At 34.7% G+C, this 65,553-nt stretch overlaps 2 protein-coding genes and 2 pseudogenes across 5 annotated transcripts; 2 read left to right on the top strand and 2 right to left on the bottom strand.

Moving 5' to 3' along the window:
• Nucleotides 1-2,773: 2,773 nt before the first annotated feature.
• Nucleotides 2,774-5,608, top strand: LOC137722968 (suppressor of disruption of TFIIS). 2 transcript variants are annotated; one of them, XM_068462104.2, is made up of 8 exons: nt 2,774-2,932; nt 3,721-3,795; nt 3,886-3,951; nt 4,060-4,157; nt 4,245-4,370; nt 4,481-4,804; nt 4,908-4,973; nt 5,302-5,608. In XM_068462104.2, exons 2-8 carry the CDS (start codon nt 3,735-3,737, stop codon nt 5,452-5,454), a joined length of 894 nt encoding a protein of 297 aa, XP_068318205.1. In that variant the 5' UTR covers nt 2,774-2,932; nt 3,721-3,734; the 3' UTR covers nt 5,455-5,608. The 2 variants fall into 2 exon arrangements, with proteins under 2 accessions (XP_068318205.1, XP_068318206.1); XM_068462105.2 differs by lacking the exon at nt 2,774-2,932 and adding an exon at nt 3,476-3,545.
• Nucleotides 5,609-30,920: 25,312 nt separating this feature from the next.
• LOC137722816 (uncharacterized protein At5g02240) lies at nt 30,921-33,975 on the top strand. Its single transcript, XM_068461911.2, has 7 exons — nt 30,921-31,427; nt 32,192-32,463; nt 32,572-32,608; nt 32,695-32,792; nt 32,942-33,003; nt 33,467-33,590; nt 33,702-33,975. The coding sequence occupies exons 1-7, from the start codon at nt 31,172-31,174 to the stop codon at nt 33,819-33,821; spliced, it is 969 nt and encodes a 322-aa protein (XP_068318012.2). The 5' UTR covers nt 30,921-31,171; the 3' UTR covers nt 33,822-33,975.
• Nucleotides 33,976-39,952: 5,977 nt separating this feature from the next.
• LOC148697546 (uncharacterized) lies at nt 39,953-41,818 on the bottom strand (annotated as a pseudogene).
• Nucleotides 41,819-57,543: 15,725 nt separating this feature from the next.
• Nucleotides 57,544-62,493, bottom strand: LOC137723364 (scarecrow-like protein 9 pseudogene; annotated as a pseudogene). Of its 2 annotated transcripts, XR_015961698.1 has the most exons (3): nt 62,344-62,493; nt 59,508-62,022; nt 57,544-58,383 (listed from the first exon to the last, which is right to left on the bottom strand). The product of XR_015961698.1 is annotated as a scarecrow-like protein 9 pseudogene, transcript variant X2 (transcript). The 2 variants fall into 2 exon arrangements; XR_015961697.1 differs by lacking the exon at nt 57,544-58,383 and having other exon boundaries at nt 59,398-62,022; nt 62,344-62,480.
• Between the last annotated feature and the right edge of the window lie 3,060 nt (nt 62,494-65,553).

The raw sequence follows: 65,553 nt of genomic DNA, 5'->3' as shown, positions 1-65,553 counted from the left end.
TAGCACTATCGGAGATGAAAAATTATAGTCCGGCACAATTCCTATAAATATTATATTTTTGGTGTACCATATTTAGGAATAGGGGCTAAATATACGAATATCACTGGAGACGGCCCAAGTACTTTGTAATTAATATCATAAGCCGTACTTGTAATTAACAAATTTGCATCATATAAATCTCATAATTATAACTGCTCGTTTTCTTACACATCTTTTGAAGAGCATCTTTGAAAAAAAATCAATTAAATTTGAGATTGTGTAGTCATTCATATGTATAAAAAAAAAATGGTTGGTTCATTATAAAGATCTTAAATGTTGCAAAACCATTGATTTGTTCATACATATAGATGATTAAACAATTTTTAGTTTGATTGATTTGGAAGGGATTTTGATTGATTAAAAAGAAGAATCTACTTCAACCAATATGCCCTTAGGCACGGCCATACATAACATAGAAATCACACTTGAAAAGGGTGGGCAATTAGCTAGAGCAGCAGGTGCTATAGTGAAACTGATTGCAAAAGAGGGGAAACCGACCACATTAAAATTACCTTCTGGGGAGGACAAAACAATTTTCTTTTCAGAAGTGATCTTTAAATGATATTTATGAAAATGAACATTTCATATTATAACATGTGCATAATAAAAATTTGTGAATCACAGCTTGGGATAGAGAAAGAGGACCACCTTAGGTCCTTGTAGGTAAGTGCAACATGATGACTGTGTCGTGTTTGCTGTGTTCATGTCATTTTCATGACATACCCGATATTTTAACGGATTGTGTCGTGCAAGGTTCTAAAAGATGCTAGTTGGGTGGTGGACTGAGGCCTAGCACCTAGGTGGCTAGGAGGGAGCCTAGGCAGACTAGGTGGATTTAAGAAAATTTATTATATATCAGATACATAAGTGCCTAGTTTTACTTTTAAAAAAAATACATAATTGAATTGGGATACCTAAATTGCAAAATAGAATGACATATAGATTATAAAGTATTAGAATATAATGCAAAAATAAAGTTATCTATTTTCTATCTAACTAATAGTTGCCTAGGCGAGAGTTTAGGCGGGTTAGGCGGGGTGCCTAGGCGGTTTAGGCATGTGTCGAAGTAGGTATAGGTGCCATTTCTTAATTTTCAAATAGGAATTAATCGGCATGACGGCCAGCTGCCTAGCACTTAGGTGGGGATTTTTAGAATAGTGGTGTTGTGTCAAACCTGTTAAAATGAATACGCAATATGACCCCCCCCCCAACTCAACACTTTAAAACCTGATCCGTTACCTATTAAAGAAAATATATTTTACTTCAATAAATGATCAAATGAAAAAAGTCATCCTAATTTAGTATCTACGTACCATATTATCACATAAATATTACTTCAAACAATAAAAACACATTTTTCTTCAAGTATTACATACCCTAAAATAAGAGTCTAATGAAAAATATTAGTACATTACTACAAAATATCAAATCTACAAGGATATGCAAACTGCAAAATGAAAGGAGTTTTTTTTTCAACGTTGTAGAGTCTTTTCTCAAAAGTCAGAACCTTGCTAATGAGACTCAAAGCTTGCACGTTGTTTTTTTTACAGCAAAACCCTTCAGTTTTCATCATTGGAACTTTGGGATGATCTATCGTCTTTAAGAGTTGGAGTGATGATGTTTTTAGTAAGCTTTCCACATTAGCACTCTCTTTCACGTAAAGATTTAATCTCACATAAATTCTATAGCTATTGTAGTAAGATTTTTTTAGTAGTTAAAAATTACCAAATTAATATTTTTCTTAACGAGTTGAAACTGGTTACCTATGAATAGACTTGTTAAGAACCCGTTATTAACGGATTGGCCCGAAACCTGTTGTTTTCGTATCGTCTCTTGTCGGTTCAATGGGTTGTGCAAGAAATTGTCAAGTCTAAGTGCTAGTATCTTTCCGTCAAGTAGTAGATATTAGTTATTCCATGGATTTGGATCTCATACGGATCCTCTTTGTGAGGATCCTAGGTATCATCACATTCTATCCGTTTATCGTACATCGTGCAGTCATAAATCATTTTAAATTTTTTTTACTAAAAATTAAACACAAATAGTACATAATGAAAACTGATCACATGATGTACGATAAAAAGAAAGGATGTGAGGATCCCAAAGAAGATCCGGAAAGGATCCTCATCCTTATTACACAACTTTTAACAGTCAAGCATATGAATAGATAAGTTAAGAATTAGAATAGCAGTTTCTTAGCATATTAGCATATATAACTATTAGCTAGAATGCTAAATTTTGAAAGTTTAGATTAAACCAGAGATAATAGAAAGATTAATTATGCTCCTTCTCACCACCTTTGGCACCAATATTTGGCATCCCCTTGTTTTAAAACAACTGACCAGTTACCACTGGCTTACAAATGCAGGGGTATTTATGGAATATTGTAAATAAAATAGAAGGGTAGATTTGGACCATGAAAGGAAGGTGAGATGGAGATGGTGGCAAAACTGGAAATTTCTCGACAAAGAGAGTCCACATAATACAACATTTGGTTCAACCTTTTCAACCTTTGGGAACCAGTTGGCATTTGCCTTCTTCCTGTTACCTTCTTTCTTTCACATTTTCTTGTTACTTCTCTGAGTCGTAGACATTTAAAAATTAATTTAACTGAACGTGATTTGAGATGAAAAAAAATTAATAATCTAATCAAACAATTTAAAAATACACAAACTCGTGGGAATTACACAACGGTTTTGCCTATTTAAACCCACCTCTTTTACTCTCATTCCTCCTCCCACTCCTTCATTATTCAGTACCTTTAGCATTGTGCTCTCTCTCTCTCTCTCTCTCTCTCTCCCCAGAGTTCCCGTCTTGCAAGAAAGAAACTCTCTCTCTCTCTCTCTCTCTCTCTCTCTCTCTCTCATCATTTTGGTTTTGGCATTTTAATCTGGTGAGTCAAATATTCAATCTTTTGATCAAATGCATTTCCAATCGATTTTTTGAAAATTTGGGTTTCCATCAAACATCATTTATATGACCAAAGTGGTTCATTTCATTTCATATGACATCCACTTTGCAAAAAAATTTTGGTTCTTGATCAAATTTAATTTACACCAAAGGAACATTATTTTGATCATTAACCTAAATCAATTCATACTTTGAGGCTCGCCCAAAGAAGCCAACAATTTTTTTTTTCTAATCCAGATTAAAAATAGTTTTAAGTTGTAAAATTTATTGAATGAGTTGTTCTTGTTCCCTAAAGTTATGATACACTATGGGAAGTGCTTGAAATAATCACACATCAAACTTTGTTTAAGTTTACCTTTTTTGGCTTTATATTTGTTTAAGTTTACCTTTTTTAGCTTTATACATTGATCTAATACATGATCTTAATTATAAGCTAAGCACAACTTTTACTAGGTTGTAATACAAATTTATATCCAAATTTAAATTCCCATAAAGCCATTGGTCCACCTCCTCTCTTGATTCAATTATAGTAGCAGCTGTGGATTGTCCATTCAGAAACTAAGAAACCCTTATCCAATTCCACGCTAAGCTATTTGGTATGGCTTTGAAAACCCTTTTCTTCTTTTGGTAGTAATCTGAGTCAACAGGGGCCCCTAATTATATGTTTTTTCGAAGTTTAGTTTGAGACCGAAAATGAAACTTGCTATAAACTTGTGTGGATTTAAGGTTTCATGGAACTCATTGTTCACTTCCCTTTGCTGTTTTCTCAAGGTTTCTTGAACGAAATGGAATTCGACGATCGATTCATGCAGGCTCAGAGGACAAAGTACGAATGCCTTTTGTTCGGTAAGCCCTTTTACTTTCGGAAAATTGTGTAAAATACGAGTTAACTTGTAAAGCAATCATCTTAGACCACTATTGGTTGAACTTTTGCAGATCTTGATGATACACTGTATCCCTATAGTAGTGGGATTGCCACAGCATGCAGAATCAATATAGAAGGTAATAATTTTGTATTCTAAGCAAGGCCTTGGAACTGCCGACATGGTCGTTCAGCATTTTTCATATCATCATATTTCGTATTTGATAATTTCCCTTTTTTTCCTGCAGATTATATGGTTGAAAAGCTTGGCATTGACAGGAGCATAATCCCTGAGTTGGGTAACCTTCTGTACAAGAATTATGGAACAACAATGGCTGGTCTCAGGGTACTTTTTTCTTTTCTAAATAATTACTTCCCCATATTTTTGACACTATTATAATTTATTTCTAAGCTTTGGGGTCCTTCTTTGCAGGCAATTGGCAATGACTTTGACTACGATGAATATCACAGTTTTGTCCATGGAAGACTACCTTATGACAACATAAAACCCGACCCGGTTTTGAGGAGCCTCTTGCTGAACCTGCCTTACAGGAAAATTGTAAGCGTCTACTGTGTAACTGGTTATTTATTCCCGTCTCTCACATCACGTGACAAGAGTTTTAATCTTTCTTCTTTATGGTAATTATTTCTGTTTTCTACGCCAAACAGATTTTCACAAATGCGGACAAGATCCATGCTGCCAAAGCACTAAGCAGGCTTGGATTGGAAGACATTTTTGAAGGGATTATCTGCTTTGAGACCCTCAATCCGATTCACAAAAACACTGTCTCTGACGACGAAGATGACATCGAATTCGTGGGATTAAGCAGCACTACCTCCATTACAAGCAGCTCTCAAAATTTTGACATCATTGGCCATTTTGCTACACCAAACCCCACTTCCAAACTACCCAAAACTCCAATCGTCTGCAAACCATCTGAAGACGCCATCGAACGGGCTCTCAAGATAGCCAACATCAACCCTCAAAGAACAGTAAGAAATATTTATATTCTCATCTCAAAATTTGAATATCTGCAGGTTCTTTAGATACTATTTACTTATGCTAATCTTTGGTTGGTATTTTTGGCTCTTTCAGTTGTTCTTTGAAGATAGCGTCCGCAACATACAAGCTGGCAAAAGAGTGGGACTTCAAACTGTACTGGTAAGCTATTGATAACTTTAGGGGTGCGATATCCACACACCCCTTTTTACTTCTCACATACTTTTTTCATTTTCAACCGTCGGATCGGATGAAATGAAGAAGATCTAATGGATAAAATTTAATAAAAATGTATGAGAAGTAAAAAAAAGTATATGAATAACACATCCCTAACTTTGTACCAAAAATAATGTCATACCAACTCATATTCAACGGATCTCGTGAAAACTCCGAAAGAAATCAATCATTATTGACGTGTACTGCTAGCAGTACAGGTTGTCGATTTTGGTTACAAGCTGATGCAATCTTTTTTAACCATTTAATGTTACAGGTTGGCACACGTCAGAGAGTAAAAGGTGCAGATTTTGCTTTGGAAAGCATTCACAACCTCAGAGAAGCAATACCAGAGCTTTGGGAGGCTGATAGGAAATCTGAAGTCGGTTACTCTGGGAAGGTTGCTGTAGAGACATCAGTCACAGCTTAGATTTGTGCCCAAGATGACTAATTAAGTTTTTACGAGGAAAGAAATCATGTTTCTGGGATTTTACCATCCCATTTCTCTCATCGTAAAAAATCTCATTTTCCTTGTCTCATTGTAATCCCAGGTTAATTATAATAAAAATAAAACTTTATGTTTACATATTGTTAATCTGAACCAAATATTCAAATCACGATTCACTAACTATTCAGTTTAACAAACTTTTTCTCTTGTGCATTACCCACTTGTGCATGGAATGAGCATCAGCTTACTTCACCAAATCTCAGCCTTCCATTTTTTTAATGAAAACGAGTGGTTGAGATTAGATGAAGTCAACTGATGCTATGTGCATGCATATGCGTGATGCACAGGAGAGAGAGTTTGTCATGTTCAATAGTGTAACAAATTCAAGTAATGACTCATCAAATTAATCAATTTATTAACATGACATATTTCAATAGTGATTCAACAAAACGTTCAATATAAAATCAGGGAGCACCTTATACCAATAATAAAACTAAAAAAAAGCACTAAATTTAATTGCTAACAAATCATATGTACACAAACAGAGGGCCACTTAAAAGACAATGTTACATCGCATTCCAAATTTTATTGTATTTTATTCCCTACCATTGCGAAATTTGAAATTACGAAAGTGTCCCTGGTGAGATAAGTGGAAAATCATATGCGGGCATCTAAGTCATTTTCACTCTTTGTCTCTTTCTCGTCTTTCTAGATAGTATGTGTCCTCACGAACACGTGAGTGCAAACGAGACGTTATTTAGACTTGCAACGAACAATTTACGCACATTTCACAACAAGGGGCAAAATAATGCTTTTGCAATCTCGAGAATCCACAACTTGTTTTTTTTTTTTTTCTTTTGAGACAACAATGGGTTAGCAGTATTGCATACTGCAGACTGCGGTACTGTTGGTTTACTCGTTTGACTTGTTAAAAAAGTGGGCAAGTGGGCTTGACCTAAACACACACATTCTCGTAGTACTCGACGACATGTATGAGTGGACGCAAGCAGAATGGAATTCTAAGTTCAAACAAAAAAATCAATGAAACTACAATGTTAAGGGCGATGCTGTAATTTCAATCTTTAAGATATTTTTCTAATCTATCATTCTACAATGTTAGGTTTTTGGGTCCAGTGGGACTCACTACTTGCTATCTCACGCTCTTTCTCATCACTTTTCTCACATCTCTCTTTTCTATCAACATTTTCCCTTTCTCTCACATGTTTTCTCCCCTAACCACACCAACACCACAACAAACATCTCAAAGAACCAAAAGCCATTAAACCACCACTATATCCACCCCCTTAACCTCACGAGCTCAAGTTCGAGCTTTGTTTTGTAGAAAACCGAACCCAAAGGCTAACTCGAGAGAGTTTTGGCAAGTATCAAAACTACCGACAAGAATTGGCCTAAATCCGTCAATGTGGGCGAGTTCAAGGCAAGCAATCGACTCACCATCATCCAAAGACCCAGATCTAAGCCTTGCGTGCTGGAATTTGCCACTGTTTCAACACAACCAAAACGGACTGAGGCTTTCGAGCCATTTTCAGGCCACCTCCAGCTACCATTTGAACTCCGAAATGGAAAAATATTATCCCTCTCTTCTTAAGCTTCATTTTCGACATATTATGAGTCAAATTTAGATGTGAAAGGAGCAAGTTATCGCTTTATGAAGAAATCCGGCCAAAAGGCCATAATCTGGTGAGAAAAATGGCAACAACCGCCGACACTGGAGACGGATCCTGGAAAAAAATGACAGAATATTCCAACGCTGTCAGGTGTCTAAAACAATTTTCGCTTGTTTTAACAGAATATTCCTTCAGTTGATGGAATATTCTATCGTAGGCTCAGCCAGCACATGTTGGCGCGTATCGACTTCAGTCGACACGGACCAGCTTTGATCAGTTCTGCTCAACTGGCTCGTTCACAAGCGTTGACTTTGACGATGACTGTTGACTTTTTTTGAAATTACCTCGGGACCTCTCTTAAGGTATTTCAACATGCTCATTCCATTTCCGCACTCCCTTTCTTCAGATTCAGTTGTTTTATTGGAGTTTTACTAATGAGTCCTTATAGCTGTTGAGGTGTAATTGTTACCAGAGACCATCTACTTCGTACTTTGAGTGGTTACAACCCTGCAAAGTAACTGTAAATAGGTGTTTGCTTTCAAATACTATTATATTATAGTTTCCATGAATGCCTTTTGAATGTTTGTATGACATGCCATGTTTCATTTAGAAATTATAATGGCCTACACTTGGTTATTTATTATTATTTTGTGAGTTTAAACTGTGACATGTACATACTCGTGATTTTATCGGCTAATTATTAAAGGTATGCACAGTGTCACCTTGTATTGTCCTGGTCAAGGACTAACTTCACATGTATGTTCATATGCACCATTTGCGTTCACTTTGGATCCAACATGTTCTTAGTTTTGCATTAGGCAACTAAGACCGGTATGTGAATGCTTAATGCCAACTTCACGTGGTTGTAGTACCAGAACGTAAACTATACACCCAACCTGTTCATATAGTTACTTCTGCATGATTTGTGTGCTTACATGATCTGATGAGCAATCACTATTTGTTATTACTATTATTTTTACTAATATGTACCTGTAATATTTTATTACTACATATGTTGGGTACTAAAGAATAAAAATTTGATTAGTATGTTATTTTCGGAAACTATATTTGTTTTATAGTAGAGGTTACAACTTTTACAAAAACAACATTTTACAAAATTTTGCTTTTCGGCCCACTCACCTTTATTTTTCACCCCCTCCATGACTTAGTGGCTGTTCTCTTGTGGCGACGAGAATTACTGAAAAATGCTAACCTACACTTCTATTAATGTGGGTTTCTTTTTATTGTTTAATGTGTCCATCTTTCTAGGATAATAACATCCTTACTTTTTATTACACTCTTATCTATGCTTGGATACTTATACTTTGTAATAAAGGTTCTAAACTGCACATTGGGTACTCTTGCTTTAGTTACTTTATGTTTTAATTTATCCGTACTTTTCAACATCACTTTTACTTTATAATTTTGTCACCTTCCAGGTGTCAGTCAACACATCTTGATTTGGGTGTCCAGTCGACATTCCGGGTTGAAGTGTGTTAGAAAACCACAATACAAGGAAATGGACCCCTGAAACAAAACAAAGCAAAACAAAACAAAGCCAAACTAGGTTTTGGAGCCCAAAGTAGAAAGAAAACAAAACAAAATATATAAAAAAAAATAAAAAAAAAATACAAACCCTAGTAGCTTGCAACCACCTTTGATGTCGTAGCACCACAGATCCACCAACACGACACAGCCTGAGACCTAACCAAACGACACCCCATAATTAAAGAAAATGAAAGAAAATAAGGCTCCATCGTTCTCAACTAAGCACCACCAATAATATCGCAGCCACAAATCAAAGGAAGCCTAGGGAAATTCCCATCATGTAAGTAAAAATGCCAAAAGGCATACAAAATGAAGGTGTTGGTGTGAACTCTCGAGCCGGAACTCTACACACCTTCTGATGGACCCACAACTAATCGCGATAAAGAGAAATGGTTGCAAATCAAGATAGATGTTGGATCGAGGAGGGACATAGCCAAGTGGGAAGGGTATGAATCAGATTGATGAGAAACATGGAGGTGAACTGGCATCAAGGAATGGAGGGTAGTAGAGGACGAAGTTTAGGGCTAAGGGTGGTGAGATCGAAGGCAAGATGAGTGTAGAATGAGAGATCAACAAAGAGTAGAAGGAAGCGCAACTTGAAGCAAAAAGAAAGAGAAGAAGTGGGGAGCTACCATCGATCCTACCCATAGCTAGGATTAACGGTTACAGAAAAGTTACCAGAATAGATATCACTCCCACAACAGTGAAAAAAGCTCTCAATGAGAGAATGACTCCCACCAAAATGGGAGAGAATAAAATTTCAAAAACACATGTAAATCAATTAATTTAACATTTCATACTGTCATGATTCGGAAAATTCAAACTACTCCTCAATTTCATTTTTCCATTTAAAGCATAAATACCATGAAATTAAGAGCTAGTAAATCAGTTTAATAACTTTATGTCAACATGAATCACATTATCGTGAGTAGTCACATTCAAATAACAATCCACCTCATCAATTAGTTTAATAACATAACATTAACGTTTATCGCATTGTCTTGATTAGGAAAGTCACGTACCTCTATCTCCAATTTTGTCAAGGCAACATAGTTTAATCATTAGTACAATTATTAAAATGGAACTTCATTCTGATCACGCGAGTTGTACAATAATCAGAAGAGGTGTGTGTACGTACGTAATTACGTCGACATTTGTAATGAAAGTGACAACTCGTTAAGCATTCATATAAATTATAATTAACAACTCAAGGTATCGCAAATTGATGCGCAAGAAACAGTTTACAGAATGGAGTAGGGTTCTTATTTTTTTTTCCTTTTCTTCCCTCTTTTTCTATTTGAACGATTACGGTTAAATTACATTAACATCTTATATTTATTTTTTATAATAAGAAAAAAATAAAATAAGAGAATGTGAAAAGAATGCACGGAAGATAATGAAAAGAAAGAGCATAGAGATTCTTAGTCCTTACGAAAATGATAAGTCCAAGATCTCAGGTGAATATTGTATGCGTTTACTGTTTCTGGTCCAGTCATGTCACCATATTATTCATTATTATTTTTTTTAATCAATCATATCATCATATTTTTTCTATTAATTTTATCGCCCATATCATCATATTCTTGAGACTCATGACACTAATGGACTTCGCACCATACTTGTACTGGCATCGTTGACTTGGAAATCACATGAATCTGCTGGATTTACTTTGCCAAAGTAAGAAGGAAATTGCAACTGGCTGCAGTTTTTGTCCTGCAATTCAGATGAATAGTGTGAAGAGCATCATTTTTCTTCAGAAAATTAGCCCTGTAGCCTGTAGGAAAGGAAATTTACTTGGCAGTTGGGAAGACAAGATAACCGATATTATTGTATATGAGGTCAGAATAACTGCAAAACAAATTCATATAAGGATCGAGTGGCGGTCTCTATCAAAATTATGTTCAAATAATGAGATTTCATCAATCAGGCTTCACTTATGGAATTGGGGTATCAAACTTAGCTTAGGAAGGTCAGGTAGTGCCTCGGCCCACGCACCGTCGCCAGGCGCCGCCGCACGTGGTGGTTGGCCGTCCTGACTCGTCAGAAAATTCAACTATTTCCAAAAATTCTCAAATTTTACAGGAATAAAGATCTCAACGAGTAGAGCAAGTTTCATACATGTGGCCAAGTCTAATTTTATCAGGAAAAGTTTCAAATCGCCACGAACCCGCCGGAACCCTAGAATTTAGGTGTTCTTCAATTCGATCAATCTGCACCACCAAAACGCTTCTCTGGAGGTCAGGAACAAAACCCAATAAAGTTTTATAGAAACCTCTCTGAAAACATTGTAACCCCTCGCCATAAAACAAGTATAGTTTACAGAAAATCATAGTACGTATAAGTATGAAATCAAATGCATGGCAACAATAAATCTAGAAATGTGCCACAGCAGAATATCTCAACAACAATATGAATATAATCATGTGCTCAATAATCTATACTAGCACACAAGTCGGAGTCACCTAATGTGACCTGTACGACTGTACCTATGGCTCATTAATCTATGCTAGCACACGAGTCGGAGTCACATAGTGTGACCTGTACGATAGGCTAGGTGAAATAATATACGCTCTAGTGCTACGATCACGTGAAGGCTAGCGCTATGCGTAGGTCACCTACGAGTCAGAGTTGCCTAATGCGGCCTGTACGACAAGCTAGCACCTAACTTGGATCCAAGGCAAGTGTGCAGTGCGAGAGGTGAACAATCACGTGAAGGCTGGCCCTGGCCCAGGGCAGGAGCATTAACACCAAGGTGCAACAATGATGAGCAAACTATATAAGTATAAGCATGCCATAATGATGCAATAATTCCAATCAACATAATAAACTTTCTTGAACTTACATGCGTATCCCGTAGGATCATCTTGGTATTTCACAACAGTGCAACATTTCTCATAACATAATTTAATCATGGCATGAAGTGCATGGATCAATTCAAAATCATTTGTGGAAATTATCCATCACACACACACACACACACACACACACACACACACACACACTATAAAAAAGGAAAAGACCCACTCACCATTATTTTTCGCCCCTCCAAGTTTTAGCTGTTGAACGTTTGTATCGACGAGGATTCTTGGTGAATCTCAATATAGGTGGCTACCTTTGAGGATATAATCCTTATCCACTCTACTGTACTTTACTTATGTTATGATATCACGTGTGAAATGGGTTCATTCCTGCTTACCAACACACTCTTATAATTAGGCATTTTTAGGTTTAAATTTATTCACATTTTCCACATCACTACACTTTATGGCTTCGTCACGTTCCAGGTGTCAACCAGCATAGCTCGATTCGAAGTCTTAGTAGACATACTGGGTCGGTGTAAGTCATGCACGATGGCTTGCGCTAGGATTCCTAGAAGTAGCCACAATGGTCTTTTTCAAGGCTTAGCTAACTGAAGGATTTTGGGTCTCTTGGCCTAATCCACAGAGAACCGGACCCTAAAGACGAAGGGGGCACAATACGCAGTACGCCCTATGGACGGCTGCCTTGGAAACCTAAAGCTGTTACCGAGTGCACTAAAGTAGCCTACAGTTTCTGTGACATCCCACATTGCCCAGGGGAGTGACATCCCACATTGGCTTTGGGTTCCATCGGAACTCCGAAGTTAAGCGAGTAGCGCGCGAGAGCATTCCTAGGATGGGTGACCCATCGGGAAGTTCTCGTGTGAGTTCCCAGAAACAAAACCGTGAGGGCGTGGTCGGGGCCCAAAGCGGACAATATTGTGCTACGGTGGTGGATCGGGCCCGGGAAGTGGTTCTCCCCGGGCCGGGATGTGACAGTTTCTGGAAGATTGCCTACAACTTGCCCTTCAAGCAGTAAAGTTGCGCTAGACTTATACAACTGCACATTCTTATGAAAGGTTAAACAAGCTAGCATGCATAAACGAAGCCTTATCCACTGCCGACATGCTACGTAGTCGATTAGCTTCACCATTGCTGAGCACGGAACAACCTACACGAAGTCCTAAAGTGTTGTGGTACTTGCTACGCAACCTACGAAATTGGAGAAAGCCAAATTAACATCCTAGTGGTTGCACAAACTTGTCTGCTTTTGTGAGTAAGGCATTCGGCTGCTAACTCTATGGCTAACAACTTTGCAAAGTTCTACACCAACACCTACGACTGTGTAGGCTACGCATGCCTGTCTACTTATAGAAAAACAGCATGCCCGCCACTGGCCTATAAAGTCTAAAGGTTGGGGCATGAACAAAAGAAGCGAAGATGGAGAAAAGCAAAGGAAACAAGTTTATTAATTTTCTAGCAAAATTGATAAACAACTAGTAAAGACCGAAAGAGTTCAATCAAAACAAAAGCAAACAAGGACAAACAAAGAAAATCCTAAAGGCTACCTAGAAGACTACTTTTCAGCAGCTTGGAGATCCCACGACTACTGGGTTGCCACACCTTTAGCACTCGCAACGCCTTCAGCAGCGGCACCATCTGACACTTCACCGTTAACTGCTCCAGCCTGGGCACCAATCTCTCCGACTACTTCACCAATAGAAGACTTAAAAGTGAAGGCGAGCAAGTCTTATAGAGAAATAGAGAAGGTCTTGAAATCTTTACTAGAAAATTTAAAGTTAGACGGTCGCCCAAAGAGATGGTCTACATAACCTAGCTTGTAGAAATCAGCCTGACTCTAAGTAAGCAAAGCCTCAAAGTCTTCTCGCCCTTTAACTGCAAATTCTTCTCGAGCAAACAAGCACGAACCCGCTGCAGTTTCTCTCACTTCTTTCTTCAAACTGTCATTGATCTTCCAACACTTGAGGCTTAAGCCTATCAACAACCTTCTTGAAGTGGATCACTTGGTTGTAAGCAGCGATCAATTCTTCATCCTTTGCGTAAGCAGTAGAGTGGAGCTCAGAGACCACACTCAAGGTCTTGAATCTGAGGTATGTAACAACCGATCTCATTTTTTGCACTTTCATACTTTACTTGGATCGCGTCAAGCCTAGTCTTCAAATCCACGATTTCTTGGTGAGCGGTCTCAAGCTGTAGAGAAGTGGGGGCAGAGATATTAGAGCATTTGAAAGCAGCAAGCTCAGTTCCAACTTTTTGACTTTCTCGGCTGAGGAGTAAGCTTCAGCTACCATAATTCTTCCCACCTCATTGGCAGCCTTGGTATCCTCTTGATCAAGAAGTATAGACTCGGTTGCCAAAATCGTTGTTTTCTGCATCATGGTTAGCATAGCAGTCCTCCTATACTAGATCGTGTGCTTCGCAAATGAACATGGGCCCACAACCCTTTTGACGCCATCAACAAACTTGGCACATACATCCATGTCTTCAAGTAAATATGGTTTCAACAGCGCACAAATCTCAGCAATTTCCCCATAAACAAACTTGGTGGATTTCTCACGACTGCCCGCACAAGTAGTTTCCTTCTTCTCTTTAGGCGAATCGGTCTCAACAACATAAGAAACGGGTTTTGGCACCACTTTAGCAGGCAGGGGCACCTTGTCACTCTTCATAGTAGCAAACCTATCCAAAGGTAAACCAAACTTACGCCCAAACAAATGTTTTAGCCCAAATTTTGGTACTGGAGGCATAGAGGAACTTCTACGCTGGGCAATCCTATCATCAATCGAACTAGCAGCCTTCGGAATGGCAAGCGCCACAGGCATAGATCTGGCAGCCTCCTCTTTCTTGCCCTTGGAAGAAGTCAATTCTTTCACAAGTGTAGTCGGTGAACCCTCGCGAGCTGCAAAAGAGGTTTTCGGGTTCTTCTCAGCAGGGGTCTCTTGAGTAGGCAGGAAATGTCTCTTTTTCCCACCTTTATTTGCAGCAGGCTCCACCACAGTGATAGGACGAGCCAACGCCTCAGCCTTGATTCATTTTATCTCCTCTCTTGGGGGTAAAACAAGTCATCAGAGTTAATCTTGAAGTGAGCAACCTTGAAGTAACCAACCTTGCTTAAAGACCCGCCTTGATGGTACAATGGCGGCATACCATCATCATTCTTGTGGTTTGAGAAAAACATGCTTGAAGAAGTTCTACAAAGGCATGAAAAAGATTCGTTAGATGACTACTTTAAAAAGAAAAAAAAAAGGGAAAGGAGGACATGGCACAACAGGCCCCTTGCCCAAAAGGTCTATCGGCCATTCTCACATTTCCCCTCAAGCACGGGCCCAAGCGCCAGGCCCAATCATGCGCCCTACTCCTTGGCCCGAGCCAGCCATGAGCCACTAACTCTCGGCCTGAGTAGAGTTACCCTTATGCCAAGGCTACCCCACGCCAACCTTTGTTTTTCAAGCCAATTTCTCATACTTCATCGACCCCCATCTAGCCAATTTCAAGCCCCGCGACTCCCAAAAATTAAGAAGACAAGAAAATTAATTTTTTCTTACCTAGAAGCAATGAGAAGACAAAGCAAGCAATGAAAGACGATCCTTTGCACAGGTAACATGTAAAAGATTGTTGGAGGAAGGGGAACAAATACCTTATAAGCTTTCTTTCTCTTGTAGGGTAGAATAAATCGCTCTCCAAAGTTGATTTAATAACCCACTTAAGGTAGACTTAAATAGGGTTTGAGAGAAATTTATTTCCCTTTCCTAGAAGGATATAATTTCCTATTAAAGAGGGAATCTACATCAAAATAGGAAACAATCCTAAGTTTCCTAAAGCAAGAAAATCTCTACACTTGTTGCCCTTTTTTGCGAGCAGCCCAACAAGTGTGGGGGCATTTGTGGAGCCAAAACTAATCAAGAGGCGACACGTAAATTTTTGTGTGAAAATGACAAAACTACCCTCGAAGCACACTGAGATTTCTACGCACGAGCAGCGGGCAATCATCCCTCAACCAAGTCAAAAGTGCCCAAAATAGTTATTAATTCAAAACCTATTTCATCCATCCTCATCAAATCCTCTCCACAAGGCAACCGCCAAATCATTCCTTTTTTAATTATATTAATTAGCTAATTAATTGATTTATTATTCAATTAATTTACTAATTAGCTACAAATCAAGAATCTAACCCAAAAAGCCATCCAAGTGGCAGGTCCATCTCCTCCTAAGGGGGCCGGCCACACCCCTATATAAACGCCCTCATTTTCTCCAAAACCTAAGTTCTACACTCTTGCCAATTTCTCTAAATTCTCCAAACACTTTTCCTTCAAAATTCTAACTTTGGCGTCGGACGTTCTTCGGCCAAAGGGTCCCCCCCCCCCCCCCGCCCCGGCCCCAATTCATTGTGGGCGCGTGAGGCTCTTGGCCTTGACCTAAGGTGTTATTTGTTTTGTAGGTACAATTTTGTCTAAAAACAAAGAGGAAGAAATTTACATACACACTTCTTATCTGATGGAAAAGGATCCCAAGGTTCTAAACTAATCGTACATGGAATAAAGCCCTTCTTATCTGATGGAAAAGGATCCCAAGATTCTAAACTGATCGTACTTGGAATAGCAAATTTTAAGTTTGTGTTCCAGTGTATTTAGAAGTTCACATTGATATTTCTCCCTTTTTTTTTTCTTTCTTTCATCTATGTCAATTGGATCATCTATCGTATATGGTTAGTATATTGCCGAGACTATTATTTTAGCCAATTACGTTCTGAACTTTTACAAATAGTCAATTTCCTCCTCGCCGTCAATTTTTTTAAAAAAATTCACCATTCCGTTCATATTTGTCCCGTGCACAAACCCATGGGCAACTTAAGAGTGTAAAATGACTATTAGCCCCACACTAAAACCCACCCATATGAATCGTGTAGGCATATGATCTATCAATCTCTATGTAGCAACAACTAATCTAAGTATAACAAAATGACGAATTTGAACCACATTATCGTTTGCTCATTGTAAGGCTAAGTCCATTCTCTCTCTCTTAGTGTAGATAATATCATTTATTAAAAAAAAAATAAATAAATAACAACGAAATGGCCTTTTTACCTTTTTTTTGGCTCACGTGATATCATGAAAAATATGAAAGGAATTGTGAACGCAATATTGAGTTCTCTATGGTGGGGAGGTAATTGATTAGTTATATAAGTTTAGGAGTAATTCGCTAATAAAAATGCAGAGTGGAAATTGATGTGGCTTACAAGTTTAGAGGGTATATTGATGAAAATTGATGATCTTCTACAACTCCTACAAAACAGTAGGACTTGAAAGTATAATTTCCTTTACTTTCCTCAAAATAAAAAATCATTCACCTCTTCCTTCAACAAATCGTAAATTTTATGAGTTATATAGCTTGTACTTTTTAGTTGGACACAATTTTTGGATTTCTTCCCCATTGATGATCTTCTACAACTCCTACAAAACAGTAGGACTTGAAAGTATAATTTCCTTTACTTTCCTCAGAATAAAAAATCATTCACCTCTTCCTTCAACAAATCGTAAATTTTATGAGTTATATAGCTTGTACTTTTTAGTTGGACACAATTTTTGGATTTCTTCCTCTATATGAATTATTATTTCAATCTAATCCTAGACACTTAAATAGGGTTTAGAATGTAATGGAAGATTATGAACGTGTTTAATTACATATAACATGTTCTTGCATTATGATTAGGTGCAATAGAGTCGTTATATCAAGGTTAATATTGTAACTCCTCTATTAAGTAACAATATCAATTTGATAAGTAGTGTATAGATGGACTTGCACTCACAAAGATGAGTGCATTAATCGTTTACCAATGTTATTTATTTGGTATAGACATTAATAATGTCGCTATAGTTTTAAGTTACAAACAAATTAACTAAACTTGGTCGTTGAAATAGTATTTTTCCAAGTTGAATTAAATTTACATTTTATTAAGAAAAACACGTGTTCTTCTTATTTTAACCAATAAAAGATCGAATAAAATTGGCTCACTCTCTTGGTGTTTTCTAACAACCCACACATAACAATAAGCACAGAAATCACAGTTAGCTACCAAGCAAAATAGCCAAATCCTACCTTGGAAAAGACTTAAACTCATTCAAATGTTGTTTTGAGTACAACATTAACAAATAAAAAAAATACAAAATGACCTAATTATCCAGTCTCTATTCTTTTTTTTTTATTCTCCCAAATTTATTTTTCCATGGGATAAATGAAGAGGTCAAAATTATTTGTTTTTGAACTGACATTGTCATACCTCCAAACTTGAAAAGAGAAAAGCAAATAATTAGAGTGAAATTAAACATAATGTTCCAAATCGATCTTGTACATCACAAAAACCACTAAAGAGTGGAACTTGATCTTTATATGTAAAACTTCACAACACCACCTTACACATTGTGTTGGCTTTTTTTGGATCAATTGTATGAAAAATTTGCTCTTTATACATTACATGTTAAACTTACTGGCAATAATTAATCCTATACTATGCACATCAATCATCTTAACTAACTCTCAGTTATATAGAGCATTTGATTTTCATTTGTGAGCCTTCATTAAAATAATGATTTCTGCAAAAATCAAATAACAAATCTGATATTTATGTTCAACATTTGTGAGTCTTCAAACAACTTGGGCTATAGCTAATTAAGAGGTCATTGTGGATTCCCTCCCCCCTCTCTCAAAACTTGTAAGGAGCTACCAATTATACACATTAGGGGTGGGTTCGGTTTCATTCATTTCGATTTTTTGCCAAAACTGAAACCGAATTGAAATTTTGGTTCAGTTCGGTTCAATTTTCTTTCGATTCTTTTTCGGTTTGGTTTTATTTGGTTCGGTTTCGGTACGATTTTGGTTTTTTTATTTGATTTTATAAAACTTGATCATTTTTTTAGTATGGAATTTAGAAAATAGGCTTACATTCATAGACTAATAATAAGAAAAAGGGGAAAGCGGAAGAGTGGGAAGGTAGTTGTACATATACAAGATTATATAAACCAATCCTCTACTATCAACAACCTCAATTGCAAAAAAAAAAAAAAAAAAAAAAATGATCACCGTATCCTTTTGAAAAGCGAACAAATAGAGAAGCTCTTTCAAGTTCTAAAGCCTTCCAAAATTTTCCTCTATAACCAATGAATATCCTCCCTAATTAAACCAAGTATGGTCCTTGAAAAAACCCTAGGCTTAGTTTCAAACTTGGCAACAAAGTTTCACAAAAGTAAGTATACATTCATAAAGTGTAAAGGGATTCGGTTTGGTTTAGTTCGGTTCAATTTCCAAACCTCCAAAACCGAAACCTAACCAATAAGGTTCGGTTCAATTTGATTTTTTCTTTTTCGGTTTGGTTTTTTTTTATTTTTGATTTTTTGAACCCACCCTTAATACTCATCAACTGCTTACAACTCAAAATTGTTCATAAATTAGTAAAACCGAAAAATTACCAAATTGATTTGCATGACCTATTTTCAGAAATCAAATTGATTAATTTTCTATTCTAAAGACCATTTTGTGATAAAAACCCAGTCATCTCACCACTTCTTTCCCTCCACATTTCTTTCTCTTATAATCTGTAAACTATATTCCCTCACCAAAATATCATTACAGGTTCGAAAATATGTTCCACTATAACATCTTTCTTAACAACGTTATAACCTATTGGTGAATGCTCGAAATCTATGTGCAATATTCAATGTTTAAAAATGCGAAAGTTTGAGCATGGCGTTTAATGATAGTCTACTCTAGGCGAAAGCCTTGAGGCGAAGCCTCATCAGACCTAAAACTTTTGTCATTCAAAAGCGCACAAGTCACAAATAAGTTTAACTTATATAAAAAAAATAAAAAAATAAAAAATAAATAAAAACAAGTTTAACTAGGGCTGGACATTTTTTTTTCAAAAATTCCAAACCAAACCAAAAAAATTTGATCCCATACCGAAAAATTCTCAACCCGATAATACCGAAATTTTTGGGATCCATACCGAACTGATCCCAAACTTTTTGGTACAGGAATCGGGATTACATATTCAATGATTCGGGAATCCGGAACCGAACCGAAAATTTATTTTGGTTGCATGCATGTTGAATGTTGAATTTAAGTAGTTTGATAGTAGATTATATGAGAAATAGAAGTTTGAAATTAAGTAGATTGAACTTTGGAACATCAACTTAACTTGGTATGAATGAAATAGTATTTTAAATGGTATAAAATTTCAAATTGGTATGAGTTAAAAAGTCTAAATTTCAATTGATATGAAATTGGGGAAGAAAATTTTAGACAAAAAGCCCAAATTTTAGTCCATAGCCCAAAATTTTCAAATTTCAACCCAAAAACCCAAAAGCCCAAAACCGAAAATCCAATCCCGCTCCATCCCGAAATACAGAAAACATTTCGGGAATCCCGAAAATTGGGATTCCCTTCGGGATCCATTTTTCGGTTTGGGATCCCATACCGAACCACCCTTAAGTTTAGCCATGCAATCGAATTAATCAACAATCAAACAAAGAGAGTAGACATCTAAAGTCTTAAGTAAGCGCCTATATATATATATATATATATATATATAAGAATTTTGAATAATATTTGGAAGAGATGTAGTCTTAAAAAAGAGAAATAATGAAAATATAATGTTTTTTTTTTAGGGAAGTGTTATTAGCACTCCAAAAATCTCATTCTACACTCCTCACAAGTGTAGAATGAGATTTTTGGAGTGCCAATAATAATTCTTTTTATTTTTTTAAAGAAAAGAACAATATAACGTTTAAAAAATAATAAAAACAAAAAGACGTTTATCTTTTTCTTTCCTACTAAGTTGTCATGAGAATATCTAGGAAAAGATGTTTATCTATCTTAAAAAATAAATGATGCTTATCTATCTTGTATATGAAAAAAATAATAATATAAAAATAAAAAATGAACAGAAAGAAAGATAGTGGAGCAATAAATGTCATCAAAGATAAATAGGGTAATAAATATTAGCAAGATAATGGGGTAATGAATGTCAAACAAAGATATAGTAGGGTAATAAATGTCAGTTTAAATTTTAAAGAGAAAAAAATATATAAACAAACGAAAAGTGTTAAGTAGGGTAATATATGTCGTTTAGTCATTGAACTGTATAAAAAACAAATGAACAGAGTTGGTAAAAATATTACAAACCGCCTCTCTATTTGCTAGAATAGATTGACTAAACGACCTCAGTTTTATTCAGTTTTTGCAGAGATATGATCCTTATAGTGTGATTCACAAGATGAATGGTTCGTATCATAAGTACAAAACTTTGTGATTCAAACACTAAAAGTTTTGAATAAGAGTTCCTACTCATCTTTGAATAACTAAGTATTGTTCATAATATTATGGTAAATTGTGAGGTTCGTAGAGCCTATTAACATTTTGTTAGGAATAAATGGAATACCAATAAAAACTGAAAATTGATAAAAAAATCTCTTGCCCATGTTCCATATCTTAATTAGCCTCTGGCCACACACATGAATGTGTGGCAATTTGCTTTTCTACATCTTATTTTTATTATTTATTTATAATCTTTTTTTTTTTTTTTTTGTTTAGTTTAGTTTTTTTAATTAAATCGCTTTATTTTAAATCTTAATTAGAGATGAGTATTTTGTGAATATTGAAAGTTTCACCATTTTGGTGTATTCCCCTTATAAATAGGGTAATTCTAGAAACTAAATTTGGAGACAAAGGTTTAAAAACTAAAAGACATAGAAATTTACAAATTTAATCTCCAAATTTAATCTCCCTAGCATTGCTCTATATATATATAGACAACATATGATTTAAAGCTTTCAGTTTCAGGATTTTGTTTCTTTTTGCATGCCAACTTAATAACAGTAATAACAGAGGTTAACTGAATTGCCTAGTGTCAAATGTACAAGCTGCCAAATTTCATTACCGTAGAGGTTGCTTACAAGTTAAGCTGGGTATCTGCTATAAATAGCAATTGTACTGTTTCATTGAAAGCTAATGAGAATTGGAAACTTTCTTCTTCTTCTTCGTTGCTACTGCTTCCATTTCTTCTTAGAGTTCTTTGAGTTACAAATCCCTAGATTCCAACTTTTCTAGACTGTTATCATAACTGCCATTAGAATCGAAAAACATACCACCACACTCGTGAAAATGGAGAATTGGTTCCCTAGAATGACTGAGATTTTGAGAATGTGGAATTACTTAGAAATTCCATGCCCTCTGCTTCCTTATTCAAAATTTCACCTCAAAATCAATTTTTCATCAAACTAACTTTCACCATCGGATAATACATAACTTCACTATATCTTAGATGCCAAATTGCCAATCTCAATTAGACTTTCTAATTGGATGCAGTTGTCATATTAATCGAATATGTAATTGCATTGTTGCACATGACACTTTGTTTTACAATGACAGTGCTCTATATTTGCTTCACAATTAGGAAAAAAAGGAAGAAGAACGAACAATTAACACATTCAAGAATGTTAGCAAGGAAGGAGAACCGTGCAATATATGCCAAGCACAAAGCCGAAAACCAAATGAAAATATTATCACATATTAACAATTGAAGAGTGGCTTCTAATAAAAGGGTACTAGGCCAAACAATGAAATGCAAATTCAATAAATTGGGAAAAAGAAAACAGAAAGAAGAAAACTTTATATCTGTATTGTCAGGATTGATGCTAGGAAAGTAGAAAGTACCTGGCTGGAACTCAGGGAAAAAATTCATTTTATAAAGCAAAATAAAATAAAAACAGAAAGATTCAGTGCATACTTGTGATGGTGTGAAATTCACCATTATTTTTTCCCATCATACATGCATCCTTTTTGTAGTGAGTCTTGATGAGCTGATATTATGCTATATAATTTACCCTTTTATAGTTGTAATTTATTGGCATTTTAGTGAGATTTTAATATTTTGATTTATATTCTTAACGTAGGACATTCGACTTCTTCTTAAGGAAAACGTGATCAAATGGACAAATTTTGGAATGATTCCAGTTGAAGGATATTCATAAGTCTCTCACTGAACGGTCAATTTAAAATTAAAACAGAAAGATTTTTCCACCAATTTGCCACTGTCACAAGCCTTGGGCACCCAAACGTTCCCCGACAACGTGTCTATAAGAAGCCGAGATGGGACCACGTCAAGTGGCCAACAAAGTACCTACAACACTCATTCCAACCGAGCACTGTTTGCAATGTGGACCGAATATTACAACTCCATGCCCAAGAAGGAACTCTTGACCAAGGAGTTAGGGGACTTCTTAATGCTGAGGCACTTTTAGGCCCTCGAAATGGTGATGGCTAGGAAAGAGATCACAAGAAGCCCAATAACAGGGCGCAAAACCAAAGAGGACTAAGAAGGCCAACGCCCAAAGGGTTTAAAAGTAGATAATTTCAAGCGTTGTAGCCGACCGCATGGACACATAGGCCAACTGACAACTTTATGGCACAAACACCCAAGAGCCAATCGATCTAGAAGCCAATCATCTCACATGGGCATCTGCTCAGCAGTAGAGGCCTAGGATGCGACATAAAGGTAGTCGGAGTGGCGTTCGGAGAAATAAAACCAAGGCCGAGTGTAGCACTTGGGTTGCTTTATTGTAGAAAGGTGCGTCATCACGGCTGAATGCACATCACTTCACCACCGAATGTTTAGTTGATAGGTGAAAATGTGTCAGCATGTTAGTTTACGAAGGTGGCACATTAAATGCCAAGTTGGGAAGACCGAAGAAAGGAAGGTTCATCGAAGGCTGTACAAAGAGATGTAAACCTCCACAAATAGGGGTCGGATGACTAAGAGAAAACATAATTGTTGTATTAGCCGAGCGCTATTTTAGCCTTGAAATTGATACTAATATAATTTATCCACTGCACGTAGCCCAATTACGGGGGTGAACCACTTAAATCTTCAAGTTCATTTTGTTTCAATTGTTACCCAAAACCCACCAAGGGTTTATCATTTAGTTTGTTAACCTTCAAATTTTGAGTATTAACATAACACTCAAGTGAGAGAATGTAAAGATTGTGAGTATGTTTAATCACATAGAACATGTTCTTGCATTATATTTAGGTGCAACAGAGTCATTATGTCAAAGATCATATTGTAACTCTTCTATTAAGTAAGACTATCAATTTGATAAGTAGTGGTATAGATGGACTTTATGTAAGGTTGTGAATGACAATGAATGATGTATTGGATTACTTATGTTGTAGGCCACTTGTTTATCGAGTTGTTAACAACTTAAGTAATCTGATAGTCATAATGAAAAAAGGATTATGGAGTCTTATCCTTTGCAATTGACCTAAAGAAATCTAATGGATTTCGCTACAAAGATATAGTATCATGGTGGGACTTGAACACTTAAGTGATAGGATTTGATTTTCACAACCAATAATATGCCGGCTGTGATTAAACCCTAATGATATAAATACTATGGTTAAGTCCCTGCTTCCATATGCTTAATCTCTCAGATACTTTGAACCCTATTTATATAGCAGAGAGATATTATTGAAGTACTGGAAGTAGAAGACAACCTGTGAACTCATGCCACCATGTCTCCAATCGGTGCAGGTTAGTGTCATTCATCTTCTTCTTGTCGTTATCATGATGCATGTTAAATTGTGATCCTAGAACCATGTTGAATTAGTCCCCCTTACATGTGGTACTAGAGCCAAACAACATGACTAGAATCAAATTCAAATAACTGCATTGTCATGGATAATTCAAAACATCCTATTTTGCTTCCGCTGTTCTTATTCTTTCATGACTTAATATAGTTGTATGTATGATGACCGTGTGCTGCGATATTACTCATCATAAAGAAGCATATATTATGGCTAATAAGTTTGGTGCAGAAACCTTATATACGGTGCAGGGTGTAGATAATATAGTCTGCAGGAGTTCAATTGAAAGCCCAGCATCGTTTGATATTGAGTGGAACACCAATCCAGAATAACATCATGGATTTGTGGTCCCTTTTGGTTGAAAATTACACTTTCAGTGAAGCAATTGAAACGAAATGTTTTATTAGTCAATTATGATTTGATAAATTTAAACTGGTTTCTGATTCATATCTGGAGAATGCATAAAGAATTTTCTCCCTGACATGTTTTCTTCACTGTGTTCTCTTCCGCGAGCTCGACTGTGATAGCTAATTTCAAATTTCTAAGTGAGTCACCATCCAGCGCCGTTATTCGGGTTTTGCTTCCCCCGCACATCATCAAAACCCAGTTGAGAATTACTCCCTGCTAGGAGATAAATTGGGGTTTGTCTTCTTGCTTCTGCTCATTTTCCATAAATACATTAACTTTATGTTGCAAACAAGGATTGCCGCATTACTTTAAGCTTATATCATTTTGACTATATATGTTGGCTTAAGACCGTATGATTGAATAAATCCGGTTGAACGAACCTTTTACAATGGGCCTTTCGTATTTTAATTTCAACTAATACCATATAATTTGGTGAGCCATTATGATCCTGAGGAGATTGAGCTATATATATGTATGTATGTATGTATGTATATATCATGTTCACAAGTAAGTTTTCTGGGCCTTCAATTCCTAATGCCTAGAATGAGCTTTTGAGGATTTTCTCCAATTACATTTAATTTCGTTTATTCCAGTTCACTGCATAATTTTTTTAGTAATGGATTACAAGAATAATAGTATGGCCACTTTGGGGTATTAGTTGATTGGTTGAACTAATTGGAATATAAATGCTTGTTACGTTTTTAACATTGGTTTTGCAAACTAACTTTCCCATACATGTTAATTAAGTTGATGTAACTTTACGCTTCCCCCTGTCGTTATGCCTGGAAAAACCCCTCTTCAGAAATCAGAATTTGTTTGATTTCAGTTCATATTTGCAAAGTTTGTCCTTTGTGATCTTCATCTTCAAGCATAAAATTGCATTAGCTGAGACTCTGTTTTTTGAGAAATTTCTCAAATACACACAATTGAGATTTTGGAGAATTTCTTCAACGACGTTGTTTGCAAGTCAATCTTTTGCATTCTCCTGTTTTCTATAAGCACATGTTTGGTGTGACTGATTACCTATGACAAATTATGAATACTTATGACATGTTATGATTCACGTCAACTGTGACACTAATACTAAGTTGATTATTGTACAACGTCTTACTTGTGGTTTAGTGGATTCAACTTAAGTTTAATGTGTTTTGCTATATTTTGAGTGAGAAGTCAATAAAAGTAGTTATAAGTCAGAAATAAGATCTGTTGAAAGGCAAGAAACCCACATGAAAAGGAAAACCATTCATGTCACTAACCTGGGCCTGATAAACATCCTATTTTTATAAAGACTATCGTAACTCCAAACCTTATGTACTTGTTTTCTTGTAGTTCAGAATAGATTGTATATCCTGCAATTTTCACGTTTTTGGGACATCAAATAAATTTATAGTAAAACGTTAAAGGTGATACCACGCTGCTGGAATTCTGCAGACTTCAGCAGCAAAGTCTATTTGTGATATTATTTTGATATACTTATGCAACTCCTAAATTCATGAAATTTTATTATGATATACATTGAGATTTTTTTTTTAAATCTGGAAATTTTCACAAGCAATGGTCTGAAAATAAATTATTGGTGAAGTTTTAATCTCGGGAATGTATTGCAGAATTTATGCAGTTTCTGCAGCACATTCCATTTTGATTTAATTTTTCGCCACTTGTAGAATCGAACAAATTATGGAATTTTGGGTGACAGTAAATTTATATGTCTACTTCATTTCTGGAAATTTTCATGCACATTGGAGGAAGACTGAATTTTTGGTGAATTATTTAGTCTCGCGTATGTACTGCAGAATGTTTTCCGTTTCTGCAGCACATCCTATTTCGAATTTTCTTTTAGTACAGCTGATTAAACCTCAAAAATTATGAAATTTAAAAATATGTCAGATAAATATGTTTACTTTGTTTCTGAAAATTTTCATATACATTGGATGAAAATTAGTTTTTAAGTGAATTTTATTCTTAGGTATGTACTGCAGATTTTATGTAGTTTCTGCAGCACATCACTTTTCTAATTCACTTTTTGGGTCACTTGGAAAAATTTTAAAATCATGAAATTTTGTGAAATAGTATCTATATGTGTCTAATTCATACTTGAAAACTTTCGTGGCAATCTAACGAGAATTGATTTTGAGTGAATTTGCAAACTAAAGTAGTATTGTTGAGTTTTTTGAATTTCTAAAACTACATATGTTCTGAAATATTATTTTCAGTGATTTGTGCACATCTATTGGTATCAACTATTTGACATGTTTAATTGCTCCTATTTGTTCTTATCTTGTGCAAATTCTCAATACTAATGACTTTTATTAAGCAATACTGATTAAATTTGGTTGAAAAGAATGTATTGGTCTATTTTGCTCAAACCAATATTTTGTTTGGTCATCAATTTTGATTATGATGATCATTGTCTTTTGAGACAAAAATTGGACAGTGATGTCAGTTTTCTAATTGATCACTTTGGTCTCTATCGAATAACTGAATAATCATGCTTCCTCCGTCGAGAACTCTATTGTTCAATGTTAATAGCGACATACTCTTATGTCTGATTTAGTCTTTTGAGAATCATTAAATATCCAACAAAACGGTTATTTAATATTGTTTGAAAAGATTATTTTGAAAAATCAAAATTCTAATTTATAAGGTGAATACTTTTGTCCCAATGGAAATTTCAGGAAATCACTCACCAATTATAAATTAGTATTATAGCAAATCATAAAATACTTTTAACATATGTTCATCTAGCCAAAGCTGTTGAAGCTATACGTATTTTGTGTATTTTACGTTTTGGCTAGCTATGCAGGTATTTTCTTTGCATGATTAGTTTCTGCCCAAAGGTGTAACAATTATGCAATTTGAAGTTGGTTCGATCCTCCACAACTCGACTACTTCCATGATGAATCTTGCAGAATCGAGAATAAGTAGGTAAATTTGCCAACCTTTTGCCTTAGTTTTCTCTGAGTTCTAAATTGGATTAAAATTGATGTTATTGAGATATCTAAGTGTTTATTTTAATCGACTTTGTTTTAGAATTAAAACATAAATTTTGAGTTTGGATTTTCTTGTTAGGTTTCATTTTAATTTATGACCTAATCTTTAACAAATATGTGAGTCATCACTCATACACTAAAATAAAATAAAATTTGTATTCATTGCATAAGTTTTTATTTATGGAACTTTTTAATTCTAACCTACTTTAAAAAAAAAATTTATGTATTTGATCTTTATTGATTCAACTAGGCTGTATTTTGTTATATGAAAACCACTTTCTCTAGTGTTTAATCTTGCAATTTTGAGTGTTTACCCAAGTGGGAGAAATAATGTATTATGGGCTTCACACTCATCAATTTTGCATGTTTTTAATGGTCATAGTTTTGGTAGATAAAACGTACATTATCATACTTGTTTATGTTTTATATATGCAGCTAATCTTGCAGGAAATTCAAGAAGGGTTAATGAGTATATTCTGCTCAAAAGTGTTTTGCTTATTAATTCTTATTTGTTGTTCAAGAAATTGGATTTGTGATTTATATGTTATTGATGGATAATTAATCTGCTCAAAAGTGTTTTCTTATTTAGTACAAATATAAATCAATGTATAGTGAAACATGAAATTGACAAAATTGCGTATACTTCATCTGATTAAAAGTGTTGAAGCTATATATGTTTGCCCTTGTATTTTATGTTTTAGCTATACAAACCTAATATAATTAGTTTCTGTCCAAAGATGATTCTAGAATTATATGCTTTTGATGCAATAAGAAAACATTCAGTTAAAGTTTTCTAATTTTGTCAATTGTTAGATGAACAAAACTGACCAAATAATTTTGTATAGTTTTTCAGTCACGAGAATCACCTCCCTATAGATATCTAGAAGAAAGAAGTTGAGCTCACAAATTTTATGTTCTATATTCCATGATTAATGTTTTGCTAGTGGGAGTACTTGAAAGGTATCTGTTTCATTTTGTAGGCATTTATAAAGTTTTCTTTTACTCTCTTAGTCAGTGGGAGTAATAATTTGTTTATCTCTGCTAATCAATGGGAATAAGAGATTACCTTTTGTGTTGAAAACTTGAAGTGTTAGTGGCTGATATTTTAAGAGTAAATTTTGTTTAAGTTTTGTTCATAAGTTTTAATAAGAGGTCCTAATTTTGTAAATAGTATGTCATATTTTACTTGTTCTCTTATCATATTCTAAATTGACAGAAAAGTTAGATTTCGTTACCAACGTTGTTGAGTTCTTTTGTGAACTACTTTTCGACTATTGTGAGCTAATATTTTGACTATTAGTTCTTGACACCATGATTTGTTAGCAACAAAGTGCTTTAAGTTGAATGTGTATATGATCTTGGAGTGCAAGGAACAGACCAAGTTGTTCTTTGTTTTTCTTTGGTTCCGCATTCGATTCAAAGTGACAGGTTGCTAGGAAAGGTTGTTGCATACTTATGAAGACTTAGTGATTACCATGAGTTCTTATTTGTTAGGATAAATCATTGACATTCAAGTGGGAGAATGTAAGGTTGTGAATGACAATGAATGATGTATTGGATTACTTATGTTGTAGGCCACTTGTTTATCGAGTTGTTAACAACTTAAGTAATTTGATAGTCTTAATGAAATAAGGATTATGGAGTCTTAACCTTTGCAATTGACCTAAAGAAATCTGATGGATTTCACTACAAAGATATAGTATCATGGTGGGACTTAAACACTTAAGTGATAGGGTTTCACAACCAATAATAGGCTGGCTGTGATTAAACCTTAATGATATAAATACTATGGTTAAGTCCCTGCTTCCATACGCTTAATCTCTCAGATACGCTTAACCCTATTCATATAGCAGAGAGATATTATTAAAGTACGGGAAGTAGAAGACAACTTGTGAACTTAAGCCACCATGTCTCCAATCGGTGCAGGTTAGTGTCATTCATCTTCTTCTTTCCGTTATCATGATGCATGTTAAATTGTGATCCTAGAACCATGTTGAATTAGTCCCCCTTACACTTTAATGTTGATAATTAGCCATGATGATTCCTATTCCGACTTTCGTAGGTAAGTCGATTATAGTTTGAGAGGCTATATAGGATAGGTCCCTACACTCACAATGATATGTTTTTATATTGAGTTAAGCCCTAATGGATAGTAGAAAACACTTTCGATTTTTTGAGTGTAGAAGACTTATTTCACCCATTGCTGAACATGTCTTCTAGATCATTCTTATGCGTCAACTCTTCTTCTACATATAGACCTAGTAAACAGGTCGTGTTTTGTGTCGTTTTTGTGTAACACCTGTTATCTTAACGGGTTGTGTCGTGTCACACCCATTATCTTAACGGGTCCTTAACAGGTCGGGTCACTTTCCTCAACAAGTAAAATGACCCGATCCGTTATAATTCGTTAAGAAAAATATTTTTTTTCCTTAAATTTGCACATATCACATAAATATTACTTCAAAACATAAAAACACATTTGTCTTTAAGTACTACATTTGCATTCCAAAATAAGAACCTAATAAAAAAGTACCAATACACTACTAGTCTACTACAGAATATCAAATGTGCAAAGATATGCAAAATGAATGAGTTTTTCTTTTTAAGGTTGTGAAGCCTTTCTCAAAAGTTAAAACCTTACCAATGAAACTCAAAACTTGCATGTTATTCCTTTTACAAAATCCATCAATTTTCATTGATCATCATGGGAAAATTGTATTAGAACTTTAGCGCCTTTAAGAGTTATATTGATGAATATTTTCAATAAGGTTTTCCAAATCAAAGCTCTCTTCCACATAAATTAAGTATAGAAAACCATACATTATAAATCATTCAAATTATGAGAAGTTTATGATTATGAAAAGAAATAAAACAATAGTACTATACAAGATAAAAATATATTACCTCATTTTTATCAAATTTTCTAAATTTAATTTAATATATATAATTATTATCGTATATAATATTATATATATAATATAATTGTGTATATATATATATAATTATTATAATATTTTTAGGATATAAAATTATTAAATTAATATTTTGCTTATCGTGTATCGGGTTATTCACGTGTATACTTGGACCAATCTGCTATGTTAATATGTGTTTAGCGAGTTACTCAATAACGACCCAATTTGTTATCGTGTTGATCCGATAATCTATTAATTTCGTGTCATATCATATCGGGTTAACGGATTATGTAAAAAATTACCAGGTCTAGTATAGATATGTTGAATGTAATTGGCTTCATATAGTTTGGTTTAATTAAATCTGTGATTCTAATATCTTCTTTTTGTGATTACAGAAAATATCCTACTTGTAATAGTTTCAAATTGTGTAAAAAGTTTGTAACTTTCAAATTCTGCTGAGGAAGAAAATTAAACCCACATAATTACCAGTTAAGCATTCATCTAATTGATCATTATTTCTCTATTAGAACTTGATGTGATATGGGCAATGAGATATGGCCCTGTCATGACTCCATATCCAAATGACAAATAGATAAGGCGTAAGCAACCGACCAACCGCACTCGTTGCAGTAACAGCTACCAGTGAAGAACAATTCAACAAAGCTCTCTCTCTCTGGCGGAGCTGGTGGCAGTTGTGAGTGACGAAGGGTGCATGGAAACTGGTCTGTACAACTAAGTATTGGGTCTTATCAGTGACAATGGCAACGGTGGCAGTGTCACCACGTGTCCCATTGGTTATCTCAAATAATGGCATCCGCCAAAGTCATAAATGTAGTTGGGTAGGAGTTCCAGAAAATTCGACCCTTTCTTTTCAATCCGCTTCATTTTCTGCTGCATCCTTGTTTATCCAGAGAAGGGCGAGAAGGGGTTTTGGGAGAGCAGGAGTTGTCACGAAGGCGATGGCGGATTCGGGTGCAAGTACAGTCCTTGTTACTGGAGCTGGTGGTAGAACTGGTACTCTCTCTCTCCCTCCTCGTTAACATAAAGTTGACTGTTTTGATTAATTTATAGGTGTTGATTGTAAGCTGGGTTTTCTAGATTATGTAGTTTTAATCCGGATTTTGGTTTTTTTTTTTTTTTTTTTTTTTTTTTTTCTAATAAAGATAAGATAATCACACTAAATTCATTTAAGCTACGGGGAGGAGGATTAGAACCTGAGTGCATAGGATGGAACTTGGTGTTCTGCTAAACTCAGATCTTCGGATTTTCTGGATTATGAATCTATAATACTGAGTGAGTCATGGACTAAATAAATTTAAGAACTTTTTGTACAAAGCATTACAAGATGCGTATTTTAGTATTTGGGTTGTGGGATTTATGGTGGGGCAATGGGTTTTGTGGGGCTTTCACGTCTGCGCATAGAACCCTTTTTTTTCCTCAGTCCCATAGTGTGTGAGCAGAAATGTGTGAGATAATTGGGTGTTTGGAGAAGCATGTCTGATGGAGTGGGGGAGATTCCCGGTGTGTGCACCGCTGTAAGGGTACGCGGGTTTAGGGTTTAGGTTTCGTGATTTAAATGACAGTCAGTGCATAGTGAATGTGAGTTGAACTTAACATCTAAGGCAATGAAATTGTGTTTTGTTACTGTCAATGTGTTTGTTTTGGATTATATTTACTCATTATCTATGGTGATGGAAGCAGAAGAGGAAGTCGTTTTTCCTCCTCTGTTTGAGGAAAGGGTTTGTGATTTAGATGTAGTATTGGTGGAAACTTGGCAGGTAAACTGGTTTATAAGAAGTTAAAGGAGACGTCAGACCAGTTTGTGGCTAGGGGTCTGGTTAGGAGTGAAGAGAGCAAACAGAGCATTGGTGGAGCAGATGATCTTTATATTGGAGATATAAGGGATGCTGACAGCATTCTACCTGCAATCCAAGGGATCGATGCTCTCGTTATCCTTACAAGTGCTGTGCCTAAGATGAAACCTGGATTCGATCCAACTAAAGGTGGGAGGCCTGAGTTCTATTTTGAAGACGGGTCATATCCTGAACAGGTAGTTCTGTCATTTTTATGAATTTAGGATCACTGTAAATACCAATCTCTGTTTTATCCTATTGTTCTGTTTTACCCTATTGTTCTGATAGATGGGTTTGCATTTTAGGTTGATTGGATTGGACAGAAAAACCAAATAGATGCTGGTGAGAATTTTTATCCTTGTTTCCATTCATTCAAAACATGGTTCATTTTAGCTTTGAGTTTTGAATTACATGACAAATGCAAACAGCTAAGGCTGCGGGAGTGAAGCAGATTGTGTTGGTTGGGTCCATGGGTGGAACGGATCTTAACAATCCCCTGAACAAATTGGGTGATGGCAATATATTGGTAAGTAATCCTTTACTACATTTGAATTACCGCCTTTTGTGGTTGCTTTTCGGCTTTCTGTTTGTGGAAATGGAATTTGACTTTGCTGATCTATTCCTTCCTGTTTATATGTTAATTATAAATGTTTATGCGTTATGTTTACTACTCAGGTTTGGAAGAGGAAGGCTGAGCAGTATTTGGCTGACTCCGGAATTCCATACACAATCATAAGGTTGGTCCAGTTACATTCAGACTTGTTCAAACAATATGTTCGTATTAAATAGACTCTGTAACATCACTAGCCGGTTTTGTTAGTACTGTTACCAGAAAAATGGAAGTCTTTTTATGACAACAACATGATGTAAGAAGCCATTGTTTATGCTACCTTGCTTGGGTTTAATATTTTTTTTCCAACACAATGTTTGAGAACTTGTAAAACAGCAAAACATCCCTTTATTGTTGTGACCCCTGATGAATACGGATACTAAAGCTTGTCTGCTGGAGCGATTGACAAATACCTAGATTTCCTTTCATACTATAGCTTGTCCGCACGTTATGTGTATCAGTATAGCATACAATAGAAGCTCAAATCACTGAATTCTATACCTTATACTTCTAACTACTCATGTTTTGATTGATTGTTCTTGTTATTCTACTTGACTTCCAATTGACCTAAATCTCCATGGTTTTATTAGGGCCGGAGGCTTGCAAGACAAAGAAGGCGGCATCCGTGAACTACTTATAGGGAAGGATGACGAGCTTCTTAAGACTGAAACAAGAACCATTGCTAGACCTGATGTCGCAGAAGTCTGCATTCAGGTATTGTGTACAGGGGTGTGCAAATAAACAGTTTCACAGTTTCTCAGCATCAACTTTTCAGGCAATGGCAATGTATTGTACTGATTTGTTTGCTTTCTATATTTTGATCAGGCACTGCAGTTCGAGGAGGCCAAGTTTAAGGCATTTGATTTAGCCTCAAAGCCGGAGGGAACTGGGACACCGACCAAGGATTTTAAGGCTTTGTTTTCCCAGATCACAACCCGATTTTGATCTTTGGCTAATATCTGTAATGCCAAAGAGAACATCTTCCCTTGTGAGTTTTGTTTTGTTTGTACTGGGAAACAAAACAGCAGAAAAGGAACTAGCATGTGTGTGCTGTTTGAACAATTTTAATATGTAATAAAGGGATCAAGGAATTAGCGTATGTCTGTGCACCAGAGTTTGTTTTTGTACCTTTTTCGTAGATTGGTGTGTGGATTTTGGTGTTCATTGACGGGGAAAACACTTAAAAAAGACTTTCTTTTGATGAAAAAACTCATGATTTGATTGTTGAAGTGTTTCTCGACCTTCCTCGAACTTAAATTGGACTGTAAGGTCACCTCCAACCAAAGAAGGGTCAGAAGGCTCGTTTTAGCCTTAATAGTCCTTCAAGAAATTAATATTTTAATGAATAATTCCAGGCTATATTTCTTAGATCATTTCAGGCAGAGGGCTCGTTTTAGCCATTTGGCATTCCAAGAAATTAAGATTTTAATGAACAGTGCAGGGTCATATTTCTTAGACCATCTCTAACCAAATGGTCCAGAGGACCAGAAGGTCGAAAATAGTCTGAAAACCGTTTCCAACCGAGGGCTAGGCCAAAGAACTAGTGGGCCCCACGAGACAAAAAAATGGTCAAAGGGCCAACCGGCTGGCCCAATCCAGCCAGCTAGCCGTGGGCCGGGTTGGATTTTTCATTATTAATACATTTTTTCTCGGATATATCCAACAATATTGTCCTTTTTTTTTTTGGGCCAAAATTTTTAATTTTTTTTTTTAAATTCCTCTTTTTTTTTCCTATAAATACTTAAGTCATTCCTACAATATTTTTCACATAATTTTCACCCTTTTTAAATTTAAGTTGATGTAGTTTTTAAATTTAAATAATAAATTATGTTTGGCCCTATGGCCCTTTAGCCCTCGGTTGGAGATGGAGGCAAATATGGCCCTGTACTGTTCATTAAAATATTAATATCTTGGAGGGCCAGAGGGCTAAAACGAGACCTCTGGCCATCGTTCGGTTGGAGATGGCTAAAGGGTCCAAAGGGCCAGTGGGCTGAAAATAGCCCGAAAATTGTCTCCAACCGTAGGCTAGGCTAAAGGATTCATGGGCCCCATAGGAAAAAAGGGCCAAAGGGCCAATTGGCTGGCCCAATCAAGTCAGCCAACCAATTGGCTGGCCTAAACCCTATATTTTCTTACATCTGCCAATAATCTTTCCTTCAATTTTTTTAATAATTTTCAAATGGCCTCATCTGCAATGAAAGGTAGGGTTTGGACCCGAAAAGAAGATAAAGCTCTTTGCAGGACTTATAGATGGGTGACGGAAGATAGTGTGAGGGGGAGTCCTCACGCGCCCATGATGAATTTGTTGGGGGGGGAGACTTTGGCCAAAGAACCTTCGATGCCAAAGTTAGAATTTTGAGGGAAAAGTGTTTGGAGAATTTAAAGAGTTTAGCAAGAGAATTGGAATTTTGTTTTGGAGAGAATGAGAGGGCTTATATAGGGATGTGGCCGGCCACCTTGGGAGGAGATGTACCAGCCACTTGGATGGTTTTGTGGGTTAGGTTATTGATTTGTGGTTAATTGGCTAATTAATGGAATAATTATTTAATTAATTAGCTAATTATTATAATAAAAAGGAAGGATTTTGGGGTTACCTTGTGGAGAAGATATGATGTGGATGAATGAAATAGGTTGTAAATAAAAACCTATTTGGCCACTTTTGACTTGATTGAGGGATAATTGTCCACTGCTCGAGCGTAGGAGTTCCGGTGTGCCTCGAGGGTAATTTTGTCCTTTTTGCCCAAAAATCCACGTCTCGCCTCTTGATTATTTTTCTCCACAAATGCCCCCACACCTGTTGGGATGCTCGCAGGAAAGGGCAGCAGGTGTAGAGATCTTCTTGCTTGAGGAAAAATAAGATTGTTTCTTATTTTGATGCAGATTCCCTCTTTAATTGGAAATTAGATCCTTCTAGGAAAGGGTAATCAATTTCTCTCATAGCCTATTTAAGTCCACCTTAAGTGAATTATTAAATTAACTTTAGAGAGCGTTTTATTCTACCTTACAAGAAAGAGAGAGCTTAGAGGATATTTGTTCCCCCTCATCTAGCAATCTTCTACATCTTGCCCGTGCAAATGATCGTCTTTCGTTGCCACATCTTCTCCGTACTGCACTGAGGTAAGAAAATTTTAATTTTTCTTGTTTTCTTTTTTGATAGTGTTGTCGCAGGGCAGCCATCGGGGTGGTGCGGCATGTCGACTGGGAAGGCACATGAGTCGGCTCGACATGGGCCAAGGAGGTGTTGTGGCAAGAACCACTACTTGGATTGTATGGCTTGGCTAGCGCCAAAGTCAGCTTGTTCAGCTGGGGTCGCGGATTAAGACGTTGGGGCACAATGCTAGGCAAGCCGCATGGCTCATGTCCTTTGGGCTCTTAGACCTGACGTGGGCCAATCCGGCGATTGAGAGAAATGAGGAGGTTACGGACTCATGAGCTGCTAGAATGTTAGGCATGCAGACATCCTGCCTACTGGTCTGAGAAAAAAATGAGGGAAAATCCAGTTATGGGTTGAGCTCCCCTGCTAAGTACTGTGAATGACGTTGGCTGCTTAGTTTTCCTCGCTGGGAGAAAGGTGGGCTACTTCCGAGAAATGAGGTAAAGAGGATCAAGGAGGATGCATTGGCTCGTTTGATTGCTGTCGTGGAGCCTATTATGAATGAAGGTGGAAAGAAGAGATCTTCCCCTCCTGCTCAAGAGATACCGGTTGAGAAAAAATTGAAGACTTCCTCCATTGCTCGTGAGGGTCCGCATACTGCTCAAGAGATACGGTTGGCTACCTTAGTGCACTCGATAGCAACTTTAGGGTTCCAGGGCAGCCGTTCATGGGGTGTACTGCGTAATGTGCCTTCTCCGTTTCTAAGGCCCGGTTCCTCACGGATTAGGCTAAGAGACCCAAAATCCTTCCGTTAGCTAAGCCTTGAAAAAGACTATTGTGGCTACTTCTAGGAATCTCAGCGCAAGCCATCGTGCACCTAGTTATACCAGGGCAGCTCGACTCATCCACGTCTAGATATTTGGAATGTAAGTTTATCCTCCAACCTTAGAGAGCAAACCCATGTGGGTGTCGGGGAATTGGTTTACCCTCTCGCACTGAAGAACATGGATGGTCCCTCGGAGGGTGCAATTCCTATGATAAGTCCCTAAGAAAGGCTCGATCTTCTTTTAAAGTGCAGGAGTGATCAATTATTGTAAGCATGCAGCCGAGCCAAGTTGTAGATTACTTCTGAATTCCTTATTGAAAAACGAGTGAAACGAATAAATAACTTAGTTGTAAGGGACAGCATAACAACTGATAATCATCGGCTTACGAGGTGGTGCCTGTCGAGCTGCTTAAGTCTTCAGGTCTTGATATAGTGAGAGGTCACACATGGTACTTCCTTAAGTTGTAGGTGTTTCATTGCTTCTCAATCTCTTTGTCGTTCATGGTAGCGAAGGTGTAATTACCCTTGCCGCCTACTTTGCTGATCTTGTACAAACCTTCTTAGATGGGATCCATCTTTTTGGAGCCTTCTTTACAGGCAATAATGAAGGCTTTTCTTAGGACTAGATCTCCAAGTTAGAACTGTCGGATCTTGGCCCTTCTGTTGTAGTTGGATAAAAGCTGATACTGGTAGGCTGCAATGCGGGTGTTGGTCTGCTCGCATTTCTCCTTTACCAGATCTAAGCTTGTAGGCATCTCATTTCTATTCTACTCAATGCTTGGCAGTAGAGTGCTAGCACGATGACATTGGGAGAAATGATTGCTTCTAAACCAAATGCCAAAGAGAAATGAGCCTCACCGGTTGCTCGTCTTTTAGTGGTGCGATATGCCCATAAATATCTGGGGAACTCGTCTGGCCATTTTCCTTTCTTATTGGTGAAGGATTTCTTGAGGCATTCGAGGATCGTCTTGTTAGATGCTTTGAAGCCTAGAGTGATCGCCCGCTCGGGCATTTAACCGTTTGGGGTGACAAGGACCATGCTTACTCCAGAAACCTTTGTAGTTGGATGCGCCGTCAACATACAAATGCTAGAAGTCTTTATCGGATAGAGCAAGCGCGCCTAGGGCGCGCTTGGCTACCTCTTGGGCGTCTTTAGGCCACTCTGTTGTGTCGCCTAGGCTAGGCTTGTAGTAGGGAGCCATGGAACCGTCGTTGGGTCGCCCTGTTACACGCAACAGGAGATGCTTAACTACCGATATTGGACCACTCTAGAGTTGAATTATAAAGCAAAGGTCGGCTGGGGCCATATGACACATAGCAGGAAGTGGTGTTCAACTGCTGGTACATGTTACTCCTATGTCGAATTAGGGCGACGAGGACAAAACTTATTTTCGAGTGTGTTTTTCTAGTGTTCATCTGGCCTTGGCGCGCCTTTTGGGCCAAGTTGTTGCGTTCGTCAGAAAACTTTGCATCTGCCAGCGTCTATGCTTTTATCGTTACGCATCTAGATTAGGCAAAATAGTGCATTATGAGGATAATTGTGTGCCTTTGAAGGTAAAACTTGAGCTTCCAGGTTGCAACACTCACCAAAGTTAGTTTTTGAATTTCTGACAGCATCGAGAAGAGCTTTTAAACTATGGAATACAGGTAGTCGAGCCCTCAGCTTTTCTCGTATGATGCTAGAGCTTATTGCTGCTTCAGATACCGTTAAACATGCAAAAAAGTCATCCGCTGCTTCCGGTTTGGATAGTAGGAAGGTGATGTCGGGTACTTCTTCAAGTCCTTGAATGTATATCGACGAGCCTCGTCCCAAAGTGCATGCTTCTCTGTCAAAGTGAAAAAGTCTACCAGAGTTAGATCTTCTTTCATGATCAATTTTTCGAACAGCGGATGATCTGCTAGAAGTCCTTTTTGAAAGACTACTCTAGCTATCGAGTCATTGCATCCCACTATCCTTGCCTTCTCTGCTTTGAACCTCTTCACATAGTCGCGAAGCGACTCCTTTAGGTTCTTCTTAACGTTGAACAAGTGATCGAACTTCTTATTGATCGAGCGATAGGATGAATATTCTTTGGTGAAACTCCAAATAAATTGTGGTGGCAAGGTGTAGGACCAATCTTACATCTCACCTTGTAGAGTAGTGGTGAACATCTTGTATATGAGATCGTCATTGTTTCGATAGAAGATCATTGCTCTTCGGTAGTGCTTTAGGTGTCTTTCCGGGTCTTCGTCTCCTTTGAATGATGTGAAATGTGGCATGCTAAACTTGCGTGAAGGCTCTGCCTGCTCGATCTCGTCCGTGAAGGGTGACCTGTTTATGTGGGTCATGACCTGTTGTAGTGCCTCATCAATAACTTCGTTGCGTTGGAAATCGTGTAATTGCTTGGTCAGGAACCTCTCTATTTATTCATGAAATTACCTTTGTTGGGGCAACGGAGCTCTCAGCTGCCCCCAGTCGTGACTTGCTAGTCTAGGCTACTTTTCCATGTGTTTGGCTCGTCTATGCTGCAGATGCGATGCATATGGTACGTTCGTAGCACGAGCAAGTTCTTCACAAGCTGCCAATTAAACTTGAGCCTGATTGAGTGACTGCTTCTTTCCGTCCGTCGTGCTGCCTACTCCAATATGAGGTCTTAGATTCTTAATCAATACCAATATCATATAAATTATTCATGAAACAAAATTCAATTCAATTAATCAATATCAATGGTCAATTAATCAATAATCAAGAATTCAATTTTTACTTTAAATAACAAGTTTATTCATCAATAATTATAAGATTTCATATTCATAATCAATAATTAATAACCATATTGATTAATTACTCTATGATTCTATATAAAATAAACAAAATTTCAAATTAAATAAGCAATTAGGGTTAAGGCTAATATAAATTTGGACATTAAAAACTTCATCTAAGAGGGGGGCCAAGAATGGCGGCTGGAGGCTGGCTACTTGTGGCTTGGATGGCTTAAAAGTTTGAAGTTGAAGCCTTAATGTTTGGTAGCAGGGAAATAAGGGGGCCAATGGCAGTGGCAAATCCATGATTTCTCGAAGGGAGGGGCGAACTTAAAAGAATGAAAGGTTAAAGAAAAATAACAACAACTAAATCTTTTTATATAGTAATGTCTTCCATAATTAATCAATACAAACAAATTACAATTGTTGCCGGCGATGTTTCATGTCATGAAAACGTTGCATAATAGGCTCATTATCAATAAAAGAAAATACATTTCTCTCAATGTAAACAACCATGCTATCACTCAACCATTAATCTCCCATTTTGTTACGCAATGGTGTTTTCACAATCTTCATAGCAGAAAAAGCTCTCTCCACCAAAGCAGTTGCAATAGGTAACACCAAAGCCAATGTAAGAAACTTATACACTAACATATAGCTTTCACACCTCCCGGTCTTCACTAACTCTTTTGCAAGATCACTAATTCCTCTCAATGATGAAAACTCACTATGCATCTTCATATCATGAATGTAATTGTCAAGTTGAATTGGAAGATTCATGAGGTCCATACGATCAAAATCTTGAGGATAAAGTTGGGCTAAACGAACAATTTTTGCTTTGTCAAAAGATGCAAACTTATTCATCGGACTCAAACATGCCATACAAAGAAGCAACTTGGTGTTTACCTTATTGAAACGATCATTCAACTCCTTTAGTTGTATATCAAGGATTTGAAAATAGAGGTCCACACGATAGTAATGGAAGTTTGTGATTCTTGGAGCTTTACGCCTTGATTTTCAAGGTACGAAATGCAAATCCTCCATGTTAGGAACGATAATATCATGCTCCTCACAAAACTTTTCTACATCAGGAAACAAGTCCCCAAAGTCATCATATCTCAAGGATTGTAGTCTTTGCTTGCATACTGCCACTAACGCCATCGCATTCAGAATATCTTGATCTTTCTTTTGCAATGCTTTTGATAACTCATTTATAATTCCCAATATAAGTCTCATCAAGAAAAGGTGAAACGCAAAATCAAAAGTTTGTATGTCTTTGAATAACCTAGTTGCTTCACCGAGATTATCTTGGTTGCGATCACTTTTAATCCATTTAACCACCTCCACCTCAGCTTCAAACATAACAATAATACTAACTATAGTACCATAATGTGAGTTCCACCGTGTATCACATGAACGCATGAGACTGCTTTCTTGATTTAACCCTTTACCCGTTTCAAGATTACCAAAATCAAGAGCTTTCTGAATTTGTTCTTGTTGCTTCTCTCTAAATGCATCACGACGCTTACACGATGATCCAATAAGATTCACCAAACTACTAGCATTGATGAAGAAATTGGCAACATCCTCATTTTCCTTTGCCACGAATACAAGAGCTAGTTGGAGGTGGTGTGCAAAACAATGAATATAAATTGCTTGAGGGTATTTGTTCAAAATCTTTGTTTTAAGACCATTTAACTCACATTTCATATTACTAGCTCCGTCATAGCCTTGTCCTCATAACTTGGACATACTCAAATCTGTTGTGGCAAACAATCTCTCAATGGCCTCTTCAAGTGTGCTACTAGTTGTAGATGAGACATGTTGAACACCCAAAAACTTTTCAATTGCTTCTCCTTTTTTGTTCACATAACGCAATATCATTGCCATTTGCTCTTTAGTTGAAGAATCACGTGCTCCATCAACGAAAAGAGAAAAAAAATGCACCTTTCATATCTTTAGTAATTCATCTACAGTTTCAATGGCACAAGCACGGACACAATCTTTTTGAATATTAGAAAAAGTATACTTAAGATTCTTGGGAGCATTCACAAACACAACCTTCATAACTTGTTCATTATGCTTGGAAAGAAATTGCATAAGCTCCAAATAATTACCTCTACTGCTTGATTTCAACGATTCATTGTGGCCACGAAAAGGCAAACCTTGTCCCAACAACCATCTTGTGCACTCAAGTGAAGCACTTAATAAAGTACGATAATTAATGCGAGCTTCATCGGTTTGCTTAATCACAAATGTTTCAATGTGTTGTTTTTGTGTCATCGAATCTCTAGCTTGTTGTACAGCTTTGTTATGAAGACTTCCAACACCTCCCTCATGGACTTGAAGATTTTCGGGTCCTTTCTTCCAATTTGTAAACCCTATCTCAGTGAAGACATCACTTCCAGTGCTACCCATTTGATCAAAATCACATTTGAAGGGAGTTGCTACGAATATAGCGATCATATGGAAGCACAGTCGCTAGCTAACTAGCAATTTAACTGAAATAAAGTCGCTAATTTCATACCAATCCCCCTCTTTTCAATTTTTTTATTTTTTTTATTTCTCTTACCATAACTACAAACTATCATATTCATGTTCTTGAAAATATATTTTCCCATGCTAAATCTATTATAATTAATATTTAAACAATTGAAATGAATGATTTAAAACCTAAATTTAAAGATATTCTCATATTTTCAACTTTAAAAATCAATAAAAAATAGTTTTAGGAAAAAAAATTCAATGGAAAAAGAAAAAGAAAAAAAGGAGGGGTAAAAATGTTACGATCGGTACTTTTATTCCTATTGCCCTTGAAGGAAGTTGCTAGTAAAATAGCGATCATATGGAAGCATAGTCGCTACCAAACTAGCAATATTACAACAACAAAGTCGCTATTTTCATACCGATCCCCCTCTTTTCAATTTTTTTACTTCTCTTACCATAACTACAAACTATCATATTTATGTTCTTCAAAATATATTTTCCCATGCTAAATCTATTATAATTAATATTTAAACAATTGAAATTAATGATTTAAAACCTAAATTTAAAGATATTCGCATAATTTCAACTTTAAAAATCAATAAAAAATAGTTTTAGGAAAATAAATTCAATGGAAAGAAAAAGAAAAAAAGGAGGGGTAAAAAAGTTACGATCGGTACTTTTATTCCTATTGTCCTTGAAGAGAGTTGCTAGTAAGTTAGCAATCGTATAGAAGTACAGTCGCTGGAACTAGCAATTTAACTGAATTCAAGTCGCTAATTTCATACCGATCCCCCTCTTTTCAATTTTTTTATTTATTTTTTTTCTCTTACCATAACTACAAACTATCATATTCATGTTCTTGAAAATATATTTTCCCATGCTAAATCTATTATAATTAATATTTAAACAATTGAAATTAATGATTTAAAACCTAAATTTAAAGATATTCTCATATTTTCAACTTTAAAAATCAATAAAAAATAGTTTTAGGAAAAGAAATTCAATGGAAAAAGAAAAAAAGGAGGGGTAAAAATGTTACGATCGGTACTTTTATTCTTACTGTCCTGAAAGGGAGTTGCTAGTACGATAGCGATTTTATGGAAGAACAGTCGCTACCTAACTAGCAATCCAACTCGGAAAACGTCGCTATTTATATACCGATCCCCTTCTTTTCAATTTTTTTATTTTTTTTATTTCTCTTACCATAACTACAAACTATTATATTCATGTTCTTCAAAATATATTTTCCCATGCTAAATCTATTATAATTAATATTTAAACAATTGAAATTAATGATTTAACACCTAAATTTAAAGATATTCTCATATTTTCAACTTTAAAAATCAATAAAAAATAGTTTTAGGAAAAGAAATTCAATGGAAAAAGAAAAAGAAAAAAAGGAGGGGTAAAAATGTTACGATCGGTACTTTTATTCCTATTGTCCTTGAAGGGAGTTGCTAGCAAGCTAGCAATCGTATAGAAGTACAGTCGATGGCTAACTAGCAATTTAGCTGAATTCAAGAAGCTATTTACATACCGATCCCCCTCTTTTAAATTTTTTTATTTTTTTATTTCTCTTACCATAACTACAAACTATCATATTCATGTTCTTCAAAATATATTTTCCCATGCTAAATCTATTATAATTAATATTTAATCAATTGAAATTAATGATTTAACACCTAAATTTAAAGATATTCTCATATTTTCAACTTTAAAAATCAATAAAAAATAGTTTTAGGAAAAGAAATTCAATGGAAAAAGAAAAAGAAAAAAAGGAGGGGTAAAAATGTTACGATCGGTACTTTTATTCCTATTGTCCTTGAAGGGAGTTGCTAGTAAGCTAGCAATCGTATAGAAGTACAGTCGATGGCTAACTAGCAATTTAGCTGAATTCAAGTCGCTATTTACATACCGATCCCCCTCTTTTAAATTTTTTTATTTTTTTATTTCTCTTACCATAACTACAAACTATCATATTCATGTTCTTCAAAATATATTTTCCCATGCTAAATCTATTATAATTAATATTTAATCAATTGAAATTAATGATTTAACACCTAAATTTAAAGATATTCTCATATTTTCAACTTTAAAAATCAATAAAAAATAGTTTTAGGAAAAGAAATTCAATGGAAAAAGAAAAAGAAAAAAAGGAGGGGTAAAAATGTTACGATCGGTACTTTTATTCCTATTGTCCTTGAAGAGAGTTGCTAGTAAGTTAGCAATCGTATAGAAGTACAGTCGCTGGCTAACTAGCAATTTAACTGAATTCAAGTCGCTAATTTCATACCGATCCCCCTCTTTTCAATTTATTTATTTATTTTTTTTCTCTTACCATAACTACAAACTATCATATTCATGTTCTTCAAAATATATTTTCCCATGCTAAATCTATTATAATTAATATTTAAACAATTGAAATTAATGATTTAAAACCTAAATTTAAAGATATTCTCATATTTTCAACTTTAAAAATCAATAAAAAATAGTTTTAGGAAAAGAAATTCAATGGAAAAAGAAAAAGAAAAAAAGGAGGGGTAAAAATGTTACGATCGGTACTTTTATTCTTACTGTCCTGAAAGGGAGTTGCTAGTACGATAGCGATTTTGTGGAAGAAAAGTCGCTACATAACTAGCAATCCAACTCGGAAAAAGTCGCTATTTATATACCGATCCCCTTCTTTTCAATTTTTTTATTTTTTTTATTTCTCTTACCATAACTACAAACTATTATATTCATGTTCTTCAAAATATATTTTCCCATGCTAAATCTATTATAATTAATATTTAAACAATTGAAATTAATGATTTAACACCTAAATTTAAAGATATTCTCATATTTTCAACTTTAAAAATCAATAAAAAATAGTTTTAGGAAAAGAAATTCAATGGAAAAAGAAAAAGAAAAAAAGGAGGGGTAAAAATGTTACGATCGGTAATTTTATTCTTACTGTCCTGAAAGGGAGTTGCTAGTACGATAGCTATTATATGGACGAACAGTCGCTACCAAACTAGCAATATTACAACAACTAAGTCGCTATTTTCATACCAATCCATCTCTTTTCAATTTTTTTATTTTTTTTATTTCTCTTACCATAACTACAAACTATCATATTCATGTTCTTCAAAATATATTTTCCCACGCTAAAACTATTATAATTAATATTTAAACAATTGAAATTAATGATTTAAAACAAAAATTTAAAGATATTCTCATATTTTCAACTTTAAAAATCAATAAAAAATAGTTTTAGGAAAAGAAATTCAATGGAAAAAGAAAAAGAAAAAAAGGAGGGGTAAAAATGTTACGATCGGTAATTTTATTCTTACTGTCCTGAAAGGGAGTTGCTAGTACGATAGCGATTATATGGAAGAACAGTCACTACCTAACTAGCAATCCAACTCGGAAAAAGTCGCTATTAATATACCGATCCCCTTCTTTTCAATTTTTTTATTTTTTTTACTTCTCTTATCATAACTACAAACTATTATATTCATGTTCTTCAAAATATATTTTCCCATGCTAAATCTATTATAATTAATATTTAAACAATTGAAATTAATGATTTAACACCTAAATTTAAAGATATTCTCATATTTTAAACTTTAAAAATCAATAAAAAATACTTTTAGGAAAAGAAATTCAATGGAAAAAGAAAAAGAAAAAAAGGAGGGGTAAAAATGTTACGATCGGTACTTTTATTCCTATTGTCTTTGAAGGGAGTTGCTAGTAAGATAGCGATCATATGGAAGCACAGTCGCTACCAAACTAGCAATATTACAACAACTAAGTCGCTATTTTCATACCGATCCATCTCTTTTCAATTTTTTTATTTTTTTTATTTCTCTTACCATAACTACAAACTATCATATTCATGTTCTTCAAAATATATTTTCCCACGCTAAAACTATTATAATTAATATTTAAACAATTGAAATTAATGATTTAAAACAAAAATTTAAAGATATTCTCATATTTTCAACTTTAAAAATCAATAAAAAATAGTTTTAGGAAAAGAAATTCAATGGAAAAAGAAAAAGAAAAAAAGGAGGGGTAAAAATGTTACGATCGGTACTTTTATTCCTATTGTCCTTGAAGGGAGTTGCTAGTAAGATAGCGATCATATGGAAACACAGTCGCTACCAAACTAGCAATATTACAACAACTAAGTCGCTATTTTCATACCGATCCATCTCTTTTCAATTTTTTTATTTTTTTTATTTCTCTTACCATAACTACAAACTATCATATTCATGTTCTTCAAAATATATTTTCCCACGCTAAAACTATTATAATTAATATTTAAACAATTGAAATTAATGATTTAAAACAAAAATTTAAAGATATTCTCATATTTTCAAATTTAAAAATCAATAAAAAATAGTTTTAGGAAAAGAAATTCAATGGAAAAAGAAAAAGAAAAAAAGGAGGGGTAAAAATGTTACGATCGGTACTTTTATTCTTACTGTCCTGAAAGGGAGTTGCTAGTACGATAGCGATTATATGGAAGAACCGTCGCTACCTAACTAGCAATCTAACTCGGGAAAAGTCGCTATTTATATACCGATCCCCTTCTTTTAAATTTTTTTATTTTTTTTATTTCTCTTACCATAACTACAAACTATTATATTCATGTTCTTCAAAATATATTTTCCCATGCTAAATCTATTATAATTAATATTTAAACAATTGAAATTAATGATTTAACACCTAAATTTAAAGATATTCTCATATTTTAAACTTTAAAAATCAATAAAAAATACTTTTAGGAAAAGAAATTCAATGGAAAAAGAAAAAGAAAAAAAGGAGGGGTAAAAATGTTACGATCGGTACTTTTATTCCTATTGTCTTTGAAGGGAGTTGCTAGTAAGATAGCGATCATATGGAAACACAGTCGCTACCAAACTAGCAATATTACAACAACTAAGTCGCTATTTTCATACCGATCCATCTCTTTTCAATTTTTTTATTTTTTTTATTTCTCTTACCATAACTACAAACTATCATATTCATGTTCTTCAAAATATATTTTCCCACGCTAAAACTATTATAATTAATATTTAAACAATTGAAATTAATGATTTAAAACAAAAATTTAAAGATATTCTCATATTTTCAACTTTAAAAATCAATAAAAAATAGTTTTAGGAAAAGAAATTCAATGGAAAAAGAAAAAGAAAAAAAGGAGGGGTAAAAATGTTACGATCGGTAATTTTATTCTTACTGTCCTGAAAGGGAGTTGCTAGTACGATAGCTATTATATGGACGAACAGTCGCTACCAAACTAGCAATATTACAACAACTAAGTCGCTATTTTCATACCGATCCATCTCTTTTCAATTTTTTTATTTTTTTTATTTCTCTTACCATAACTACAAACTATCATATTCATGTTCTTCAAAATATATTTTCCCACGCTAAAACTATTATAATTAATATTTAAACAATTGAAATTAATGATTTAAAACAAAAATTTAAAGATATTCTCATATTTTCAACTTTAAAAATCAATAAAAAATAGTTTTAGGAAAAGAAATTCAATGGAAAAAGAAAAAGAAAAAAAGGAGGGGTAAAAATGTTACGATCGGTAATTTTATTCTTACTGTCCTGAAAGGGAGTTGCTAGTACGATAGCGATTATATGGAAGAACAGTCACTACCTAACTAGCAATCCAACTCGGAAAAAGTCGCTATTAATATACCGATCCCCTTCTTTTCAATTTTTTTATTTTTTTTACTTCTCTTATCATAACTACAAACTATTATATTCATGTTCTTCAAAATATATTTTCCCATGCTAAATCTATTATAATTAATATTTAAACAATTGAAATTAATGATTTAACACCTAAATTTAAAGATATTCTCATATTTTAAACTTTAAAAATCAATAAAAAATACTTTTAGGAAAAGAAATTCAATGGAAAAAGAAAAAGAAAAAAAGGAGGGGTAAAAATGTTACGATCGGTACTTTTATTCCTATTGTCTTTGAAGGGAGTTGCTAGTAAGATAGCGATCATATGGAAGCACAGTCGCTACCAAACTAGCAATATTACAACAACTAAGTCGCTATTTTCATACCGATCCATCTCTTTTCAATTTTTTTATTTTTTTTATTTCTCTTACCATAACTACAAACTATCATATTCATGTTCTTCAAAATATATTTTCCCACGCTAAAACTATTATAATTAATATTTAAACAATTGAAATTAATGATTTAAAACAAAAATTTAAAGATATTCTCATATTTTCAACTTTAAAAATCAATAAAAAATAGTTTTAGGAAAAGAAATTCAATGGAAAAAGAAAAAGAAAAAAAGGAGGGGTAAAAATGTTACGATCGGTACTTTTATTCCTATTGTCCTTGAAGGGAGTTGCTAGTAAGATAGCGATCATATGGAAACACAGTCGCTACCAAACTAGCAATATTACAACAACTAAGTCGCTATTTTCATACCGATCCATCTCTTTTCAATTTTTTTATTTTTTTTATTTCTCTTACCATAACTACAAACTATCATATTCATGTTCTTCAAAATATATTTTCCCACGCTAAAACTATTATAATTAATATTTAAACAATTGAAATTAATGATTTAAAACAAAAATTTAAAGATATTCTCATATTTTCAAATTTAAAAATCAATAAAAAATAGTTTTAGGAAAAGAAATTCAATGGAAAAAGAAAAAGAAAAAAAGGAGGGGTAAAAATGTTACGATCGGTACTTTTATTCTTACTGTCCTGAAAGGGAGTTGCTAGTACGATAGCGATTATATGGAAGAACCGTCGCTACCTAACTAGCAATCTAACTCTGGAAAAGTCGCTATTTATATACCGATCCCCTTCTTTTAAATTTTTTTATTTTTTTTATTTCTCTTACCATAACTACAAACTATTATATTCATGTTCTTCAAAATATATTTTCCCATGCTAAATCTATTATAATTAATATTTAAACAATTGAAATTAATGATTTAACACCTAAATTTAAAGATATTCTCATATTTTAAACTTTAAAAATCAATAAAAAATACTTTTAGGAAAAGAAATTCAATGGAAAAAGAAAAAGAAAAAAAGGAGGGGTAAAAATGTTACGATCGGTACTTTTATTCCTATTGTCTTTGAAGGGAGTTGCTAGTAAGATAGCGATCATATGGAAACACAGTCGCTACCAAACTAGCAATATTACAACAACTAAGTCGCTATTTTCATACTGATCCATCTCTTTTCAATTTTTTTATTTTTTTTATTTCTCTTACCATAACTACAAACTATCATATTCATGTTCTTCAAAATATATTTTCCCACGCTAAAACTATTATAATTAATATTTAAACAATTGAAATTAATGATTTAAAACAAAAATTTAAAGATATTCTCATATTTTCAACTTTAAAAATCAATAAAAAATAGTTTTAGGAAAAGAAATTCAATGGAAAAAGAAAAAGAAAAAAAGGAGGGGTAAAAATGTTACGATCGGTACTTTTATTCTTACTGTCCTGAAAGGGAGTTGCTAGTACGATAGCGATTATGTGGAAGAACAGTCGCTACCTAACTAGCAATCTAACTCGGAAAAAGTCGCTATTTATATACCGATCCCCTTCTTTTAAATTTTTTTATTTTTTTTATTTCTCTTACCATAACTACAAACTATCATATTCATGTTCTTCAAAATATATTTTCCCATGCTAAATCTATTATAATTAATATTTAAACAATTGAAATTAATGATTTAACACCTAAATTTAAAGATATTCTCATATTTTAAACTTTAAAAATCAATAAAAAATACTTTTAGGAAAAGAAATTCAATGGAAAAAGAAAAAGAAAAAAAGGAGGGGTAAAAATGTTACGATCGGTACTTTTATTCCTATTGTCTTTGAAGGGAGTTGCTAGTAAGATAGCGATCATATGGAAGCACAGTCGCTACCAAACTAGCAATATTACAACAACTAAGTCGCTATTTTCATACCGATCCATCTCTTTTCAATTTTTTTATTTTTTTTATTTCTCTTACCATAACTACAAACTATCATATTCATGTTCTTCAAAATATATTTTCCCACGCTAAAACTATTATAATTAATATTTAAACAATTGAAATTAATGATTTAAAACAAAAATTTAAAGATATTCTCATATTTTCAACTTTAAAAATCAATAAAAAATAGTTTTAGGAAAAGAAATTCAATGGAAAAAGAAAAAGAAAAAAAGGAGGGGTAAAAATGTTACGATCGGTACTTTTATTCCTATTGTCCTTGAAGGGAGTTGCTAGTAAGATAGCGATCATATGGAAACACAGTCGCTACCAAACTAGCAATATTACAACAACTGAGTCGCTATTTTCATACCGATCCATCTCTTTTCAATTTTTTTATTTTTTTTATTTCTCTTACCATAACTACAAACTATCATATTCATGTTCTTCAAAATATATTTTCCCACGCTAAAACTATTATAATTAATATTTAAACAATTGAAATTAATGATTTAAAACAAAAATTTAAAGATATTCTCATATTTTCAAATTTAAAAATCAATAAAAAATAGTTTTAGGAAAAGAAATTCAATGGAAAAAGAAAAAGAAAAAAAGGAGGGGTAAAAATGTTACGATCGGTACTTTTATTCTTACTGTCCTGAAAGGGAGTTGCTAGTACGATAGCGATTATATGGAAGAACCGTCGCTACCTAACTAGCAATCTAACTCGGGAAAAGTCGCTATTTATATACCGATCCCCTTCTTTTAAATTTTTTTATTTTTTTTATTTCTCTTACCATAACTACAAACTATTATATTCATGTTCTTCAAAATATATTTTCCCATGCTAAATCTATTATAATTAATATTTAAACAATTGAAATTAATGATTTAACACCTAAATTTAAAGATATTCTCATATTTTAAACTTTAAAAATCAATAAAAAATACTTTTAGGAAAAGAAATTCAATGGAAAAAGAAAAAGAAAAAAAGGAGGGGTAAAAATGTTACGATCGGTACTTTTATTCCTATTGTCTTTGAAGGGAGTTGCTAGTAAGATAGCGATCATATGGAAACACAGTCGCTACCAAACTAGCAATATTACAACAACTAAGTCGCTATTTTCATACCGATCCATCTCTTTTCAATTTTTTTATTTTTTTTATTTCTCTTACCATAACTACAAACTATCATATTCATGTTCTTCAAAATATATTTTCCCACGCTAAAACTATTATAATTAATATTTAAACAATTGAAATTAATGATTTAAAACAAAAATTTAAAGATATTCTCATATTTTCAACTTTAAAAATCAATAAAAAATAGTTTTAGGAAAACAAATTCAATGGAAAAAGAAAAAGAAAAAAAGGAGGGGTAAAAATGTTACGATCGGTACTTTTATTCTTACTGTCCTGAAAGGGAGTTGCTAGTACGATAGCGATTATATGGAAGAACAGTCGCTACCTAACTAGCAATCTAACTCGGAAAAAGTCGCTATTTATATACCGATCCCCTTCTTTTAAATTTTTTTATTTTTTTTATTTCTCTTACCATAACTACAAACTATCATATTCATGTTCTTCAAAATATATTTTCCCATGCTAAATCTATTATAATTAATATTTAAACAATTGAAATTAATGATTTAACACCTAAATTTAAAGATATTCTCATATTTTCAACTTTAAAAATCAATAAAAAATAGTTTTAGGAAAAGAAATTCAATGGAAAAAGAAAAAGAAAAAAAGGAGGGGTAAAAATGTTACGATCGGTAATTTTATTCTTACTGTCCTGAAAGGGAGTTGCTAGTACGATAGCGATTATATGGACGAACAGTCGCTACCAAACTAGCAATATTACAACAACTAAGTCGCTATTTTCATACCGATCCATCTCTTTTCAATTTTTTTATTTTTTTTATTTCTCTTACCATAACTACAAACTATCATATTCATGTTCTTCAAAATATATTTTCCCACGCTAAAACTATTATAATTAATATTTAAACAATTGAAATTAATGATTTAAAACAAAAATTTAAAGATATTCTCATATTTTCAACTTTAAAAATCAATAAAAAATAGTTTTAGGAAAAGAAATTCAATGGAAAAAGAAAAAGAAAAAAAGGAGGGGTAAAAATGTTACGATCGGTAATTTTATTCTTACTGTCCTGAAAGGGAGTTGCTAGTTCGATAGCGATTATATGCAAGAACAGTCGCTACCTAACTAGCAATCCATGTCGGAAAAAGTCGCTATTAATATACCGATCCCCTTCTTTTCAATTTTTTTATTTTTTTTATTTCTCTTACCATAACTACAAACTATTATATTCATGTTCTTCAAAATATATTTTCCCATGCTAAATCTATTATAATTAATATTTAAACAATTGAAATTAATGATTTAACACCTAAATTTAAAGATATTCTCATATTTTAAACTTTAAAAATCAATAAAAAATACTTTTAGGAAAAGAAATTCAATGGAAAAAGAAAAAGAAAAAAAGGAGGGGTAAAAATGTTACGATCGGTACTTTTATTCTTACTGTCCTGAAAGGGAGTTGCTAGTACGATAGCGATTATATGGAAGAACAGTCGCTACCTAACTAGCAATCTAACTCGGAAAAAGTCGCTATTTATATACCGATCCCCTTCTTTTAAATTTTTTTATTTTTTTTATTTCTCTTACCATAACTACAAACTATTATATTCATGTTCTTCAAAATATATTTTCCCATGCTAAATCTATTATAATTAATATTTAAACAATTGAAATTAATGAGTTAACACCTAAATTTAAAGATATTCTCATATTTTAAACTTTAAAAATCAATAAAAAATACTTTTAGGAAAAGAAATTCAATGGAAAAAGAAAAAGAAAAAAGGAGGGGTAAAAATGTTACGATCGGTACTTTTATTCCTATTGTCCTTGAAGGGAGTTGCTAGTAAGCTAGCAATCGTATAGAAGTACAGTCGATGGCTAACTAGCAATTTAGCTGAATTCAAGTCGCTATTTACATACCGATCCCCCTCTTTTCAATTTTTTTATTTTTTTTATTTCTCTTACCATAACTACAAACTATCATATTCATGTTCTTCAAAATATATTTTCCCATGCTAAAACTATTATAATTAATATTTAAACAATTGAAATTAATGATTTAACACCTAAGTTTAAAGATATTCTCATATTTTAAACTTTAAAAATCAATAAAAAATACTTTTAGGAAAAGAAATTCAATGGAAAAAGAAAAAGAAAAAAAGGAGGGGTAAAAATGTTACGATCGGTAATTTTATTCCTATTGTCCTTGAATGGAGTTGCTAGTAAAATAGCGATCATATGGAAGCACAGTCGCTACCAAACTAGCAATATTACAACAACAAAGTCGCTATTTTCATACTGATCCCCCTCTTTTCAATTTTTATATTTTTTTTATTTCTCTTACCATAACTACAAACTATCATATTCATGTTCTTCAAAATATATTTTCCCACGCTAAAACTATTATAATTAATATTTAAACAATTGAAATTAATGATTTAAAACAAAAATTTAAAGATATTCTCATATTTTCAACTTTAAAAATCAATAAAAAATAGTTTTAGGAAAAGAAATTCAATGGAAAAAGAAAAAGAAAAAAAGGAGGGGTAAAAATGTTACGATCGGTACTTTTATTCTTACTGTCCTTGAAGGGAGTTGCTAGTAAGCTAGCAATCGTATAGAAGTACAGTCGCTGGCTAACTAGCAATTTAACTGAATTCAAGTCGCTAATTTCATACCTATCCCCCTCTTTTCAATTCTTTTATTTATTTTTTTTCTCTTACCATAACTTCAAACTATCATATTCATGTTCTTCAAAATATATTTTCCCATGCTAAATCTATTATAATTAATATTTAAACAATTGAAATTAATGATTTAAAACATAAATTTAAAGATATTCTCATATTTTCAACTTTAAAAATCAATAAAAAATAGTTTTAGGAAAAAAAATTGAATGGAAAAAGAAAAAGAAAAAAAGGAGGGGTAAAAATGTTACGATCGGTACTTTTATTCCTATTGTCCTTGAAGGGAGTTGCTAGTAAGCTAGCAATCGTATAGAAGTACAGTCGCTGGCTAACTAGCAATTTAACTGAATTCAACTTGCTAATTTCATACCGATCCCCCTGTTTTCAATTCTTTTATTTATTTTTTTTCTCTTACCATAACTTCAAACTATCATATTCATGTTCTTCAAAATATATTTTCCCATGCTAAATCTATTATAATTAATATTTAAACAATTGAAATTAATGATTTAAAACATAAATTTAAAGATATTCTCATATTTTCAACTTTAAAAATCAAGAAAAAATAGTTTTAGGAAAAAAAATTCAATGCAAAAGAAATTGAATGGAAAAAGAAAAAGAAAAAAAGGAGGGGTGAAAATGTTACGATCGGTACTTTTATTCCTGTTATCCTTGAAGGGAGTTGCTAGTAAGCTAGCAATCGTGTCGAAGAACAGTCGCTGGCTAACTAGCAATATAATTTTATTCAAGTCGCTAATTTCATACCGATCCCCCTCTTTTCAATTTTTATTTTTTATTTTTTTTTCTCTTACCAAAACTACAAACTATCATATTCTTGTTCTTCAAAATATATTTTTCCATGCTAAAACTATCATAATTAATATTTAAACAATTGAAATTAATGATTTAAAACCTAAATTTAAAGATATTCTCATATTTTCAACTTTAAAAATCAATAAAAAATAGTTTTAGGAAAAGAAATTGAATGGAAAAAGAAAAAGAAAAAAAGGAGGGGTAAAAATGTTACGATCGGTACTTTTATTCCTATTGTCCTTGAAGGGAGTTGCTAGTAAGCTAGCAATCGTATAGAAGTACAGTCGATGGCTAACTAGCAATTTAGCTGAATTCAAGTCGCTATTTACATACCGATCCCCCTCTTTTCAATTTTTTTATTTTTTTTATTTCTCTTACCATAACTACAAACTATCATATTCATGTTCTTCAAAATATATTTTCCCATGCTAAAACTATTATAATTAATATTTAAACAATTGAAATTAATGATTTAACACCTAAGTTTAAAGATATTCTCATATTTTAAACTTTAAAAATCAATAAAAATTACTTTTAGGAAAAGAAATTCAATGGAAAAAGAAAAAGAAAAAAAGGAGGGGTAAAAATGTTACGATCGGTACTTTTATTCCTATTGTCCTTGAAGGGAGTTGCTAGTAAGCTAGCAATCGTATAGAAGTACAGTCGCTGGCTAACTAGCAATTTAACTGAATTCAACTCGCTAATTTCATACCGATCCCCCTCTTTTCAATTCTTTTATTTATTTTTTTTCTCTTACCATAACTTCAAACTATCATATTCATGTTCTTCAAAATATATTTTCCCATGCTAAATCTATTATAATTAATATTTAAACAATTGAAATTAATGATTTAAAACATAAATTTAAAGATATTCTCATATTTTCAACTTTAAAAATTAATAAAAAATAGTTTTAGGAAAAAAAATTCAATGCAAAAGAAATTGAATGGAAAAAGAAAAAGAAAAAAAGGAGGGGTGAAAATGTTACGATCGGTACTTTTATTCCTGTTGTCCTTGAAGGGAGTTGCTAGTAAGCTAGCAATCGTGTAGAAGAACAGTCGCTGGCTAACTAGCAATTTAATTTTTTTCAAGTCGTCGGTCCTTCAAACCCGGAAATTGTAGACAAGAGTGAGCAGAGAAGAGCTTTGATTGCTAATCCACGCGGAAAGGCTGTTCCTCCCGGTCACACAATGGAATAGCAGTCAAACTACGTAATTTGGTATCGTATATAATATAAACCATCAAATCCAGTTATTGCTGCCTGCCGCGAGAGGGAAAATCACTTTGATCTCTTGTTTCGGAGAAATAAGTGGCTCGCGAGGAATGGAAAGAAACATATTAGATTTGAACCAGGCTCGGTTCTCTTACCAACTCCATAAGGGGAAGTAGCGGCCCACTGACAACAAAGGGAATTTAGTAGGCTATAGTATAGCTATGGGCCGCTAATTTCATACCGATCCCCCTCTTTTCAAATTTTTTTTTTATTTTTTTTCGCTTACCAAAACTACAAACTATCATATTCATGTTCTTCAAAATATATTTTTCCATGCTAAAACTATTATAATTAATATTTAAACAATTGAAATTAATGATTTAAAACCTAAATTTAAAGATATTCTCATATTTTCAACTTTGAAAATCAATAAAAAATAGTTTTAGGAAAAGAAATTCAATGGAAAAAGAAAAAGAAAAAAATGAGGGGTAAAAATGTTACGATCGGTACTTTTATTCCTATTGTCCTTGAAGGGAGTTGCTAGTAAGCTAGCAATCGTATAGAAGTACAGTCGATGGCTAACTAGCAATTTAGCTGAATTCAAGTCGCTATTTACATACCGATCCCCCTCTTGTAAATTTTTTTATTTTTTTTATTTCTCTTACCATAACTACAAACTATCATATTCATGTTCTTCAAAATATATTTTCCCATGCTAAATCTATTATAATTAATATTTAAACAATTGAAATTAATGATTTAACACCTAAGTTTAAAGATATTCTCATATTTTCAACTTTAAAAATCAATAAAAAATAGTTTTAGGAAAAGAAATTGAATGGAAAAAGAAAAAGAAAAAAAGGAAGGGTAAAAATGTTACGATCGGTACTTTTATTCCTATTGTCCTTGAAGGGAGTTGCTAGTAAGCTAGCAATCGTATAGAAGTACAGTCGATGGCTAATTAGCAATTTTGCTGAATTCAAGTCGCTATTTACATACCGATCCCCCTCTTTTCAATTTTTTTATTTATTTTTTTTCTCTTACCATAACTACAAACTATCATATTCATGTTCTTTAAAATATATTTTCGCATGCTAAATCTTTTATAATTAATATTTAAACAATAGATATTCTCATATTTTCAACTTTAAAAATCAATAAAAAATAGTTTTAGGAAAAAAAATTCAATGGAAAAGAAATTCAATGGAAAAAGAAAAAGAAAAAAAGGAGGGGTAAAAATGTTACGATCGGTACTTTCATTCCTATTGTCCTTGAAGGGAGTTGCTAGTAAGCTAGCAATCGTATAGAAGTACAGTCGCTGGCTAACTAGCAATTTAATTGAATTCAACTCGCTAATTTCATACCGATCCCCCTCTTTTCAATTCTTTTATTTATTTTTTTTCTCTTACCATAACTTCAAACTATCATATTCATGTTCTTCAAAATATATTTTCCCATGCTAAATCTATTATAATTAATATTTAAACAATTGAAATTAATGATTTAAAACATAAATTCAAAGATATCCTCATATTTTCAACTTTAAAAGCTTGGTTTTTTGGTGGTGGTATAATGATGACCTAGGAAGCCTAGGTAGGCTAGGCTTTTCTTGTTTTTTGCATGGTGATGGAAATATGAATTTCTGCTGACGGTTTTTTAATGAGATCAGAAGCCTCGGTGGGCTAGATTTCTGATGTAGTGTGGTAAAACCTAGATAGGTTGTTGCTTATCTAACTGACGAGTTTATCAATTTGAAGGATATGCTTCAGTTCCACAAATTAGGATTGCAGTGGGACTCTACAAAATTATCTGGCCGCGCCACACAACATTTGCCTATAAATACAAGACTCGGTGCAACGGAAGAGAGGACCGCCAATTCAACACACAACTGCCTTGCGCAAAACCTCTCAAACATCTTGAGATTTTTTTTTCTTTTTCCTGCTGACACATCTTCAGTTTGGATAAACAGCACTGTGAAGGGAATCGGCGAACACCTTCAGTTTGGATAAATAGCACTGTTGCCGTAGAATCAGCCGACCGAGAAGCACCTTCAGTTTGGATAAACAGTACTGCGTTGAGGCCGACTAGTTACCTATCCAAGTCTCGGTCGAGAAGGGTTTCCGAATCCTTATTGGCAGAGGTCATCTTATTAACCTTTTCAGCGAAGTAAGGTGTTACGAGTTACGACATTCGGCGCATTAAATGTCGAGTGGTTTTATGATTGGATACTTCTAAGTGAGTTTCAGAGTTCGGCATTCTGAGGGCCAAACTACATTTACCATCAAGACACACATTACCTTTGAATACTTATGTCCATATAGTTTGGTGTCGATTCGACGTGCTTATACTCTCACAAATATAATCATCGTGACCGAATCTGACGCTGACGATTCGTGAACTTCACAGAACTAGCAGCCTTGTCTTCGGGCTCGAGAATCCAAAAGCCGAGATTGTTCCTTCCTCGGCCGCAGTCGCAAGATCAAGAAGTTAGCAACGCGCTTAACGCAACATCAACAAATTTTACTCGTCAGCCAAGCTCGGCCGACGAGTTGGCACACCCTGCATCAACAGAATGATGTAATTAGCTCATTAGTTATTCGGCCTGCGCATCGCGTAGGCTTTGTAAATTTTAGGATCAACAGTGATATAAGAAATGATTTCCAACACCAATTTTCTCATTCATATCCTTATTTATCTATCTTTTGAGAAAGATTCGTGATGTGCAAAAAGATTAAAGGGCGTCCGACAATCATTTCCGTGATATAGTCTGCCAACCAAATTCTATATGCAGGATAACTCCAGACGTCTCAGAAAATATTATGATCTGTCAGGAAAGTGGATAATAATATTATTGTCTTAGAAACCATTCAAGCTAAATAAACAAGGGAAATGCCAACTACACTAGTATTCATCACATCAAATACTATATGTTAAGAACGCTGCTATTAGCACTTCAAAATAGTCATTGACATTCCTCTCTGATTTAAAATACAAGGGAGGAAGGCGTGCAGAATGAGAGTTCCGCCTTTTGAAGCAAGGACAGAGGTACTAAGGCCTCGTTTGGCAGCTTGGACTGTACTGACTATTTCTGTCGGATAGGATAAATAGCCACCGGATAGTACTGACTAAATTAGTCGGGTGTTTGGTGCAGTATCGGACTAGTGACCGTATTATTTATACTGTGTTTAGTATTACACTAGATAGGAGGAATCAAACTTAAAAAAAAAAAAAAATTTAAAAGTGAAATCATTTTTTTGTTCCCAGATCTCTCTGCACCCCCCAAACACCCTCCCTCTCTCTCCCTTCTTCTTCCCCGACTACAGAAGAATCCCAAATAATTGTTCCCTAGCTCTCTCCGCCACACCCCACAAACTCCCTCCCTTTCTCTCCCATATTCTTCTTCCCCGACTAAATAATCCGGGCGTTTTGGTTGATTTTATTAAGCGGGTGTATACCGTATTATCCTATCCGACCGGTTAAATTAATCCGGCGCTTATTTAGTACGAGTGAACGCCAAACACCCGAGTCCGTATAACTAATCCTATCCGATCCTTTATCCGATCTAGCGACTAATGAGCACAAGTAAAGAGTTTCTTTCAATAAAATACAGCTGGGATAAAACTGCACAGTTAACTGTTCTTGTTATATTTGAATAAGATTGTGAACAAGTGACAAACTCGTACCTTGCTGGATGGTTCTATTGGATTATCAGACACCATAGTAAGAGAATATCACCCGATCCAAATCTACGGAAGAGAAGTATCCGTGTTAATGCTGAAGAACTAGGAAGCAGATTACAAGCACTTTCTTAGGCAGGTTTCCAAGCAGAAAGGGCAAAGGCGGTTCGTCCCTTCCATCCCTGCAACAGCCACCGGCTATCTTCATCGATGACAAAGTCCTTGTGGTAAAGAGAGCTTACTTTCTTAGTTGCCGCCTTCACAAGCTCTCGGTCAAAAGGTATTTGCACAAACCCAGCCCTCAAGTTACGAACGTGCCATTGCTTGTATGTTTCTGGCCTTTCCACTCTCTCCCAGCCTTCGCAAGCTATAACATTTAAAGCCTCCCTGCCAAAGATCTCTTTCTCAATTAACATCCTTTCCTGATCCTCACGGGGTACAACAGTTTCAAGCATATCAAACAGTGAAGAAAAATGAAATAACGCCTCTCGGAACCTGGTAACGAAGAAGGGGGCATTGTACGCTCCATTAACAACTCCATGGATGAAAATGTCTGGATTGATTCTCCTTATCAAATCAAGAACCCTGCTTCTTACACTGTCCATTGACACACTTTCATCGAGCAAGTTCTTACCCCGATATAAAAAGTTCACAACAAGAACTTCATCCTTGTCGATCTTGAGTTCCTCAAGTGTAATGGTTTCCCATTTCTTTGCAATAGCATTGTACTCGAACGGCACATTGAACTTCTCAGCATAAGCTGCCAAACGTCGTCCTGTTTCCTCAACTCGCTCAGCTGGCCGAAATCCCGGTTGAGGAAATTCAATTCCAGTAATCCGAACCTTTGGGGGTCCACCTTCCCTCCACGAGATCCGTTGAATAAGGGTGGGCCATTGGAAACCATAAAGGATACCAAAATCAATGACATGGAGCCTTGTCGACTTTTCAGCTAAATTCATTATTGTGACGTTCGAGACAAAATTAGACATCTTCTTAAATGGAGATGCAGCAAGGTAGAGATGGTATGCTTTCAAGATATCAGCAGCCGATGTCCTTTTGCTAACAAGACCTTTATAAATCTTGCTACCAGTACCAGCCAAGCGTGCTTCAAGGCCATTGGCAAAGCAATGAGCGAGTCTCTGAGTCCCATCTCCAAAAGGTGAGGAATGCTGTCTGACCTTCTTTAGCAGTTCATTGGCGGTCCTATGATCATCAGCTGCAACCGCCTGTGCACAACTAATTAGGAGAGTTCTCAAGTCCACCACCTCCTTTTTAACACTTTGTTTCTTACCACGACCTTTTCCTCCATTGGATCCTTCGGATTGCCCGTTCTGTATCACACTTTTGCTCATTCCATTTTGCAAGGCCTCACGAAGAGATTCCAAACGCTCCTGACCCTCCCCTGTGCTGCAAAGCAATACAACATCAAACATCTCTGACCGCAAAGGAGATTCAGACGAAAAAGCCGCTTGCTTGCTACTCCTTTTTTCCTCCACATCTTCGTCCTCCCTATATAGATTCTTCTTTCCCCTTGACCCACCAGGAGAATATTCTCCTTCATCCGTTCTCTCCACTTTGACATAAGACGCCGCTGCCCCAACCTTTGGCGTGTGAACTGACATCCCATTTGCATCCAGTTCAACAACCAAATTAGTCTCTCCAGGAAGAAATCTACTAGCCTCCTCAACCCCCTTATTGAATTGCCAAACAGATTGGCTCTCGGTATTCCAATCTGGGGTATAAATACTACTATTAGAAGAATCCACCAGCCCATACCCGTTAAATGATTGAGAAATTCTATCTGACGGAAGACCTTGTAACTGAGACGAATATCCATCTGGACTTTGAATCGAGGTAGTATCACCAAAATAACCACCACTGTTGCAACTACTAGTGATATAATTACTCCAAGTTCCAGAGGAACTTTCAGCCGGGCTCTCACCATATTGACTGGCGTAACGACGGAATAACTCTGGGGAGGGGGGATATTTCTTTCCAAGGACCTCATAGAATGACTTCTCGGCAGCTTGAAGTTCCAACGACTCTTTAAGCATGCAAGTCTTGTCCTCCATATCTTCTTCCATAAGCATCTGGTTAATGTACTTCAACACCACATCCGAAAAGTCACAATCTTCGGCAGAATCATCCTCAGGGCTCACACTTGAGTACGAAGATACACTATTCGCGGCAAGACCGGGTTGAGGGCAACTAAAATTTCTATAACTATTGTCTAAGAAGGTATTACTATCGAATCGGGATCCGGCTACTACGGTTGGATGTGAAAGAATGGGCAAAGGTTGGTTACCCCGTTGAACTCCATTGAAAGAATCAGAGGAACCCCTACGACGAGGATCCATTATTATCAACTTTGTAATCTCTCTCTCTCTACAGTTTCTCTCTCTAGAATCCCAACTAAGAGAGCGAGAGACCAAATCCAAACAAAAAGCAGCAGAATTTCATTATCAAATTAGTTACCTTCTTCAAACAAAAAAATGATAAATCAAACCCTCTGCAAGTAAGTCTGCACACATGGAAACCTTAAACCCTCAGAAATTCACAAACTAAAGCATAAAAAATATAAAAAAAATAAAAAAATAAAAAATAAAAAACAAACAAACAAACAAACAGAAACCTTAAATTTGACAGATAAAAAGCACTGAAAAATGCATATGAGATGAAAAGGACCAAACTTTTCAATTAAAAAAAAGCATTTTAATGAATTAATTCAATATTAAGTCATCTACGAACAGAAATCACTTCAAAAACCCAGGAATGCTGTAAAAAAAAACGCTAAATGGGTTATAATTATATATAGAACAACAACAACATGGCAAAAGCTCACCTTTGAGTTCCAGCTCTGAAGCTCACTGAGAGATAATATTACAGGAGGGAGGGAGGGAGGGAGGGAGGGAGGGAGGGAGGGGGGAACGAGCAGAGATTTGGGTTTTAGAATTTTAAGGTTGTCCTACTATGTGGGTTACGGAGGAACAGCAACCGTTGATTTGGAGTCCGTTAAAATTTCAGCGGGTATCATCGGCTGTCCATTTCATGAGATGGAGCGGTGTTATCTTGTCTTCCTATGTATCATGGTCTTGCGGACTTCAACTACGTTGCCTTGACTATTCTTCTACCCAAAAAAAAAAAAAAAAAATACTACGTTGCTTATTCCTAATTGCCACGTGTGGATCTTTAAACGGAGAGTTGTCCCACATGGGGCTCGTTTTTCTTTCCACTTTTGGAGAACAGTCCTAGGTCATCTGAACCCACTTTCATGAGACTAATTTGTATAAAATAGAATTGGTCGCGTTACGGTCTAATAATGTGTTGTTGTATCAAAAACTAATGACAATGTGTTATTGAATTAAGCTCAACCATGGAGGAAACCCACCTATTTAAATTCCTGTCTTTGTAAGGCCTAGAACCGGGTCATCCATGCGCTCACATAAAATTAAGAGGACCTCTTGTATTAGGGTAGGTGAAAGCGATCTGATGAAATTCCCTCAGCCACAGATTCAGAATTAAAAAATAGAATTAACTTGGCTCCTCAATGGATAAGGAGAAGTCTCTCCTCAAGTCATTGAAATGTATATAGACAAATCATTGAATACGGTAAAAGTACTACGAATTGTATATCTATTTGCTGTAGTTCATTGACTAAACAATCTTATCTGATTTTTTTTTTTTTAAATGATCTTTGTAGAATGATTTATATATAAGAGATTTCGACCATAAGCACGAAATTTTGAAAACAAATAACAAAGCATCTTGAGTAAAGAACTCTTCCTCACTTTTAAGGAGCCAGCTGTTCTCTTAATAAATAGAGTGGGCTAACTATACTAAGTGACAACAAAACTTTACTTTTAGAATCTTGACTATAAGGGTGTCATCATCATTATAACTTTTTATCCCTTGCACATGGCTCTTTGCCGGAAAAGAATTATGTGTGTAAGTTTGATTCTCACAAATTTCTTTTTCTATTAACAACTAATAATTTGTTGTAAAATCTATGGTGTGTGCAATGGAATAAAAGAAATAAGACACAAAATTTACGAGATTTCTCTATAGTTAGTGTGACTGGAGTACGTCCTCGGGGCAGCAGAGGTGCTTCCATTATAATTTAGAATAATAAAAGTACAAAATAACTCTCTCTATTATTCTCTCTACTCTTCCTCTCTTTTCTCTCTTCCTCTTCTTCTCTTTTCTCTCTTCCATTTCCGTTCTCTCTTCCACTTCCGTGCGCCTCCTTGCTTCTATACCCTCATTCGTTTTATAAGCAAAGATAACACTGTTCACTTTACAAATTTTCCACAAATGAATAGTGAAAATATTGTGCATAAATAGTTACAAACTATTCATGTGGGCCATCCACATATTATTCACAACACTCTCCCTTGGATGGCCACATGTCTTCGATTAACTCGTTAAAATCTTGATCTGTTTTGGATACTCCCCCTGATGAGTATCTCCCCCTGATTTCAAATCATCTAGGCTGATTTCAACTCTTAGCGAGAAGAGTTGCCGAAAAAAAGTGTTTTACTTGTTGTTAACTTTTCACACGCTTGTTCTTGAACTGGGTTGGAGGGCCTTCTGCTAGACTTCCTCCAAAGGTCTGAATTTAATACTTTTATTTGGAGCTGCATTTGATTCAAGGGTGGTGGATACTTGATCTTGAATCAGACTTGTGATTTCTTCAAGGGTCGTCTAGGCTTGATCTTGAATGAAATTGGACCATGAGGAGCTTCATGTGATAAGTGATCTTAGGCTTTGTCGGGGATGAACTGGCACGTGTTTTGTTGTGCTTGTCTCCACATGTTTCAATGTATCATTTTCACTTGCCTTATTTGTTCCCCTTGCAGAAGTGGTATTTTCCCTATGCAGGTTTGACATCTTGTAGTATTTGTCCTCTGATGCAGGAGTGGAATGCAAACCTTGTAGGTGACTCATCCATGCGTGGCAGCTTCAGTGTAAAAAGTCAACAACAGGCCAATTATTATGCGGTGTTGATGACTTGAGACCCAGCTCCATCAACAGTTGAAGATGAGTACTCGAGAGCAATTCTAGGTAAGCAATCAGGAAAGGTTCTAAGCAATTGGTTCCTTATCGAAAGTTTTAGTGGAGGTTCCGACATATTGCTTTCTTTATCCTTATCTTTGCAGGTAAAATCAAGGACAAAGTAAAGGACAGGGAAATTGCATGATATAAGATATTCTTGCTCTCGTCCCTGATGATATGAGATAATCTTGCTCTAGTGTGACTAGTTTAAAGAGGTATTCTCGGAGAATAAGAAAATTGGGTATTTCAAGATGCTTTGTTAAATATGCATTCTCGGAGATGAGGAAGAGTTAAGTATTCTTGCAAGTCTGCCTTGTTATGGAGAACAAAGGTCGACATATATATAGATTTTTCAATATCAAGTAGTGGTGTTGTGCCTTTACTCTTGTCAGCAAATGTGGTGTAATTAGAACAGTAAAATTTACGCGTTTTCAACTTTGTCAGAGATCCTTGACAAAGTTGCACACGATATCCGAAAAAGCTGAGATTGCATTTAAAAAATGCCAACAAACTTTATTAAGGAAAATCTGGCTTTTGAAATTCGGAGAGCGATGCATATTCGATCTCTGAACAAGTGGCTCTATTGCCTCTTCTTTTATAGAGACATCAATTGTGTTCAAGAGTATGCTCAGAAAGTTGTTGCCTGTAGAAATTTTCCCTTCTTGCATTTCTGAGATTTTATTTAACCTCATTTTTCCTTCATCATTTCTGAAAATGGCTTGCCCATCTAACATTGACTTAGATTTGAGTCTTAAGAGTGATACAGACAAGCAGCGTTAAGATAATATATGGCGTTCATCCTTCTTATCTTCTAATGGTCCTCTTACGATTGGGGACTATGTGATGAACAATAACATACCGCTACTGTGGTAGCTAGGAATCTTCTCACTCCAAAGGATAACATAATCCTTTCAAAACAGTCTGATGAGTCGATCTTTCAAGACTGCTTGGCTCTTAGTGTTCAATGTGCGGGCTCTGTGTCCAATATAGGCCAACGCCT

The sequence above is a fragment of the Pyrus communis genome, chromosome 4 (assembly GCF_041283825.1).
Source record: "Pyrus communis isolate YQ-2024b chromosome 4, ASM4128382v1, whole genome shotgun sequence".
Lineage (NCBI taxonomy): Eukaryota > Viridiplantae > Streptophyta > Magnoliopsida > Rosales > Rosaceae > Pyrus > Pyrus communis.
The sequence above is the reverse complement of the archived record's forward strand: the minus strand, read 5'-3'. Positions and strand labels throughout refer to the sequence as shown.

Excerpts from the sequence above, each read along its gene's own strand:
- LOC137722968 (XM_068462104.2), top strand. The coding sequence starts at position 3,735 with ATGGAATTCGACGATCGATTCATGCAGGCTCAGAGGACAAAGTACGAA. Across the intron at positions 3,796-3,885 it reads GTACGAATGCCTTTTGTTCG|ATCTTGATGATACACTGTAT; the intron begins GTAAGCCCTTTT and ends GAACTTTTGCAG. Across the intron at positions 4,974-5,301 it reads TGGGACTTCAAACTGTACTG|GTTGGCACACGTCAGAGAGT; the intron begins GTAAGCTATTGA and ends TTAATGTTACAG.
- LOC137722816 (XM_068461911.2), top strand. The coding sequence starts at position 31,172 with ATGGCAACGGTGGCAGTGTCACCACGTGTCCCATTGGTTATCTCAAAT. Across the intron at positions 32,464-32,571 it reads ACGGGTCATATCCTGAACAG|GTTGATTGGATTGGACAGAA; the intron begins GTAGTTCTGTCA and ends TTTGCATTTTAG. Across the intron at positions 33,004-33,466 it reads ATTCCATACACAATCATAAG|GGCCGGAGGCTTGCAAGACA; the intron begins GTTGGTCCAGTT and ends TGGTTTTATTAG.